The 72089-nt window shown below is 36.8% G+C and overlaps 5 protein-coding genes and 1 pseudogene across 5 annotated transcripts; 3 read left to right on the forward strand and 3 right to left on the reverse strand.

Annotated features, from left to right (window-relative positions):
- Positions 1-12629: 12629 nt before the first annotated feature.
- LOC110730923 (4-coumarate--CoA ligase-like 7) lies at positions 12630-17455 on the forward strand. Its single transcript, XM_021910754.1, has 6 exons — positions 12630-13848; positions 14495-14684; positions 15437-15582; positions 16567-16634; positions 16743-16845; positions 16994-17455. The coding sequence occupies exons 1-6, from the start codon at positions 12847-12849 to the stop codon at positions 17105-17107; spliced, it is 1623 nt and encodes a 540-aa protein (XP_021766446.1). The 5' UTR covers positions 12630-12846; the 3' UTR covers positions 17108-17455.
- A 4947-nt stretch (positions 17456-22402) lies between these two features.
- On the reverse strand, positions 22403-27143 carry LOC110730793 (annotated as a pseudogene).
- Positions 27144-40673: 13530 nt separating this feature from the next.
- On the forward strand, positions 40674-48814 carry LOC110730924 (dolichol kinase EVAN-like). Its single transcript, XM_021910755.1, has 14 exons — positions 40674-41137; positions 41283-41395; positions 42014-42196; positions 42376-42480; positions 44450-44520; positions 44600-44677; positions 44813-45027; positions 45179-45368; positions 45481-45546; positions 47208-47296; positions 47426-47540; positions 47992-48043; positions 48152-48246; positions 48364-48814. The coding sequence occupies exons 1-14, from the start codon at positions 40944-40946 to the stop codon at positions 48475-48477; spliced, it is 1680 nt and encodes a 559-aa protein (XP_021766447.1). The 5' UTR covers positions 40674-40943; the 3' UTR covers positions 48478-48814.
- Positions 48815-51304: 2490 nt separating this feature from the next.
- Positions 51305-52378, reverse strand: LOC110730794 (receptor like protein 30-like). The gene is made up of 2 exons (XM_021910616.1): positions 52101-52378; positions 51305-52016 (listed from the first exon to the last, which is right to left on the reverse strand). Exons 1-2 carry the CDS (start codon positions 52376-52378, stop codon positions 51305-51307), a joined length of 990 nt encoding a protein of 329 aa, XP_021766308.1.
- Positions 52379-52393: 15 nt separating this feature from the next.
- LOC110730795 (receptor-like protein 12) lies at positions 52394-54433 on the reverse strand. The gene has a single exon (XM_021910617.1). It carries the CDS (start codon positions 54431-54433, stop codon positions 52394-52396), a length of 2040 nt encoding a protein of 679 aa, XP_021766309.1.
- A 1578-nt stretch (positions 54434-56011) lies between these two features.
- On the forward strand, positions 56012-58288 carry LOC110730796. Its single transcript, XM_021910619.1, has one exon. It carries the CDS (start codon positions 56012-56014, stop codon positions 58286-58288), a length of 2277 nt encoding a protein of 758 aa, XP_021766311.1.
- Positions 58289-72089: the final 13801 nt, after the last annotated feature.

Genomic DNA, 72089 nt, shown 5'->3' on the forward strand with positions numbered 1-72089 from the left:
TATTATAGGGGTACTTACGACATCTATTTATATGAGCCCACAATGGACTAGTGCCATTTCTCTTTGTACCACACTTGTATCTCATACCACAGTACTTGCAACGTGCTTCCATTCCAGTGTGTGTTTCTTCCTTGATAAAGTGCTCCCAAACCTCGGAACGATCCTTCATTCTCTTCCTCTTGGGTTTGGATTTTTCATTGTCAGATTCATGCTCCTCAATAGGGACATTCCCTTCAACATTATCCATATTTGTGGACATTCTGATAATCTGATTTAAAACAGAAAAAAGAACTCACTCAATAACCAACAATTTTTATGCAAATCTATGAAAAACAATCAATCTATCAAAAAGAAAACATGCAATTCGAGCATAATACTATAATAGAACAACATATATTCTGAACTCTGAAGGAATATCATCAATTCGAGCATAATACAATTCGAGCATAATAACTATTCAAAGAAAACAATCTATCACCAGTTCGAAAATAACAAAGAAAACATGCAATTCGAGCATAATACTATAATAGAACAACATATATTCTGAACTCTGAAGGAATATCATCAATTCGAGCATAATACAATTCGAGCATAATAACTATTCAAAGAAAACAATCTATCACCAGTTCGAAAATAACAAAGAAAACATGCAATTCGAGCAGGAAAAGAGAAGTGCAAGTGAAATCTGAAATTCAAAAATAACAAAGAAAACATGCAATTCGAGCAGGAAAAGAGAAGTGCAAGTGAAATCTGAAATTCAAAATAACAAAGAAAACATGCAATTCGAGCAGGAAAAGAGAAGTGAAATATGAAATATTGAAATTAAAGCATACCGGAACACTCGAACAGGTGGTCAGCGGCGGCCGGCGTTGGAACACTCGAACGGAACACAGGTGGTGAGAGGGAGAGATGAGGGAAAATCTAGGGTTTTAGTGAGGGAAAGAGATCAGAAACGAAAGAGAAGTGAAATATGAAATATTGAAATTAAAGCATACCGCCATACCGGAACACTCGAACAGGTGGTCAGCGGCGGCCGGCGTTGGAACACTCGAACGGAACACAGCCACAGGTGGTAAGTAGGAAAGCAGGAAGTAGTGAGGTGGTGGATTGGTGGTGGTGGACGAACGGAGTGACTGAGTGAGGTGGTGAGAGGGAGAGATGAGGGAAAATCTAGGGTTTTACTTTTAGTGAGGGAAAGACCGAAAGAGATCAGAAACGGCTGAGAAATGGGCTTATAAATTTAGGGTTTGAGTATATATACGTAGGAAAATGGGCTGAGAAATGGGGCTTATACATTTCGGTTCGGTGTTCGGTTTTCGGTTTTTAAAATCCCAAAACCGAATCCAAACCGATATAATTCGGTTTTCATTTTCTCAAACCGATCCAAACCGAAAACCGAACAAAACCGAACCGAATTGCTTATTCGGTTCGGTTTGGTTCGGTTTTCGGTTTTTATCCAAACTACTTTCACCCCTAATACCAATTCCGAACTATAATGGAAAAGATATGAATAACATGTCAAACTCTATCCAAAACTGACACCGTCTCACTATTTCAGCCATATCTTCCAATTGGGTTAGAAGTAGACTTCAAGAGCTTTCCAACGATATCTTATTCATCTTATTCCGATTTCTAGATCAAAAGATATGATAAAAACAAAAACCGTAAAAATTGCAGTCTATCGAGTTTTATTCCGATTTAATTCGGATCTTATCTTAATTCTTCGACCCTTCTTTTTTTTCTTTATAAATAGAGGTCATATCACCCCTTTTCCAATCATCAACAAGCTTGATCATCAAATAATTCTCTTCTCCCTCTTTAACCTAATTTGAGTCCATACTTAACCCGAGGTTCCGTCCTTAAACCAAGGTTTGAAAGGTACACATTACTGAGGGTTTGGACTAAATCAACTCTGCTTTTTATTTAATTTAATTGTTTCACTTTGATTTATATTTTTATTGAAGTTACTAACAATTTATTCATGATGTAACAAGTTAAAGGAACGCGCGGAATGTGAGTAATTAATTAATTTATTTACTCTTATTTTATTTTCTTATTGCTAGTATCATGATTAGGTTATTTTGTATTTAATTTGACTTACGCTATTATTGTTGAATTGCTTCCAATATTAATGTTTATTCTTTTATTATATTTATTGATCATTATATTGCATGTTTAAAGGGAATATGTAATTGAAAATCACGCCTAATAAGATAATTTGGACAACCATTTAGGATCCTTTTTAATCTTGTTTTTAATTAAAGTGATCACAAATATTTTAGAATTATATGTTGCATTAATATTAAACCAATTTAGCTTCATAATAGTTTGGAGCAAATTGAATATTTCGAGTAGAGACCAATACGGGCGAATGTGACTCCATGACTCACTTCTTACCATCATCCTCGATCCTCCTTTCGTGGTTCCGAACCATATGGAGTTAGTAATCTCATGGATTATGAACGGGGTGTAACCTTCACGGGTCAATCGTTGTTGCCTATCGTTGTCCCTTTATTCGTGGTTGCCTTTTATGATCCGTGAACGGTTTACAAGTTCCTTAAAAACTTGTTGGTGGCTCCCTACTTTCCTTGTCCATAATCGTATTATGTCAATTCCGACTTCCTATGAGTGTCAAGCATATTCACACATGCTTTTACGTAGGCGCACTTCGAACGACGCCTACAAACACTAACAAGTAATAGAGACTTGTATCAAAAAGTTTTAAGTTTTTGCTTTTCTTTATGTTGGTTTGTAAGAGCTAGTTTGGCTCGTTTAAGTGTTTCGTAGTTAGTAATAGTTTAATTAGCTTTTGTATCAAAAAGTTTTAAGTTTTAAGTAATAGAGACTTGTATCAAAAAGTTTTAAGTTTTAAGTACTCGTATCAAGTTTTGTTACAAGTAAAAAAGAATAAATATTATCAACATCGTATAAGACTATTAAGCTAAAGTAACAACTACTCCCTCTATTTGTCCCTTAATGTATGCCCCATTTGTTTAAAACTCATCCCGTTACTTTCTCTCGTATCAAATTCTCCCAACCAAAAATGAATCGAAAAATTACTCAATGGAACAGAGGGAGAACCAACAAACTGGCGCAACTTCAATGATAATTTTATTCCATAACATAATCCCTATGTGTTTTTAAAGTGTTACACTTTGACCAACACATAATTTTTAAAAATTTAAGTAACTTAAATAAAATAAGCAGTAAGTGGGGTAATTGGTGTATTAAAAACGGTATATGAAAAATAGTATTGGTAGAGTTAATAGTTAATTGAAAAATGATAAATGTGAGATAAAAAATAAAAAATAGCATTGGAATTAGATGGGGCCAATGAGAGAAGTGAGATATAATATTAAAATATGTTCCCTTTGTTTTTTTTAAATGATACACTTTGGTTGAGTTAGTAATTTTTTGAGAAAAAAAAAGTGAAACACTTTATAAAATATGAAGAGGTAGTTTAAAACAGGAATTTGATTCTAATAATCTAACCTTTTAGCAGTCTTATTCTATTAATTTCACCTTTTGATTATACATGATTACTCCCGCCTTTACACCCCATTCTATTTAATTAGGTCAAATCGGTCACCTACCTCCAATAGTAAGTTACCTTGCCACATGTCACGCTATGATTTGTCCAAATATTAAATTTTTTATTTTTCAAATTATTTTTAATTAATAACTTTTTTTATTTTATTTTTTAGTTTTCCCCTTCCTTCCACCTCCATCATTTCCCTTCACCTTCATCAATGGCTGCCCTCTTCCCCTCCACCTCCATCCTCCCCCTTCCTTCCCTTTTTCCGGCAGCCCCCCTCCTCCCCTTCCCCCCCCTTTCCCGTCACCCCCGTCTATCCCTTTCCCGGAAGCCTGCCCTCCTCCCTCTTTCTCACCCCCGTCCCCAACCTTTTTCAACCACCCTTAGATCGATTTCCCGACCACCCCTCCCCCTTCTTAATTTCTTATCCCTCTCCAGCCACCTTCCCTTTTCAAGCTTGAATTCCCAACCCAAAAACCACATAATCCCATAAACCCCAACCCGAAAACCCCAATTAATCCGAAAATTCCAATTAACCCGAAAATCCCAACCCAAAAGCCAGAGAAGCCCCCCAACTCGATCCCTAACCAAGAATCCCTCACCCCCTCTTGAAAAAAACCAAGAAAATAGGAGGGTAAGTGCGAAAGTAGATGCTACCATTGGAGGGGAAAAGGCGCAGGAAGAAGAGGGAGTGGTCGGAAACTGAGAGGGACGGCAGGGGGAGAGGGTGGTCGGGGATGGGGATGGCATTGTTGGCAGGGATGTTTTAATTTTTTTTAATCCATTATATTTGTTAAAAATTGAAAAAGGAAAAAAAAATTACCTGAAGAAAAGGTTACCGGTCACCTTGGCCTAATGAAATAAAATGGGGTGTAAAGGTGGGAGTAATCATGTATAATCAAAAGGTGGGATTAATAGAATAAGACCAGTGAAAGGTTGGATTATAAAAATCAAATTTTCCTATGTTCAAAGTGGTGAAAAAGATCCTTATAATCCATTTTTGTTGTGGGGATGGACCTTGACGTAAAGGTGATAAAAAGTCGGGTCGGGCCTTAATACAATTTCTCTTGCCCCAACCCGTAAAAAATAGCAGGCTAGACGGGCCAAAACAAGCTTTCGGGTCGGGTTCGGGCTTTTTAACTAAAAATGTTTTTTATGCTTGCCCGAACCCGCCCTATTTTTGGGCCGGATCAGGCCGAGCTAGTGCGCTAGGCCAATGTTGATCACCTCTACCTTGACATCAAAATATAGTCATTGACTTTACTTTTCCGGTGTTGACCATCATGCACGTGACACGTAATGTTTTTAAAAAGCTCTTTTTCATTATTTTTTTCCCCACAGTTTCACTTTCTCTCTCTTTTTATTCCCAAATTTTATCTCAAAATTCCCTGTCTATCTTCAAAATCATGGGAAAAAGAGAAGGAAAATACATTTTTTTAAACATCACCTTCATGTCACATGATAGACAACGCCGAAAAAGTGAAGTCAGCGGTCATATTTTGATATCAAGGTCCCCTTCATCACAACAAAAGTAATTTATAAAGATATTTTTCACCATTTTAAAGATATAAGATCCTTCTTCAAACAAAAAAAAAACTATATAAGTATCTTAAAGGGTAACTTTTGTTGCAACTTTAGATCTTATCATTTTGAGTAATCTTAATAAAATTGCAACAAAAGTTAGACCAATGTATCCCCATCATATGATCTAAAATGTCCCAAAACTCTAAATTATATAAGCAATCATACAAATTTCAAAACACACAATTTACAAAATAATACTCGTATAGCATTAAGGGTAATGTTATATGCAGCCGTAAGGGTTGCATCATTTAATATCTTTCCCTTTTTAGTATTAAGTTGGAAATTTATCGACAGCTCACGAGTAAATCGGTGTAAGAAAATGTATATTTATTGTCAATTCTTCTCTTTTAACTTCTACTCCCTCCGTTTTTAAATACTTGCTCCATTTCTCTTGAACACGCATGCCGATGCTAATCTTTGATCACTAATATCTTTAATTATCAATAAGTATAAATTCTAACAATTGAAAATTAATAATCTATTCATTGAGATGATTCCAACAAGTACCCGCAAGACCATATTTTTTCTTATGTATAAATCACAAACATTAGTCAAAGTAAGATAAATGAATAGTGCAAAAAATAGAAATGAAACAAGAATTTAATAACGGTGGGAGTAATATGTAGCCTTAAGGGATGAATATATCTTTTTCCTAGCATTAATTATCAAACTTGAGAACTTACGACATGCCCAATACACGAGAGTAGAAATCCAAGCTCACTTTCGGGTCCTTAATTCGAAACATCTGAACAAAAACCAAAGCCCGAAAAAAATATTAAATTCATACATTAAACACAATAACATCACAAATCAAATACAAAATTCATAAAATAAAGATTAAATTATACAGTTTGCTTGATCATATAACCCTTGGTAGCATCATCAGGTGTAGAATGAAGGCCAGGATTATTAGAAACAGCCTCCTTGGATTCCGTCGTCGTTGTCGCCGCGATAGTTGAAACTAACTGAGGATAATGAATTATCTGATTCAACTCCTTAAACCTTTCCTAAGAAATAATTGAATATGAAATGAAACCGAAAAGGAAAAACCAAGGTGATTATAAAGTTGGTCCAAAGTTGCTGCAAGCCATATTTGACTTGTACTTCTTCTTACGTTGTCACACATCCTTTCTTATAACTAATCAATTTTATACTGTAAGTTACAATGTTTTAAATCAGTCATTTTCAGCTTAATTTTGAAACTTTCCTCCAATTCTAGGATATTTTCTTAGATGGCAGAGATGGTTATTAAAGATCACTGAGACCACAGATATTTTCTGTGTATATATCGTATAATGGTAATATGGATTTCTAGATTATATCCTCTGATAGTTTTCTGCAGTTTGAATATTATGTTTTTCTGTTCATGAAATTAAAAAGTTCGGTTTTGATAGTATATATTAACGGAGCACGGACCAGTACATTTATTTGTATCTACAAGACTACAATCTACTCATTTGGTTACAGAAAAGGCTACACATACATATATAGGAGTCAAAATTTAAAGAACGTTGAGATTTTTTTTTTTTTTTTTTTTTTTACATGGAGAAAAAGAATTTTATAATGAAAGATAGTCAAACGGCACTTACAAACAATTCCTAGGAAATCTAAAATTCCAATACAAATACAAATCATCTATAACTAGTTACATCGCAGATTCGATCGACAATCGCCTTATTAAAAAATTTCATCTGAAGTAATACAATATGTGAGTTAGCTCTAATTCGGCTTGAGATCCACGGATGAATAGTTATTTGAATGAAGAAACTCATATGACCTTTTAGATACATTCGGAGACGATGAAACCCTAAACCTTCAATTTTTAGCACATGAAAAAACAAAAAACATAAACCTAATTGAATAAACCCCATCATAAAAATAGGATCCATTTATTAAAAGCAATTAAAAAGTTTTTACCACGCACTGATAAAACCAACGGTGAAAGCTCCTATAAAAATTTACAATTGAGATCAGAAGAAAAGAGATGGAAGAGAAAAGTGAAGGAAAAACCTTTAAATTTTTATAAAAAATAAAAATAAAATAAAATAAAATCTAGCAATAATGGAGGCTAGAAAAAACCTAAAGGGAACCCAATTTTTTTAAGGGGTTGAGACTTGTATTAATCAAGATACTATTTTACTCCCTCTGTTTGTTTGTTTTTTTGTTTTTTTTGTTTTATTTTTATTTAAGGCTAGAGATGGGATTGCACGGAGTTTTAAGAGGTTTTAAATAAGATGTTAGTGGGATAAATAAGGTTATTTTTTTTTTATCAAACACTAAAGTGGTATAAGAGTGTGTGTAACATACTATTGATACTAACATATGAGCTCCCACCCATCCTAAGTCTACTCCCAACCAATTACGAATTACTGAGAAATATCTTAACATTTGAGCTCCCTAAAAGAAAGATATATCTATGCTAGAATGAATAGTTTAATAAACTCTTTTAAAGCAATCATGAGAATATTATAGTGAGGACAATTGGAGAAGTGAGAAATGATAATGTATGAAAGAATGGGGACATTGGTGGATAAAGATATACTCCCTCCGTCCCAAAAAGAACGACCCATTTGGGTTGATTACGCGAGTATTAAGGAAGTTAAGTAAAAAGAAGTAAAAGTATATTGGAAAGATAAATTTACATGGGGTTTGTAAAAAAATAGAGAGAGAAAGTAATAAAATAACATGGAAAATGAAATTTTTATATGGGGAAGCTAATTTTGCACAAATATTGTTGCAAATTGATGGTGTTTTAATGCAAATGGGTCATTTTTTTGGGACAAAGTTTTGGCCAAATGGGTCGTTCTTTTTGGGACGGAGGGAGTATTATTAAATTGTAAGAGATTTCCAAAAATGGAACTCTAACTTATTAAAAAAACGAAAATAGTAACTCTAGTTAAAAAAAATAAAAATATATATGTTTTCAGTTGCAAATTTTTATCTTTTATCAATATAATAAGATAGCTTTGACTATATTGATTTGATTATTATTATTATTATTATTATTATTATTATTATTATTATTATTATTATTATTATTATTATTATTATTATTATTATTATATAGCAAAATAATGATTAAACTCAATGTATAGTTTCAAATAAACCATTTTGCTTATTAAAGATGTGGTAAAATTAATCTATACAATATGTTAATAAGTGCAATTGTCAATTGTGCAAAACTAAGAATATTATGATCGATTATAATTAAATAAAAAAATGGAAAAAATATTACTTGTAGTTGCTTTTCAACAAAATAGTATTTAGTATCTTTAACCCATAGTTTTATTATTCATCGAAATAATCAACATAATTCCTACTTATCTTTTTTTTCCTCTTCTTGATTTTCCTGAATTTTGCTTTTTATTTTTTTAAGAAAAAATTTTACATTTCAGTTGAAACCAACCCACAAATATATATATATATATATATATATATATATATATATATATATATATATATATATATATATATATATATATATAAAGCTAAACTTTTAGGCAGGTGACGAGACAGCGACACTTGGCGTTCCAACTTTTTGCCAAGTGTCGTGCCACGTATGATAGAGTTATATAAAATTCAATTTGTAGGATAAAAAAGTTAGTTTAGCGTTTTATTTTCAATCAACTTTGGATATAATTTTAGGATAAAATTGTTAATTTAGAGTTTTATTTTTGATAAAGTACCAATATTTCATATGTAAAAATTGAATTATAATTTTATTCAAAAAATAATTAGATTATAACTCTCATAAATTATCATATAAATTTATTTTTTGTATCATAATATTTTTTTAGAGCGAAGGAATTAGTTCAAAATGTACCACATCCATGGGTTATAATATATTCTAATCAATTAAAATAATATACTTCACAATCTAATATAATTTTATTATTGTGTGTAGACCTGTTAATCAGGTCGGGTCACGAGTCATTTTAGACAAGTCAAGAAATGTTTTTCACCAATATTATTATTATTAGTCATTACATGTCTACAAGTTTAAATCGTTACAAAAATACGTCAATTGCTAACTAATTTTATATCAATGATATATTTTAAAATTTGATATATAGATTAAACAACCCGGACATCGCACACACACATTTTCATTTGTGTCACTTGGGTACTAAACTTCATTATATAAATTCAATAACACAAAATAAAATAATGGTTTATTCTTTCTCTAACTCTACCTTTTCCCTCTTTCACCCTTAATCTATAATTTATATGAAATAATTAATAAAAAAAAGTATTGTCAAGATGTATACAAACTTCATAAAATAATAAAGGCGATATTGAATTCAAGGGAGCAATTAAAGGTATATTTTATGTAATTTATTTACAGTTTTTTTTTATAACAAATTTAGAGGAAAAAAGGAATGTAATTTAGGGACAAAGGGAGTGCTAAAGAGTGATTTCCATGGATAATCTAAGAAGAGAACAAAATTCCATAAATATGCTACATGTTAATAAAATTCTCGATGTATCTAGACCTATCAAAGCTGACTTGACCCGAAAAATCGACCCAAATCCAATCATTAAGCGATCCGTTTGAACCCAAAAAAATGGTGATCCGATCCGAAACCAACTCTAGACCCCAGTGGATCCGAGAATTTGAGACCCGAACCGAACATCAACGGACTTGGAGATGACACGACTTGAATATAATCCATGAAATATTGACCTGAACCAAAACCGACCTGAATCGAAATTGACCTAACCCGTTTAACCCGTCAAACTCGAATGTAACCCAACCCATTACTAACCCACCCCGAATTTAACCCGACTTGTTACAAAATCGATTCGAATTTAAACCGACCTGTTATTAACCCGACCCGATTAGATTATTTCTCTTACAATAAATGAAGAAATTGATAATGGTTATACGTAAACGTCATTACATACATGAATTGTTAACAAATTGACGTGAAAAATGTACCCGAACTCGATATGACTTAACCTGAAATCGACCCAAAACCAAGATTAACCCAATCTTTGAGACACGAACCCGAACACGACCCGACTTAGAAATGACCCGACGTGAATAGATTCTGCAAATTTTTTACTTGAATTGAACTCAACTAGAACCCGAGTATGGCTCGATCGACTTGATTATAATATGCAAATTATTAACTTCAACTGAACTCGATTTGAACCCGAAAATGACTCGACTTGGAAATGACCCAACTTAATTATAACCCGCAAAATTTTTACTTCAAGCGAACCCAACTCGAACAGTTCGACCTAAGAATTACCTGCAAATTATTGACTTCAACCGAACTGACTCATACCCTAGAATGACCCTGACTCGTTTTAACCTGTGCAAACCTGAATTAAACCCAACCTATTATTCACCCGACCCGAATGTAACCCAACCTATTATTGACTTGACCTAAACCTGACCCAAAACTGATAAGATGTATGACTTAACGTGATCCAATTCAAGCATGACCCAACCCGAATCCGACCCACATAAATTACGACTTAATCCAGATTGACCCGACTCGAGTTGTTAAATCGCTAATTTAATTGACCAACAAATATCATCTTCATAAAGCCAAATTTCAAAAACAAATTTAATAGGCATGATGATGAGGGAATAAACGAAACAAATGTAATAAATATGTAAATATTTTGTATATTATATTCTCTAGTCAAAGGATATATTTAGTCCCTAAATATATGCCTCTAGTTACGTCTATGGTTTAGGCTTGTACATTGTATATACTCTGACTTGGTTAATGAAATTAGTCAAGGAAAATATTTACATATTTAACACCTGACAACAAATATTAAACAATTTCCCTTTTTTTTAAAAAAAAAAACCAAACAAAAAAAAAAACAAACATTATTGCATTTTAGAAAGTCTATTAATTTTCTAATAAGGGCTACATATATCATTATAGGTTACGGAGTATTAAATTTACTTTTAGGTAATACATCAATTATTAACTTTAAAATCTTTTCTTAAATGTGTAATAATCAACCTTTGATATACTAACCATTGATTCCCTTCAAAAGTTCAAATAACTATTGATAAATTTACTTTCAAAAGTTCAAATAACCTTTGATATACTAACCATTGATTCCCTTCAAAAGTTCAAATAACCATTGATAATTAGTTATAGAATTACATGAAATAAGTGGATGAAAACTCAAAGCAAGATTATATACGGTACAATGGCCATTACATAGTATCAAAATAATTTATACATGAATAAACACTCAACTATCACAATATTAGTGGAACCAAAAACTATACAATAATGATAAACAATATACTATCAATCACTGATTTTAAATTAGTTTCTTTACAGTTACCCATTACATAGTATCAAAACACCGATTTCTATAGGGTTTTGGATCGGATCGGATCGAAGATTGGGAAAATAAATTTCTAGTCCCAATGACAGACTGATTAATTCGATTAGGGGTCGGTCCGAGGTGATCCATTTCATTTTTTCAGTTTGGACCGATGTATGAACACCCCTGACTACAACTATACGGGTCACCCGACGGAATTGGTTTGACGAAATCAAAATTGTCAAAAATTTCAGGGGGTGTTTGTTTAGGGGGATAATAAGGGAGGTATAAGGATAAATGATGAGGAAAGAAGAAAAGTAATGTTTATTTAGAGGAATGAGAACTAAAAGGGGTTGACGATAGGGATTAAAATACCCCCTTATTCCTACATTTCTATAACTAAAGGGGGCGGTATAAAGGGAAGGGATAAAAAAAAGCTAAAAATACTAAATTACCCTTAATGAAATTGAAAGGATAAGAGAAAGGATAGAAGTTAGTAATGGTATTTTTATAATTTTACTACTTATCTCTAATTTATTTTCCATACTTACTAAACATGAGATAAGGATTATCCTTCTTCCTTATCCCCCTTATTCCTATCCTTCCAACCAAACGCCCAGTCAGTAAAGATCTTCAACACCTTACGTTTACGCGAGGAAGTAAAAATGGAGGGTTGTGAGACAAATGCAAATGTCTCACAACCATTAAAATAACATAAAAGTAAAAGGAGGAGAGAGATAGGAAGAGTGAAAAAGGTGGTGTGGGGCCCACTAAAACTTTTCAGAATTGGTTTTACGTGCAAAAACGACAAAAAAAATTAGGACCACAGCTACTGAGAATATATTTTGTACTACTGAGGATTTTTATAAGTACCACTAAAACCGCATTGAGTACCACTGGGAGTGCATTTTGTACCACTGAGTTGTAATGGTATTATTTGATAGCCTAATTAGACATTTAAAACTTTTTTTAAATACCACTAAAATTATATTTTGTACCACTGAAAGTGTATTTTATACCACTGAATTTAAAATGGCAAAATTTAAATCCTGCATGAAATGACCAATCTACCCCTGCGAGACACTTCTAAATCTCTCTCAACCCTCCGTTTATATAGCCTCCGTTTACGCGCCTCAAAACACAAACGACTCACGAGGCCACGAAGCAGCAGCACGCCATATAATAAATTTTTGGCGTAACGTGGTCTCCCATCCTTCCTAACTGGCCAATTTTATGGTTTACATCAATTTGCCTGTCCCTAACATTGTGACTGATTATCGTCCAAAACTCCATGAATTATTGAATATCCACTGCGTTTCAATTTCCTAAACTAGTCATTTTCAGTTAAATCTTGAATCTTTCTTCCAATCCCATAATCTTTTTCTTAGATTTTCTCTCTCCTCCATCTCCAAAAACTTCAAGCAATGGAGCGTTCTGGTTATGGCAGAGATGGTATTTACAGGTCATTAAGACCTCAAATAATGGTACCCAAAAATCCAAATCTAAGTATGGTTTCTTTTCTCTTCAGAGATATTTCTTCTTTATCTGAAAAACCTGCTTTGATTGACTCTGATTCTGGGGAAACCTTGAATTTTTCCCAGTTGAAATCCATGGTTTCTAAGGTTTCTCATGGATTAACCCAACTGGGTATTCGAAAAGGGCAAGCTGTTCTTATTCTTGCTCCAAATTCAATTTATTACCCTGTAATTTTTCTGGGTATTGTTGCAATTGGTGCAGTTGCTACTACTGTGAATCCTGTTTATACAGTTTCAGAGATAAAGAAACAGATTGATGATTGTAATCCCAAATTGGTTGTTACAGTCCCTGAATTTTGGGATAAACTTAAGGGTTTTAATTTGCCTGCTTTGATTTTAGGGTCTAAAGAAAATGGGATTTTAAATTCAAGCTCTAAAGTTGTTTATTTCAATGATTTGGTTAATGGGTCTGCTGTGGATTTTCCAAAGGTTGTGATAAAACAAAGTGACACTGCTGCACTGTTGTATTCATCTGGTACTACTGGTGTTAGTAAAGGTGTGATACTAACTCATGGGAATTTCATTTCTGCCTCATTGATGGTATCAAGTGATCAAAAACTCGAGGGCGAATTGGATGAAGTGTTCTTGTGTGTGATCCCAATGTTTCATGTGTTTGGGCTGTCTGTGGTTTTGTATGGTCAATTGCAGATGGGTAATGCTGTTGTTAGTATGGCCAAATTCGATTTCGAGTTGATGTTGAGAGCTATTGAGAAGTATAGGGTTACTAAATTGTGGATTGTTCCACCAATTGTGCTTGCATTGGCTAAGCATAATGCTGTTAAGAAGTATGATCTGTCATCTTTGAAGCAGATTGGTTCCGGGGCCGCGCCTTTGGGGAAGGAGATGATGCAGGAGTGTTCTAAAGTTGTGCCTCAGGCTGCCATAATGCAGGTATAATTTCTTAGAAACTAATTTCCCTTTGATATTTTTATGCAATTGTTTATGATGTTTTATGTCACATACTAAACATGGTTAATTAACAGTTCTAAATTGCCTGCTCATTTTTTTAATGGCCTTAGTAGAGGTGTGAATAAGGAGGCTATTACTTTTAAATACTCTGCAGATACAGAACTATTATTAATTTAACAATCGTTATTATTTTATTCCATTACCAATTTGTTTATTTTCCCTACAACAATATTAACAACTCAGAATCTATGACTTCACAAAATTGTTTTGACTCTGGTTTTCTTGGAAACAGTTTTTGTGTATATCGAATTATCGATCTCTAGCGTTGGATACCGTTAAGGCATTAATCCCCAGGATAACTTTGCAGTTAGCATATTATGTTGCCCTTTTCATAAAGAAAGCTCATATCTGATGGAGTTTTTATTGTGGCTATAATTTAGACTCAAAATTTGGAACTGGAGTATCTATTTTAGCTTGTTACCTATTGATGGAATTGTCCAATAATGCTTTATCGATGTACTTTTGTTCGTGTCGTGATTAGTGTCTGCTGTTTTGGAGACATAGTTATTTCTAATTGATACAATTGGTAGAGCTACTTCTCTGATGAAGAGTTACATTATACTTTCAGGGGTATGGTATGACAGAAACATGTGGAATCATCTCTGTAGAACACCCAAGACTAGGGGGTCGACATTCTGGTTCAACTGGAATGTTAGCTGCAAGTGTTGAAGCTCAGATAATTGATGTAGATACATTAAAGCATCATCCTCCAAAGCAACTGGGTGAAATATGGGTCCGTGGGCCTAATATGATGAAAGGTGATTATTAGTTCTGTGCTGCATATGTTAAATGTTTTCCCTTTGGAAAAAAGCAAACTTTTGTGTGTACTTTGTCCTCATAATATTCCATTGAGTGGACGAAGATTCTTTTATTTCAAAGCATCAGTAAGCATCTTTAATCCAGATCTTTTTGTTTAATCCTAGGAAAGTAACTATCATGTCCACAGAATTGTGTGATTTAATTTTGGAACCTATTACTGATAACAAAGCAATCTAATCCTTTTGAACCAGCATTTTTCTGAAAGCTAAAAAAAGCATATTCATAGTCTAAGCCTTCTGCTTGAATAGCTTTACATGAATCTTTAATTGCTTAAACATCAAAATGTACGCTTAAGGTCAAAGAGTTGAAAGAAGCGAAGCTTAAAATGTGCTGGATTTTTGGAACCAACCTATTTCATAAAGTGCAGTGGTGGACAAAGTACACTTTTACAATTTTTTAAAATTTTTATCTGGTTGCAAATGCATCAATAATAATGCAATAAAAACGTCTTGGCCTTCTGTTTTCTCCTGTAGCTTTTACTGAACATCATTATAGACCAACTATATTTTTGTTTTGTTTTTGACTGAGCATAATAAACCAATTTTAAAAGACTTAAGAGTGACTTCTCTGGTCTCGGTTACTTCTTCCGATTAAAAAAATTGCCTTTTTGTTGAAACAATTGTACTGTGCTTTATATTTTGGCTATAGGTGACCAACTTAATAGAGTATTTGATATAATTTCAATGTGCAGGCTACTTAAATAATCCACAAGCCACCAAATCGACTATTGATAGTCAAGGCTGGGTACATACAGGAGATCTTGGGTACTTTGATGAGGAAGGGCAACTTTATGTGGTTGATAGACTGAAAGAGCTCATCAAATACAAGGGTTTTCAGGTATTAATTCTTTTATGATCCTCACTGAAATATTTGCATAATTATTATGCTGTATTTATGTCTTATATCCATGTTTGTTTCCCTAGAAGATGAGAGGATAGCTAAAAATACTGTATGTATTTCTAGAATTTATTGTCGTAATAGTTATCGCATACGATTCTTGTGTTTTTTGCCTGGATAATTGGACAAAACAGGTACTAAGGTACTTTAACAGCCTTTGGTTAAATTAATTACCTACTGCATTTCCCTTGTTTTATAAATAGTAATTTATTATTGAAAGACACACATCACTAATCATCCTCAACGCTAATGACAATGGGAATTTTGACCTTAAGCCTTAAAGTTCTGCAATTCCCTCGTTTTGTTTATGATCATCCATGCAAAAACACTCAAAAATTTGTAGATCACTTCAGTAAATATCAGAAGTAAATACCTTGCGATCTTATATCTTCTGTGGACGGTCCTATTAACTTAGTTATCAGTGTCATATGAAGGTGTACTGATGCAAAGTATATACTTTCTCTTCCTTAGCAGGCATATAATAATTTATTCAAATTATGCAGTTGTTCTTGGCTCTTAAAATACATTATTCATGAAGCATTCTGTTGTAAGCCAAAAATGAAAAATAAAAATAAAAATAAAAAATCATTCAAATCATGATTATGTGGTCAAGAGCTCAAAGCTCTTTTCTGTTTTTCTGTAGCTTTAATTTGTTTGATTTTTGATTAAGTAGTGTTTCTCTTTTGGAGACCACATTCTGGAGAGATCTACTGATTCCTGCAGTATTAAAAACTTGAAACAACAAAATAATTTTCATAAGGCTAAACATCGATTAGAAGAAGAAGAAAAAAAAAAAACAGATTTAGCTATTGCTCATATTTACCCAAGGTTGTTTTCTGGAAGACATGTTTGGCTCAATGAAAGCTTCAAATTATACTTAAAATAATTGACATAGAGTATGTTTTCCTTGTTTATTACAATTAGGTTGCACCAGCAGAACTTGAAGCAGTTCTTCTTTCACATCCTGAAGTACTAGATGCTGCTGTCATCCCGTAAGCTTCTATAACTAAGCACCCTGTCCCTCATATACCCTTTTTAGAGCTTAGGCTTTAGGTCAGGTGTTTAACTTTATTGACAATCTATACTTTCGTGATTATTAGATTTCCTGATGATGAAGCCGGTGAAGTTCCTATTGCATATGTGGTTCGAGGACCCAATAGTTCTTTACAGGAAGAAGATGTCAAGAAGTTTGTCGCTGATCAGGTAGATAACAAAATGCATGAACACTTGTTTTTCTCAACTCTTTGTACGTAATTCCTTTTCAGAGAGGTTGTGGTCTGTCTAGGATTGTTAGAAACAACTTGAATGCAATCTTATGGATATCTTTATCAATAACTCTCTTTTTCTACAGGTTGCACCTTACAAGAGATTAAGGAAAGTAACATTTTTAAGTGCCATCCCAAAGTCAGCTTCAGGAAAGCTTCTCAGACGAGAGCTCGTTGAAAAATCACGATCCAAGCTGTAAATCCATATTGTTGCATCTGTTCTTTCTCGTTCTCTGGGATGCAGTTCATGTTTTAGCTGAAACAAGAATGCAACATTACAGTTATAGAATTACTAAAACATATACATTCACATAATGGTTAGATTACCTAAAGCTGTAAACATCATCGTTGAAATTGTATATTTGCTCTATAAATTCTTTTCTTTTCGGGTTGAAATAATGAAATCTATCCTGTTTCTAGGACTCAAGGTTTCTTATTGATGTTGTTTGCTTAGTTTTAGAAAACATTTTCTTTGTACATGTATAAACAAAGTCAACTTCCTTGTATGTAATCTGTTGACCAGGAAATAAAAAACATGTTTTCTATATCTATCCTCTACAATCTGCTCACAAATTGTGTATGCTGAAAGTTCATTCCTGTTACTGTGTTGTTAAAAATATAGGCTCCAATTTTTCTCTATTTTTTGTGGCTTTCCTTTTCTTTTTAGTTAATTAGTATGAATATTTGTGAATTTATGAATCAAAGATAAAGATTTTATAAAAGGAGAATGTGAATCTAATATAATCTGTATTGGGATTACCAAACAAGTATTCCTTCATAAGAAGCAAAGGCTTGATTAGCTTATATCTCATCCATGTATATTTACCAATGAAGTCTAGGCCTAGTGGTTAAGATTGAGAGCATGTTACGATAGGCCATATGTTCAAATCCCCTCAGGGTATTAGTGATCATCTTCATTCCTCGAGCTTCTGAGTAAGTGCTGGAAAGAGGGCAACAAGTAGCTCTATGAGTCTATGGTACTTCAAAAAGTCGAACAGGATGGCCTTTATATTGTTTTGGTAATGAACACTATAGACAGACACCTTGCAAGGGCAACAATGTTCACCGGCAAAAAAAGAATTTAGCTGAACCCCTCTTCAAATCGAGGCCTAAGTAGTAAGTACCGATGGCAAGTAGCTAGAGGGTAACCGTGCTCAGAATTTATTGACAACAAACGAACCCATGGAGAGATCACGAAGGCTCTTCAAATGTGACATTGTAGCGTTTGTAACTTGTAAGTAGAATAACATCATGACATGGAGAAGTACACTTGCTAAGCAAAATACACATATTGTGTCCATCATATATAGAGGCTATGTTTGGCAACGGGTTCATGACTGTACAGAAGTGATATCATCGGCGGAGCAGTAGGGCATGGCTAACTGCAAGCACAAGTAACTGATCATATTTGCTTAGCATCTACACTTAACTTTGAAATTTTCTGGCAAAAATTCTGGCCTTTGTATTGACTAGTATGCTTGGTTTGAACTTTGAAGGGGTTGACTATGTCACACATTTGCTCAACAATCTTTGATACTTCGTTGCAATTTGACGGTTTAAGAGTATAACTCAGTCATAAAAATAAAAAAATAAAAAAATAAATAAAACAAATAAAAAAAAATCATATTTGATCAATGAATCATCTAGGTGTTTTAAGTTTCATAAGTTGCAATCATAGAGTTAAGCTAAAATACTGTTTCTCAACTTTAGTATTTAGAGCAATTTGATCCCTCATCTTTCAAATGAAGCAAATGGATCCCTCTACCACCCTTACCTGACTTTTCGGATGGGAAAAAAAAAAGATAAGTCACCATAGCTAAGGGACTAAATTGCCCATGTGGAAAAAATTTAAATATTTTTTTTTACAAATTTAGGGATCTTTTGAGTATGAGTTGGCATTTAATTAATAGAGAAAGATAGTTTAGGGACTACTAGACTTAGGTGGCGTATGTCATGATTACATATTGAAGTTTAGGGATTGAGGGGTACACGTGCCACAACGAATAACCACATAATCAAAACGAAGCGTTTGGGGTTCTCCATTTCCCAAATACGAGTGAGTTCTTTGGCGGGATAATCAGAGGGACACTACTACGTACTTCGTATATAATATCCCTCTAGAAGGTTACACACACACAAAAAAGAAAAAAAAAAAAATAAAAAATCCATAATTCAAACTCAATTACTCCATTTTTATTGATGTCTGGCTGGAAATTTGGTGAATCCTTGGAGCAGAAGAAGGCAAAGATAGCGAAACTCACAATGACACCTTTGACCACTTCCACTAGATCCATTACTAAGGGCATGTTATCATACGTTTATTTTCAGTTCAATTCAGCTCAGTTCAGTTCAGTTCAGCTTAGTCTAGTTCAATTCAACTCCTAATTTCCTTCTCTTATAAAATATTCATTTCAGTTCAGCTCAACTAAGTTCAATTCAGTTCAGTTCAGTTTAATTTAGTTCAGAGTTCAGCTGAGTTCAGTCTATGAAAACAGACCCTAAGTCTAGACATTTAATTTCCTGTCATCAACAAACATATTATTGTTTAAATCTTCTAGAATTGAACAACTACTAATTACCTTAATTCCTAATTTTATTGCAGATACCTTGGCATGAACTTCCTTCTTCACTACAGTCTACAGCAAGTGTAGGATTTTTTTTTTTTTTTTTTTTTTTTTTTTTTTTTTTTTTAGGATTTTTGCTTAATTTTCTGATGGTTTTAATGGCTACAAACAGCATTTTATATAGCCAATTTTGAAATGTTTAAGGCTAGTTTTTTTTTCCTCCCTGTTACATTCCTTTAGAATTAAATGCAAACCCCCTAAATAGGAATGTCAATTTAATCCAAGTTTGATTCGAATCCGTTTAAAATTAATCGGAATCCGAATCCGATAAAATAGATCTGAATCCGAATAGGAGGTGGATCGGACTTGGACCCTACGCAAAGTTCGATGGAGTCCGATCCGAGTCCGAATCCAAGAGTATGAGCATATGCCTTACAACTTGGGACAATTGTTTGCCTGTTTTGTACCAAAATTTTGTTATGTAACTTAGTTCATAATTTAAATATGTTATATTTATACGTTACTTAGTAGTACAATACCATCAATTATAGGTATATGACATTACAAGAAAAAAAAAATATATTCGGATTATTTTGGAGGTCCGTATAAACGGACCAGATTCGGATCCGAAAATTACAAGTCGGATCGGATTTGGACTCGGATTTTTCAGACTCGGATTCGGATTCGAGTCCAGGGCCCGTTTAGTAAACAGGTCAGATTCGGATTTAGCTACATCCGACCCGAATCCGATTCGTTGTCATTCCTACCTCTAAACTTCAAGTTGCCATTTTGTTGCAATTGAAACTATCCATGTAAGCATGCAGGCCCCTAATCGTTAGCAGAGAATATGTGAAGTCCCTAAACTTTGGCTGACTAAGTGCAAAAAGTCCTTACCAATTTACTTGTGGGGTAGTTGGAGTATTAAAAAATTGTAAAAGAAAGATAGTGGGGTTAATAGTTTATTGAAAAGTAATAAAAAGTAGTAGTTGATTTGGATGAGACCAAGAGAGAGAGATATAATAATTTAATGTAACTTTTTGCCAAAAAAAATGTGTAACACTTAAAAAGATACGGCCAAAGATGAAAAATATAACAATTAAAAAAACACGGAGAAAGTATTACATGTGTCGTTTTCTAAGTGTTACAAATTTTCAGAAGAAACAAACAATATCATATAACGAATGGTACGAACCGTATCACATACCTGGATTGATTCATTTTACTTAAAAGTCTAATTATCCAGCTCATGTTTATGTTTCAACAACACAGCTTTATATTAGTCGTCATAGATCGGGCAAGCCAAATCCTCTATATTTTCAGCCAAGAATTCTATATTCTATCTCCGATTTTTTTTAGTTGCAACTTTAGGATATTATTTTAGAGATATAAAATATTCTAAAGTTGTAACTAAAAAAATTGGAGGTAGGGCTTGTTCACATTTACTGAACTGAACTGAATTGAGCTGAACTGATTGAAGTTGAACTGAACTGATTGGAGTTGAGCTGAACTAAACTGAACTGATTGAAGCTGAACTGAAATTAAGTAAATGTGAACTCACCCGTAATATATAATCTTCTATGTTAGAATTCAAGATGTTTCACCTATAGTATGGATATGATCATCAACGTCATTGTATTATTAAAGTAGAAATAAATTGGGTTTTTATAGAATAATATAGAGAATTGGTTGCATTACCATTTCTTATATACTCAACTCACCGTTATATACTTGATTGTACCAAAGCTAGACTAGTTCTCCTACACGGGCTACACCCAATATATATTATGCTTTAGAAAGGAGATTAAATCACTTAAAAGATGACTATATTCCATAGTACAAACAATTAAAAATCTCTACGTGTAGTTCTTATATGTTTTAATAAGTGTTACATTTTGATTAAACACGTATGTCGAGATACGACTTTGACCATTAATTTATCTAATCAAATGTTAATAAAATTATAGAAAATTTAATATTATAAAAGTATATGTAATAACGAATCCAACAATGTATTATACAATAACATTTGTTTTTTTTATATATATATTAGTAAATTAATCAAGTCAAAACCATTATGTGAATAGTGAAAAAGTCAAAATGTAACATTTATTAAAACATTTGTAGCTATGCCCTAAACCTACAAATATACATCTAAATTTATATTGAGAAAATACAAGTTAAGGTCTGTTTTCATACGTTTATTTTCAATTCAGTTCAGTTTAACTCTTAATTTTCTTCTCTTTTAAAATATTTTTTTAGTTCAGTTCAGCTCTAATAAGTTCAGTTAAGTTAAGGTCAGTTCAGATGAGTTCAGTCAATGAGAACAGACCCTTAGGGCCTGTTCTCTTACGTTGAAATTCAGTTTAGTTCAGTTCAGTTCAACTCAATTCAGTTCAGTTCAACTCAGTTCAGTTCAGCTCCTAATTTCCTTCTCTTATAAAATATTCATTTCAGTTCAGTTCAGCTCAATTCAGTTCGGTTCAACTCAGCTCAATTCAGTTCAGTTCAGCTGAGTTCAGTCAATGAGAACAGACCCTTAATATCCTACGGAGTATATCAACAAAGTTTGTCCTTGTAAAAAAAAAAGTTTGTTAATATCAGTGTATAGATGTCATTTCTACAAACTAATCAGGAATAGTGTTGTAAGTTCCCCAACATTAATCTTCAACCTTTTACTACAATGGAGGTGACTGTGAGTATCCACCACCATACCCACAACCCTTTATCAAGATTTCCCGCCATGCAATTGTACCTTCTTTGTTAAACTCACAAGAAATTTAGGAGAAAACGGCTTAATGAGCCTTTACCATTAAACACATATATATAGGCTTACAACATTAACCTAACATGCCAAAAACTCCTAACAAGATATATACAAATATATTCACAAAATATATATTAATCAACATAATTATATCCTAACACTCCCCCTCAAGTCGGAGCATGTAAATCACGAATGCCCAACTTGTTAAGAAGAAAACCAAATTGTCGCTTCCCAAGTGCTTTCGTCAAAATATCTGCTAATTGATGACCTGTAGGAACATAACGCAGTAGCTAGATTACCATTCACCAACTCATCATGAACAAAGTGACAATCTGCCTCTATATGCTTAGTACGATCATGAAAAAAGGATTTTTAGCAATATGGAGAGCAGATTGACTGTCACAATACAACTTCATAGGCTTGGGATGCAAAATACCAAGAGATGACAACAAAGATTTCAACCACTTTAATTCACAAGTTGTAACGGCCATAGCACGATACTCAGCTTCAGCAGAAGAACGAGATACTGTCGGTTGTTTCTTAGTCTTCCACGAGACAGGGGAACGACCAAGAAAAACCATATAACCAGACAAAGAACGACGAGTCAAAGGACATGCTGCCCAATCACTATCACAAAAAGCCGTTAAACACATGTCCTTCATAGGACGCAACAATATACCCTGACCAGGACTTCCTTTGATATAGCGAAGTACCCTGATTTCCGCATCCCAATGTTGCACCTGAGGGTTACTCAAAAACTGTGCAAGAGTATGAACAAAATAACTCAACTCTGGACAAGTGACAGATAAATAAACAAGTCGCCCAACTAAGCGACGATACTGATCAGGTTGAGAGAATGGCTCCCCCTCGGCATATGTCAGACAATGGTTTTGCTCCATAAGTGTATCAATAGGCTTACAGCCTAACATTCCTGCTTCGGATAACACATCCAAAGCATATTTACGCTGTGATAAAAATATACCTTCTGGACCACGAGCAACTTCAATGCCCAAAAAATACTTCAACACACCAAGATCTTTCATATGAAAGCAAGAACTCAAATAATCTTTAAAACGAGTAATTACGTCATGAGAAGAACCCGCAATAATCAGATCATCAACATATACAAGAACATGCAGAGAGATTTTACCCTGAATATAACTGAACAAAGAATAATCTGCATATGATTGTTTGAAACCATAAGACTTCAAGGCATTAGACAACTTAGCAAACCACTGTCGAGGAGCCTGTTTCAAACCATACAGAGACTTACGCAACCTGCAAACTTTTCTTGGAGTAGAACAATTATAACCTGGAGGAAGCTGCATATACACTTCCTCCTCCAAATCTCCATGAAGAAAGGCATTATGAACATCCATTTGATGCAGCTCCCAGTTTAAAGAAGCAGCAACAGAAAGAAAAAGTCTAACAGTCCCCATTTTTGCCACAGGGGAAAAAGTTTCATTATAATCAACACCTGCAACCTGACGATTGCCATACACAACAAGACGACCTTTAAGTCGCTCTACTTCACCCTTAGATGTATATTTAATTTTATACACCCAACCACAACCAATAGCTTTCTTACCTGGGGGTAGGGCTTCCAATGTCCACGTACCATTTCTTTCGAGTGCATCAATTTCGTCTTTCATTGCTTTACGCCACCCTTCATGTTTCATAGCTTCACTAAATGAGGAAGGCTTCTTCCCCTTTGTAATTGTTGTCAGAAAGCATTTATGTCTCATAGAAAAATTGTTATAATCAACATAACAAGCTATATCGAATTGTTTACCTGAAGAACGTGATGGTGGAGCGGGAGCAGTACTGTTTGTCGAGGAAGTGGGGTCTATTTTCTGATGAACCACCGTATTAGTCACAAAACCACGAAGCTTCGAAGAGGGAAATTTAGTACGATGACCACGACCTAACTCAACATCAGAAGCAGAATTATTGTCCACCTGCTCACCACTAGTAGACGAACTCCCCCTCAAAACAGTAGGAGCATTAGCATGAGCACCTGATGATGACACATTACTAGCACCAATCACCTCTGCATCATCATTAATATTCCTTAAAGTAGTTACTCCTAAATTGCCATTACTCAAATTAGGAGCAACTTCATGCAGAGTGTCTGCATTACTAATACGACCAGTGGGGTCAACCCCATGCACATGCATTTCTTCAACATAATCCTCATCATCCCACAACTGAATTTGATTAAAATAATTGTCCCACTGTATTTTTTCTAACTCATTAAATGACTCAATAAAAGGAAATTTGTCCTCAATAAATTGCACATCACGACTTATAAAAAATTCACGAGTCTCTAAATCATAAAATCTCCACCCTTTTTTACCATATGGATAACCAACAAATATACAACGACGAGACTTTGAATCAAATTTATCTTTACCACGAGAATTATTCACAACATAACTCAAACACCCAAAAACACGTACTTCATCATAAGAGGGGGGTTTCCCAAACAAACATTCATGAGGCGTCTTGCCTTTTAAAATAGGAGTCGGGGTTAAATTAATAAGATGAACCGCAGCCAAAACACATTCTCCCCAAAAATATTTTGGTAATTTAGCTTGAAAACGTAAAGCCCGAGCAACATTTAAAATATGCTTATGTTTCCTTTCAAGACGACCATTTTGTTGAGCGGTATCTACACACGAAGTTTGATGTACTATGCCTTTTTTTTCAAAGAAAGGTTTCAAACTCAAGAACTCTTGTCCATTATCACCCGTAACACTTTAATCTTTTTATTAAATTGGGTTTTGATTAAAGCATAAAAGTCACGAATTAATTTCTCTACTTCATACTTTCCAACCATCAAATAAACCCAAGTAGTACGAGAAAAATCGTCGACAATAGTAAGGAAATATTTAGCATTACAACTAGATGATACTCTACTTGGACCCCAAATATCACAATGTATCAAATCAAATAAACCAGATGCTTTATTCATACTTAAAGGAAAAGAGTTACGGGGTTGTTTACCCATAAAACAAATATGACAATCAAACACACCACACTTTTTATTCTTACTACTACTAACTACTCCAGGTAAAGATAAAACAACTTTCATCGATGGATGGCCTAAACGCCTATGCCACAACATACTTGCATCTGGGATTACTACTGAATTTGCTTGAAAATGATGAGCACGAACCGGCCGAAAGAGATAAACCCCATTATACAGCACCCCCGCTCCAATCAGGTTCTCCAAAGTGCGGTCCTAAATAGTACATAGCTTGTTAGTGAAAAGAACAATAAATTGTTGTTTTTCTAATAATTGAGACACTGACAACAAGTTACATTTTAATTCCGGAACAAATAAAACATCTTCTAAAATTAAACCATCACTTAATTTTATTTTTCCTTCTTTAATGGTCGTAGTACTTTTTCCGTTAGGCAAACCAATGGGAGATAAAATATCACACAAATCTAAAAATAAATTCAAATCACCCGACATATGATTTGATGCTCCGGTATCAATTATCCACTCATTCGAACTATACATACCATGAGAAGTCTGATCAGAAGAAGAATTAGTGGGCTTTGCACTTTTAATTGCACTCATAAATTGCTGCCACTGTTCATCAGTCAAAGTAGGAGCAGAGCCACGATCATTGTCATTAACATCTTGTGAACCTGACTGTCGAGAACCACTCACATTTGCAGCAAAACCATGGCCACCAGAATATGTTGTACGTCCACCACGGTTTCCGCGGCCACCCTCACGGCCAGACCCGCCACCACGCTGACCACCACACCCACCAGAATTGAAGGAATCGGGCCAAGCATGTAAGTCGAAACACTTCTCCTTCACATGCCCCTTTTTACCACAATGGTCACACATACGAACATCACCAGCGCTCGACCAATTTTTCCGACCTTGAGCCAAACCAGATGCAGCAAACCCAACAGCACTCTCCGGACGATTATCATGAGCATATGAGACAGTTTGCTTGCGTTCATCAGAGACAACCTTCGCATACACCACATTGAGTGAGGGAACAGGATCCATCATTAGCAAAGTCGACACAACACTACCAAATTTTTTCGAATCTAAACCAATACAAAATTGGTGAAGCAACTCACTCTCAATGATCTTTGCATACTCAGGGGCAGCTGAACAAGAACACTTGGGAATTTTACAATAACTAGCCAATTCATCCTGCAACTTACGCAATTCTCCAAAATAAACGACTACCGGCCTTCCACGTTGCTTGCAATCAACAATTTGCGCCTTCAACTCAAGAATACGAGGCCAAGAGAAATATCTATCACGTAGATCATCCCACAAGGATTTGACATGGTCGGGAAAACGAACAGTAGAACGCACCGAAACATCCAAGGTATTCACAATCCAAGCAACGAGCATCGAGTTAACAATACCCCATTGATCATAATCTGGAAAAGTTTTATCTGGCACGGCAATAGTCCCATCAATAAAACCAAGCTTGTTCTTAGCACGGAGATTATTACGCAAAGAACGAGACCACTCCTCATAATTATCTCCCTTCAACATAATAGGACTGATAACTGCACCCGTACCTTCACTCGGATGAAGGTAATACGCAGAAAAAGGCTCATAACGAGGGCCCTTAGGAGGCAGAGGCGGAGTTTCACCACCAGTCATCACACCGAAACTAAAGATACATAACACACAAAGAAAGCGGAAGCACACGAACCAGGAATACACACAAATTGAAACAAGAGGAAACTAGGGTTTGTGTTTGGGAAAAATCAGGGATGAACGTAAAAAAAAATAATCTCTACATTAGAGGGCTCTTGATACCATGTTAAACTCACAAGAAATTTAGGAGAAAACGGCTTAACGAGCCTTTATCATTAAACACATATATATATGCTTACAACATTAACCTAACATGCCAAAAACTCCTAACAAGATATATACAAATATTATTCACAAAATATATATTACTTAACATAATTATATCCTAACATTCTTCAAACATATTATGAGCAATCTCATCAACAATAGAACACAGCACGAAGCTTCTTTAAGCTTGATTTTCATCAAATCGAAAATTAACAAAGCTCCATTTTTATAGACTAAGTACCGTCGGAAATTACCTACCATTTTGGGTTAACCATTCCCCTAATTTATGTATTAATTGTTAGGGTTTTCTTTAAATTTGGAGCCGCCGTCTTGCCGATATTCATGGAAGAAGGGGATTGTTGGTGGCGTTTATGGAGGTGTGCTGATGGTGTTTACATTATTCATGTAAGTGTGGTGATGGTGGTGTACTGGTTTGCTACTGTGTTGCTGTTGCGCTGAGAGGAAGAAGATGAAAAAAAAAATTTAAATTTTTTTTTTTATCGTTGATATTAACATAAGGGCCTGTTCTCATTGGCTGAAATGAGCTGAACTGAATAAAACAGAACTTATTAGAGCTGAACTGAAATGAACTGAATTAATTAGAGCTGAACTAAATTGAACTAAATATTTTATAAGAGAAGAAAATTATGAGTTGCACTGAACTTATTGGAGCTGAACTAAACTGAACCGAACTTATTGACATCATTTGGGGATGCACAGAGTTTTAGGAGAATAATATAATATTGTGATTGAGTGAATAAATTATTATAGTAAAAGTAAGATGAGTCTATGAAAGAGAAATTATGTGAAAGAGATATATATTTTTATTATATAAGTGGGGACCATGCAAAAAAGAGATATAATAAAATAATTTGAGTAGGGTTTAAAGTAAGAGAGAAAAATGATAAAATATAGTATAAAGTTACTAAATACGAAGTATAAAGTGACGCATTTAAAAACAAACAACGAGTAAAGACTAAATACGGTCCCTCAACTATTGTATTAGGATAAGTTTTAGTCCCTCTAAACTATTTTGTTTCATTTTAGTCCCTCCACCACCTTGAATGGTGTTTTCAAGCCAAAAGTTTAGGGACTAAGCTGACTAAGCATTAGTTTAAGGACTATGAGTCAGCAAAATAGTTTAGGGATGTTGAGTCATTAATAGTTTAGGGACTTTGTGTCAGATTTTTTTTTTTTTTTCCTAAACCTTTTTAGGAAATTTCTCAAACAACTCCTAACTAAATAATTAATTGGATATCCTAATTAATTTTGTATTAAAAAAAATTAATTAATTTTTTTGAATTACACCATCCCTCCACGGCAATCCCAACCCACCTCACTCCCGGGCGGCGCCCATCCCCATTCTCTTCCCTTGTCAGTTCGTCCTTCCCCCACCCTTGCCGTTGTCCCTCCCTATCCCCAAAACCTCCTTTCCTGCCACTCCCGAAACAACCAAACGATCTTCCCTCCACCCTCAAAAACCATAGTCGCTAGGGTTTCACAGGTGGGGGATAAGCGATTTGGGGTTTTGGTCGAATTGGGGAAAGGCGGGGAAGGGGTGGGGCTAGCGGGAGAGGATGGTTGGTCGGTCCGCCGGCGCGAGGGGGTTGGAGGAGTTTGGGCGGCGAGCTGACAACTAAAGGTGGAGGAGGCAGGTGGTGGCAGGGCTGAGCTGTGGTGGTGGGTTGTTTTTTTTTTTATTTTTTTTTATTTTAAACAAATAATAATAATAATAATAATAATAATGTTTTAAAGGAGTTGTAATAATAATGAGTGGTTTTTTTTTATAATAATAATTAATATTATTTAATTTTTTTTCAATATTAAAAAAACATTAAATAAATTGAAAAAGACAAAAAAAAAATCTGAAGAAAAACAAAAAAAATGAGTCATGGACTCATGGTCTCTCAACTACTGCTGACTAGGCTAGGTCCCTAAACTTTTGGCTGGAAAACACCATTCAAGGTGGTGGAGGGACTAAAATGCCACAAAATGGTTTAGAGAGACTATAACTTATCCTAATATAATAGTTGAGGGACTGTATTTAGTCTTTACTCAACAAACAACCATAGAAGGGAAATGATGCAAATAAAAAAACAAAGAGAGTTTTAGTTTCCACATTACACATGAAAATTAACAAATAAATAAATCGAAAAAATCAGTATAAGATTGGTCAAAATTTAATTGACCCTCTCTGTGCTTTATTAAGGGTTACACCGACACATAGTTTTAGACAATTTAATTGATTTAAATAAAATAAGAGGTAAGTGGGGTAGTTGGAGTAATTAAAAAATTGTAAAAGAAAGATAATGGGGTTAATAATTTATTGAAAAGTAATGAATGTGAGAGAAGAGATATAATAATAAAAAAAAGTAGTATTGGGTTTGAGTAGGGACCATAAAAGGAGAGAAATATAATATTTAAATGTAATATTTTGTCAAACAAAAAAGTGTAATACTTATTAAAATACGATCGAAATTGGTAAATGTAACACTTAAAAAAACATAGGAGAAGTAAGAAATTTATCACGGTTTAAAAAGGGTCTCAACTGTCAAGCTCGAGGCCCATCACAAACTCACCCACCATATAAGTGCACGACCCGATTCGAATCCGAATGTAGCCTTGGGATGGTACGCTTCTTATTCCCTCCAAAAACTTGGGGCTTAAGTCAAGTCGAGCCAAAAATAACACAGCACACATATTGTACAATTCTCTCTCCTCCCCATTAATGACAGTGCAGTGTGCAAACACACTCCTCTATGCTCTCTACTACACCACCACAAACCCACATACTACAGTACAGTACGCTGCAGTCTTCACATCAATTTTTTTTTCCTTTTTTTTTTATGTTAGTACAAATGCAGAAATAAATCACATAAATATCACCCTAATTATTACAACATACGCCCCTCCTATAAATACCCTGTTCCGTCTCTCTCATTCATCCCCTCATTTTCTCTCTCATTCTTCTGCAACTTTTCAAGCGTTGCAAAACTCATCAATGGCGAAGGTTTTACTCTCCTCTTTCTCTCTCCTCTTTCTCTTTCTCTCTCTTCCTTGTTTCTGATGACTTACAGTACGTTTTTTCTCACTTCGAAATTTACAGAAAAAAACAGAGGAGGTGGAGGTGGTGGTGGTGGTGGAGGTGGAGGTGGAGGTGGAGGTGGTGGTGGTGGAGGTGCAGGTGGTGCAGAAGAAGGAGAGAAGAAGGACGACAATGGCGGCGGATGTGGCGGTTGCGGTGTTCATCTGAACATTCTAATGAAAATCGATTTGCACTGCGAAGGTTGCACGAAACGGATTCGGAAATTCCTTCTAAATTTTCCTGGTAATTTTCCTACTTTTTTTTCTATTTTTTTTAAGGAATTTGTTTTTCTCTGGAATTTAGTGGAGTACATTATTGAGAATCGTTTTCATTTTCTCTTTGAAATTGGGATAATGACAAATAAAAAAAGGTAAATAAATAAAAATTCTAGAAGTTCGTTCTTAATCATTTGATTTTAATCACTTTTTGTTTATTTTTAAGAGAATTTTCAATAAATGTGAACTTCGACAAAAAAAAATAGGTAGAAAATTGTTAAATGTTTAAATTTATTTCATTCTGCAAATTTCTTCCCTGGTTATTGCGTTTGTTTTAATCTCCATTATTTGTGAAATCTTATAAAGTTAGTAGAAAATATTTAAGTGATAATTTAGTGAGCAAATATTTGTAATATGGAAAAGTAATTCATCCTCTGTTTTTGGTTTATTTTTTCTGGACAATTTCTGAATAGTTATGAAATTTGTCAAAATAGGTAGAAAATAAACGTTATGCGATAATTTATTGAATATATAAGTTAAAAATCTGGAAATAATTGGTGTTCTAAATGCAGGTGTTCTAAGTGTCGAGTTTGAAGGAGAGAACAAGGTGAAAGTGATGGCCCAAAACAAAGTTGATCCAGTTGTACTCACTGATAAACTCCGCCAGAAATTTCTGAAGAAGACTGAACTCATCTCTCCTCAACCTTCGAAAAACAATGACAAAAACAACGAAAAGAAAGATGAAAAACCTAAAGAGGTATGAAATTATGATTAAATGAATGAATGATTATTTTACCTTGTTTTGAAACCCTTAAAGCAGAAATGTTAATAATAACATTAATTACACCAATCGACTCGTCTGTTTTGTGGGTTCCGACTTAATATTACTCTCTCCGTCCTTTTATTAGTCTCATTTCAAACATTTATTACTCAGGTAATAAAGAGATATGAGACGCTAGTAAAAGTAAGAAGTGCGTATTACTCATTACTTGCATACTCTGTTTTTCTCCAGTTTCTTTTTACTGTATTTGTTAAGTGTTTGCTTTAGGGGTTTAATGTAGTCTCGACTTATTTGGGAATTTGTCAGATTCATATACCTTGTCCAAAGTAGTAATACACTAATACTTGACATTTAATTTATTAAACATTAATAACACTCATGGACTCGATTCCAGCATTAAAACTACGGAATTGGGTAAATAGGATAATGCTGATAATACATTCACTCCTTAATTATCTTTAATGGAAGTAACAACATTTATTATCTATTTGCTCTGTGTTTCAGAAAACACACCTGCATTAATTCGCTTCAGAAAATAGTACTGTACGGCATTTAAAATACAAATTATGAAAAATAAATTACATTTTTATTCAAAACAAAAAAAAAATAAAAAAATTACTGGTAGTAAATTTTGCTTAAAATTTAGATTAATATTTTCTGGTGAATTAATGAATGACAGATGCCAGTGATAACGGTGACGTTGAAGGTTGCATACCATTGTGACGGTTGTGGTGACAAATTGTACAAGACAATCAGATCATACAATGGTAAAATAATTTAATTCTACAAGAGCATGAACTTTTTACAATTATTTTTATTTTTTTCAGTTTGTTTTATTTATTTGTGTTGGTTGATGGATAAAACAGGTGTGCATGAAGTGAGCATTGAGAAGGAAAAGGACTTGGTGAAGGTGACAGGAAGGATAGAGGGGAAGAAGATGGCTGAGGAGCTGCAGAAGAAGCTTAAGAAGACGGTGGAGATCGTCGTCGACAAGAAGGATAAGGAGAAGAAAGAAGGCGGTGGCGGCGGTGGTGGAGGAGGAGGAGGTGGAGGTGGTGGTGGTGGCGGCGGAGGGGATAAGAAGGAGCTGAAATATCTTGTTGACGGGTCGGGTTATGTTGGGCTTGTTGATGGGTCGGGTCGGGTTATCGAGCTCTTCGAGGCTCCCCGGTTCTTCAGTGATGAGAACCCGAATGCCTGCGTAATTATGTGAGTTGTGGGCTGTAGTAGGTTTGGGCCGGGTTTGATGGGTTTTGTGGCCTTTTTTGGGGAAGGATAGTCAAGACACTTTAATGAGTTTTGTAAATAATGAGATTTTGTGACGTTTTGTAAATAATGAAATTTTCATATATTTATGCATCCAATGAGGACTTTGAGGAGGGTGAAAGTTAAATTAATCATACAACAATATTCTTATGCAAAATATATAAAATTCTTAAATTAATCATACAACAATATTCGTTATGTTTAGACATATCAATGCGCGATTTTTATATAATATTCTTATGCCATTAATATTAATAATTTTGAGAAAAATTAATATTTTGATTTAAAAATTTTACATCACTTGGATGTCATGCTAATTTCTTCATGAAAGACATGAAGATATGTAAAGATAAAAAATACTTTATCCTATAGTACAAACTTGTTATAAACTACTCCTTCCATTTCCATCTAATTGCCATTTTCTCTTTTTAAATAATCCCAAATTAATTGTTTTTAGTACGAGTAGTTTTTCCTTTTATATTTTCTTCTAAAGTGGAACCCACACTTATATTTTCTTCATACTCTATATGTTTTTTTAAAATAAATGTTTCAATAGTTTGTGAGTTTAAAATTAGACCAAGATTAAAAATCAAAGTAGTAGTAGTAATAATAATAATAATAATAATAATAATAATAATAATAATAATAATAATAAATAAATAAATAAATAATCCCTCAAATAGGAGCTACAACAATTGGTAGCAGTCTAGCAGACAAAGAGAGGAATAGAGAATACAAACAAAACATATATTCACCTTGAAATGGTTTTTGGTGCCCAAAATGCCAAAACCAAATTAATTGTCATTCTTCTAACTCATTCTGAGCGTCTCAGTGACAAGACTTACAACACTGATTTGTACATTTGCAGTTACCCTAATACCCTATTATTGGTTCATATTTTTATACCAGTGTATTCATTTTTATTTTCCTTAATTGGGACAATTTAAAAACAATCAAAATTAAGTGTCAAACATATTAGCTAATTAACAAATACTCCATAGTTGTTGTAAAAAAAAAATAATAATAAATAAATACTCCATAGTGAATTGATAAAAATGCTCGTAAAATATCGCTAAAAGCCTAAGTAGCCCATCATCTCACAAAACTAGTTCCTTTGGTGTTTAGCGAGTTTGGGAAAACATGTCCCACATGGAAATATCCCCTATGTAACAATGAACCTTTTATTAAAAATGAGCTTTGCTTTCTTCAAAATGTAATAAAACGGGTCCTTTGTATTGGTGGTAGTAGCATCTAAGAACATCCACAATGGTAATATAAAAAGAACTTGCTTGCAATTTATAAATAGTTGAAGCTACATGCTTGCCATTATGGAGCTACATGCTCACTATTGTAGAGCTACAAAGGTTGTAATTAAGGTTAAACCTTATAGCTCCATGGATTTACAAGGTTTTACTCCACCCAATAATGTTACTTATATTGATTTGTTTAATATTTTTATGTATTTGTTTTATGTTTTTTTTTTATGTTTGGTTTATTATTATTATTATTATTATTATTATTATTATTATTATTATTCCCAATTACAATAATAAATAGCTAACCATTGTGAAGGTTGTAGCTTAGATATTGTAGCATATTTTAACCAAGAAAATATTGATGTGCCAATTGCTAGCTACAAACTCATGTAGCTAGCCATTGCGGATACTCTAAAGCAGCCAGTTTAAAGGAAGCTGAGAAGTAGTTAATTTGAAGGAAGCCGAGAAGCAGTCAACTTGATGGAAGTAGAGAAGCATTTAACATCTGATGCAGCCAAAATAGCAAGCTGAAATTTTCATCAATGTTATTGTTTAGGGTAAAAAATACCCTAGGTACGTGGTCCAATCCCATGATGACACATGGCTCAATAAATGGGCAACACGTGTCACCATAGGAAGATGACTCGTACTAAGAGCAAGAGAGCCCCTGAAATCAAATATGCCATAAAGGCCTCCTTATATCAGGAGGCCCCAAAAAAAACTAGAATGCCGCAAAACGGCACCCTAGAGAACATGTGTCCTTCGCTGATTGCGCAGCCAATCAATGACCCTAAATTCTAGGTCACTTACCCTAAAAGGAACAAATCCCCACCCCTATAAATACCCCAATCATTGATGATTGGAGGGGTGGATTGTGACATAACATTTAATAGAGCATAAAAAGCTCCAAATTCTCTCTACTTTAATTTCTCTCTCTACATTTATTTCGTTTCCGGTCACTAACTTGATCGTCGGAGGCGAATCTCCGATCACCGGAGATTCGTTCTTTTGCAGGTGTCCAATCCCGTTGCCAGTCAGAGCATGACCAGTATCCCGAGGGATTCCAAAAAACCCAAATTCATTTGGCACCGTATGTGGGGATACTCGTCCGTTATGGCAATGGATGGTCAAACACCAGGTGTCGGCCCTCGTCCCGGCGAGGACGACCTTGTTGAGAATATAGTCACAATAATTCATTCTAGCGACCCTCTGACCGCTTCATTCCACGAGGCAGAAGATCGTCCAGTTATTGCTGGTTCGCTTTTGCTCGCTTTGAACAAGCTCCTAAAGGAGATGGAGGGTAAGAGGTCGTCTTCTTCTAGGCGGAAGCCCAAGAAAGAAGGAGAGGGCCAACAAAAGAAAGCCCAAAGAAAAGCGAGCAATGCTGAAGATGTTGGAAATACCCCATACCGCCAGCATGAGTGTGCGCCGAGGGTGCCGAGGGAAAATATGACCCGGCCCTTTGACAAAACGTAGTCGGCTGGGGGGCAGGTTAGACGGCCTCATAAAGAGATTACTGAGCCGTCTCGGCGTTGGAAGGATGCTAGGGATTACCTTTGGCACAAGCAGCGTGAACGAATAGCTTATTCGGACACGGCCTCTACACCGTCAATGCCGGATGATTTCTCAAACCATACCCCCTCCAAGCGTACCAGCACGACAAGGACCAGCGAGAGTCAAGCTCATCGGAATCAAACTCCAGTTCCAATTGCTCAGTGCAACCGTTTCAATATCCAGCTCCCCGGAATTTTAATACTTTTCCGCCGACTAACCCTGCTGTCTTTGGACAGTATGGTCAACCGTTCGACCATGCTGCTTACCTGGCCGGACCGGTTGCTCAATCGCAGCCCATAGAATGGCAGATGCGCATGTTAAACCTTGGAGACAAGCCGCCTCCGTTTTCTCAAGAGATCCTCAACACTCCTCAACCTGCGAAGGTGAAAAGTGTACTTGTGGGTGCCTACGACGGTACGGGTAACCCGGAAGAGCACGTTACTTTATATCGGAATCTTATGTATTTGCAATGTGTGGAAGATGCCACTTGGTGTATGTGCTTCCCGGCCACCCTTAAAGGTGTGGCAGAGGACTGGTTCAACAGTCTGTCGGCCGGATGCATCAACTGCTTTACTACTTTAAGCATGTTGTTCGTTGGAAATTTTTCGTACAACATCCCGCCGAGGAAGACTAGCCTTAATTTGGCTACGATTGTTCAGGCCAAGAATGAAGGTTTGCGTTCATACGTCCAGAGATTTAATCAGGAGAAAGCCCAAATTCATAATCTTCCAGATAAAATGGCCTATTCGGAATTTCTCTGAGTATTAAGGCATAATGGTTTCAAATTTGACTTGTTCCGCAAAAAGTTTCGGACATATGCAGGCGTTCTGCGAGAAGCCGAAGCCTATATTGAGGCGACAAACTTCTGTTCACTCACTAAATCTGAAGTACCGGCCAAAGGGGCTGAGAAGAAGCAATCTTCTCAACAAGACTCGGCTGAGAAAAAAAAAGAGGAAAAGTACAAAAGAAAGGAAGTCTGGGTATCTGATGACCTAGAAACCAAGTCAAAGAAGCCAAAGAAGTACGAAACGCAGTTTGAGTTTAACAAGGATTCTTATTTAATTTTGATCGAGATCAAAGATAAGTTCAAATTTGAGAGGCCCACGCCAATGAGAGGCTCGGTCCAATACATAAATAAAAACAAGTATTGCCATTACCACAAGGATGTGGGGCATGATATAAACGAGTGCAACAATTTGAAGAGGTTGCTAGACAAACTGGTCGAGAAGGGCATGCTCAATTTGTACGTGATGAAGTCCAAGTTCACATACACTCAAACAGACAATAAGTCTGAGAAGAAAAAGCAAAATGAGAAGGAAAAAGATGGAAACAACACGGCCTCTGGTTTTGTGGCTGTCATATCAGGCGGCTTTGCCGCAGGTGGCCCAACCATGAGAGGAATTAAGCAGGACGCATGGAATTCGGGAAAAGAAGTCATGCATACCGAAGGGGATTAAGGTGGAGCCAATCCTGGAGGTAGCAGTGAGTGAGGTCAACCGAGGTGAAGTCAAGGCCTTGCACAATGATCCTATGGTATTCATTCTTTGCTCACCTTTAGTATTCCACGGCAACAAGTGCTTTGATGCACCTGTCAATTTGTTTTTTTTGCCTTGGTGTCTACTCCATTGATTGATTTGTTTATCAACTAATTTTTTGTTACACTTCGTTGTTTTTTTTGCTTAATTTTGGTGTACCTACTTTCTTGCTGCCACCATGGGCAAATATGATGACAAATCCACTTCATGTTCTTCTGACTATCATCCTTCTTTTGGTGTTCGCTTGGTTTCGGGGCTTGTAAATACTGATTTTGATAAAGTGGCAGCCATGATTCAACAGACGGAACTGCTCCCTTGTAACTAAAGGTGGGCACAGGCCGTGGCGGCATGGGCCCGGCACGACGCCAACACAGCCCGACACGGCACGGCGGCCCACCTGTGGGCTGTAGGCTGTGCCGTGAACAAAAAAATTAGTTTTGGCACGGGCACGACACGCGGCACGATGGGCGGCACGGTGGCCGGCACGTGGGCCGGCACGACCCGCCGGTACGTCACATGGCACGGCCAGGCACGGCCCGGCACGGCACGAGGCCCATATTTACTCACCATTATACACTATTGTACAATTTTTGTAATATCTAACTTCGTATTTCGTATAATAAATGAAGTTATTCACCAAATATTGTACGATTTTTAATTATCATTAATTATTTGTATTATCGATTTATCGTACCGGCTCCCGGCATATGATAAAATAAGTCATTCTTCAATTTTTTGTGTTTTCGGATTATCACACTCGTAATTTTTTATTTTTTATTATATGCAATGTTGTTTATTGCTAAATTAGTAAAATTGTTTTTATTTGTTTATATAAACTTAAACATAATTAGATAAATAATTTATATAACCTTAATTAAAATAAAGTTGTTCTAAAAAAATATATTAACATTAACATAAACATAAATTAATCACATTATTTATATAAAATTAAGTTGTACTAAAAAATATATATCGTTTTTTTATTTACATTTATTATTTAAAAAAAATAAATAAATAAAAAATTTAAAGTGGCACGGTTTGGCTTGCGGTCCGGCACGACACGGCCCGCCGGGCACGTGGGCCGTGCCGTGGGCTGGGGTGTGCCAAAATTAGGCACGGCACGACACGACCCCCACCGCGGCACGGCCAGGCACGGCCCGCGGCGGCACGGCACGACCCGTTGCCCATGTTTACTTGTAACCCTATAGTACAAATAAGTATGTAAGCAATATAATATTGCTCTACTATGAGATATAATAGTACTACTAAGACATAATGATACAATATACATATACATGTATAATAGTACAAAAAAATGTACCACTATAATCATAAAAAGTACCATTCTGAATGTCAAATGGCTTATTTACCTTGTAAATTTACCTTTTTGTCCGCCTATATGCAAACATAACATAAAGGCGCTATGCTTCTAGTGTTAGGCCCCGTTCTCTTCCCCTTGTTTTTGCTGATCTGGAATTATTTTTACTGAAACAAAATGATATTTGCCGAACTTAAATTATTTTTATCGAAATAAAATTATTTTTGCTGAACTGAAATTATTTTTTACTGATTTTCTGTTATAATTCTTCTTTAAGAAAACTGAATTTTAATGAATTGAACTTGTTTTTACTGAACTGAAATTATTTTTACTGAACAAAAATTAATTTTACTGAACTGAAATTAATTTTACAGAACTGGACTTATTTTTACTGAACTGAAATTATTTTTACTTACGGTGTGTTTGGATTGAAGGAAATGGAGGGAAAGAAAGTGATGAGAAATGGAGAGATAAAGTATCTTTCATTTGGATAGCAAATGAGGATGAGAGGAAATTGGAGGGAAGAGAAATGGAAGGATTAAATTGTACTCCCCTCGTGTTTTTTTTTTAAGTGTTACAGTTTGACCGGCACATAATTTTAGGCAATTTAATTGACTTAAATAAAGTAAGAGGTAAGTGGGGTAGTCGGAGTATTAAAAAATTGTAAAAGAAAGATAGTGGGGTTAATAATTTATTGAAAAGTAATGAATGTGAGAGGAAAGATATAATAAAAAAAGTAGTAGTGAGTTTAGGTGGGGACCCTGAGAGGAGAGAGATATAATATTATAATGTAGTTTTTTGCCAGAAGTGGAATGCCCTCCCTGCTGGTCTAATTAAGCTAAACGCTGATGCCTCCGTTAGTGATGAGGGATGGGTGCGGTTGGGGGTTGTAGCTCGTGACAACGAGGGAGGAGTTATTTTCGCTGCTACGAGAAGAACTCGTGCTTATTGATGGCCTCCAGAAGTTGCTGAAGCAAAGGCCCTCTTGTTGGCTATGAAACTTGCCAAGAAGTACGGGTTAGAGGATGTTGTGCTGGAATCCGATTGTCAAGTCCTAGTGAACCGTCTCTCGAAAGCAACCATCTATTTTTCTGATTTTGATAATGTCCTTGAAGATATTCTGTCATTGAGCTGTAATTTTAAATCTTTTTGGTCGCATGTAAAAAGGGATGGAAATTTTGTTGCTCATCACCTTGCTAAGCTAGTGCCGTTTGAGATTGAACAAGTGTGGGTTAATCATTGCCCTCCGGAATTCTCTCCCTATGTACTCTCGGACGTTTTGTCCTTAACTTAATGCACTTGCTCGGTTTCCCTCAAAAAAAAAATTGTAGTTTTTTGCCAAAAAAAGAAGTGTAATACTTACAAAAACAAGGCCGAAAATGAGAAGTGTAACACTTAAAAAAGCACAAACAGTTTATTTGGATAAAGAAAAGGGATGAAAAAGAAGGGGAGGGAGCAGGGGCGAAGCCAGGAATATAAATGTGGGGAGGCCGAGATTTATTAAGCATATTGTATTTCCTATAATTTTCTCATTGCACAATATTTTCTTTTGCGATATTTCTGATATTATAAAATAGATTGACTATGTTTATTAAGCAACACAAAATATTTCATCAAAATAATCAACATTACAACTTATGAGATCTTGCCTTATTAATTAAAGCAAAGGGATTGTGTACAATAATATAGGGTATAGACTTTATTATCTCCTATGTCCTCCCCATTTATATTTTGTATTGCTCTGGTTCATTTTCACAAAATTAAATAATAGAATAATAAAAAAAAATGTAAGTTATGAAATTTACTAATTTAGTACATTGGAAGTATAGGAAATATAATAAAAGTAAGTTTGAAGTCAAAACAACTTACAAACTAATGCTACACTATTACAGCATTGATTTTCAAGGAAAAATAATACTAATACTTGTATAAGATATAGTGAATACAATTAAAAAAAAAACGGAATAAAAAGAAAAAAAAATGATGTGCAAGAATTCCTCACAAGAATCGAACACAAGACCTGTGTACACACCACTATGTCTACAACCACTAATCTATATGTTAATAGGCTTTATAGTAGTACTATATTATTGTATATATAATCAATTATGGAGGCCAGCCTTTAACAAAAAAGAATAATCAGTTAGGCCACGGGGGGCCGGGCCTCCATCAGCCCCCCTGGCTTCGCCCTTGGGAGGGAGGAGAAGAGGAGGGGAGGGAAAGGAAGGGGAGGGAAGAATGATGAGTTTTTCCTTCCAAATCTCTCTATTATTGGAGGGATCAATTTCCTACAATTTAATCATTCCATTTCTCTCCCCTCAAATTCTCTCCCTTCCTCATTTGCTATCCAAATGAAAGACATTCCATCTCTCCATTTCTCTTCCCTTCCTCATTTGCTATCCAAATGAAAGACATTCCATCTCTCCATTTCTCTTCCCTTCCTTTCCCTCCATTTCATTCAATCCAAACACACCGACATTAATCCCTCCAACAATTGGAGAGATTTGAAAGCATCCCTCCCCTCCTCTTCTCCTCCCTCCCCTCTTTTCCTTTCCATTTCTTTATCCAAACAAACTGCAAATTCTAGATGACCAAACAAATCCGACATGGCGCTTTATAATTGGTCGTGATCATGTAATACCACACGTCACCATCACTCCAACAAACAAACAATCACGCGGTTTTCAATCTCACAATTTTAGCCTTCATTTCTCTCTCTTCAGTCTTCGATCCATCGGAATTCCAACTTGGTGCGCGCCAAAATCCCCCTTTCTTTTCTCTCTCCTCTTAATTCGTCAACAATGGCGGATTACATACATTAACGAAGCTCTTCTGCAACAACAATGGCGTTAATGGCTTCTTCGCTGCTAAACGGCGAGCGAGCCGTCGTTTTACTTGTCCTCACTCGTATTCTTTACTCCGCCGCTTTCTCTCTTCTTCTCCTTGAAGCTATTTCTCTTGCTTTCCTCGTTTTTGCCGCCTTCTTCGTCGAGATCTCCGTCGAAAATTCTACATCCAAACCTAAATTCAGCTCCAGGTCATTTTCTCAATTCAATTTTGATTTTGTAATGCTTCTTTAATTTTCTAGGGTTTTGATTCTAATTCAAAATTCAAGGTTGAGTAAAATGTGTTTTTGGTATTAAAATCTAACTTTTCTGGGATAATTTGATTGAATTGTGTAGGCCAGGTGCCTCGTCGGGGATTCTGCTGGGAGCTGTTACGTTGCCGGCTGTCGTCTTCTCGAAATTGGTTCAGCTATCTAGAGGATTGCCATTGCAGGAAGTTGCACTTGCAGGTAATTTTGTAATTCTTGTTCAAGTTATGCTAAAATTTGCATATGTAAATTTAGTTGCTTTAATACACTAGTAAATGTTTGTGTCTTGTATGATTATTGAGTATGTATACATACAAGTAGAATGATATAAAACATATAATTATGAGCTGTGTTTATGTTCAATTTTGCCCGGGCCGGGTAAAGTTCTAATTATACCTATAGCTTGGATTGATTAATATGGAAATTAAGTAGATGGATGGATTATAATTAATAACTAGTAACTCTCGCCAAGTTCTTGAACAAAACATGACACCAAGGTCAAATTTTACATGTGGATCCTTCGGTTGTTTGAAAGGAGAAGACACTTAATTTGTCATTTTTTGGTATGCATTTAGAACATAAATTTTGATGAAATAAGCTTCTTATTACATGTGTGGTTCAATTTCTCCTTTGGATGTTAAAGGGGGATAATTATCATATGATCAAGTTTCCATGATGAATTGTGAGCCTATTGTTTTTGTGATTTCGTGATCTACTATAAGCAATTGTAGTTGGATTTGTGATTAATTAATTTATTTATTTTGAATTACTTGTTTGTGCATCTGATTTTTAAGCTGTCAATCTTCTCATGCTGTGCAGTATTTCAGTACCAGAAGTTTCTATTTTGGATTACATATATTAGCTGCTTCAGTGTACTTCTCTTTCTTGGTGTGATCATTCAGCATTCAAGCAGCAGCAGAGTTGCATTAAAGTGCACCATCACATTTGTAATATTGGGTGCATTAGTGTACTTAATTCTCCCATTTGATGCGTCTCATTATGGTATGTCTTGGACATGACCAACACTTTGTTTTTTGTGCAAAATGAAGGTTATAAATTGTTTGTGGTTAATAGGACAGTGTTTCCTTTCTTAAACCTTTTTTTTTTTCCTTAATGGGTGTCTAGTGTATTTGATTATTGGCTCATATATGATTGTATGACTTGATTTCCTTCTATTTCAGCGCTGCACTTCACACTTATATTTATGTGGATGTTGAGTCATGGAGTAGCTGCAGTGAAGTTGATTCAACACATTCTTTGTACTTTCCCTTCATGTGCCTCCATAGGTATGTGCTTGTCTGATCTTGTTCATGTTACTTCTCCACCTTTGTTTGGAACAAGGAAATACGTTTGTTTGACCATCTGACTAGTGTATTTATTATTAAGTTATATCTTTTATAATTATTTTAGAAATGCAGTTGGGACTTTGCATTTTGCTGTGGCACACTGGCGCCTACTGGGAGTTTGATGGTTTTAGTTTAGCTACTAGCATACTTCCTTTGTTCGTTATTTATCGCAACATATGGGTTGGCCACACAAATTAAGGAAAGTGATAAGTGGTGTGAATGGGCCATGCTGCCACGGGCCACTATACCTATGTGATTATGTAAAAGCAAGTTAGAGAACAACCTAACAAGTGGGTGATAAGGGCAAGAAAGTCTGTTTGGGTGTCAAATTTATCCAAAATTAAAAATGTTGCAATTAAGATGATACTTTTGAAAAAGGTATATGTTGGAGTAGAAAAAGACCCGAGGAAGTAATAGAGAATTTTTCTTGGCCCATGGTACACAATTATATCAAATTGTATAGAAGTTAGTAAGTAAAAAATCTTACAAGCCTCTTTGTGCTGAATCCTCATGTCTTCTAATTGTACTTTTCAAGCTCCACTTAGCTTTAGATTGATCACCACATAACTTGCACTTTTGAAGAAGTGAAATAACAACAAATTGATGAGTGCGAGAAGCCGAGAAGACACTATCAATGGAGTAGTTAGGATGGAAGAAAGAGTTTGAAATTTAAGAATCAAATATGAGAACTAGCTGAAAGATTCATTGTATTAGCTATTCAGTGCTGAGTGCCCCCCTCCCTTTTCCGAATGGATTCAATACTGCTTTTGTGCAGTATTCGTTGGAGAATTATTGCTTAATTTTGCAGAATTTGTAGGATTGAAATCTTGCACAATCGGTCAATCGTATACGTCCTGTATCTTTTTGTTGAATATAATACTCAATCTGAACCACTTGGCTAACTCCGGACCACAGGATTGCTTGATCCTAGATTGGGTTGTGCTTTTAATATTTTAAATACCAGCGTGCTTCTCATGTGACAATTTGGCAAAAAGAGCAAGTTAGCAGTGCAAAAATCCAATCAGTAATCATACAGTCAGAGAAGAAACCAACAAGTTCTTCAAGCAATCCCATTTCTATGAGAACCTTTACAAGAATTAATTGGTAACTTTGGTGTATTAGCTTAACTGAGGGTTTCATAGGAGATTTATGCAATGCTTGAGTAATATTGCTCCATTCATAGACTAGCTGAAAATCAGTTAAACATCTTCTCATGATTGATTCCGTATGACTCTTTGAGAGAGAGGGGGAGGGGGGTTGTTTTTTATTCAAGATTGTTGCTAAGGGGAATCTTTGGTAAATAGAGAAATTGTGGCGACGTAATATATTATGTTGAAAACTTAAGAAGCTCTGATTATTGAAGATGTATACTTATTTATTAGTTTCTTGGTGAATTTAATATGCCCATTTATGGTTTCAAAAACGTATTCATTCATCAAGAAAATCAGACCAGGGTAGCAATGTTGCTGCTAAAGGTGTGTTACACATACGAAACAAAGCCAAAGAATCACGAGCAAAAGCTCATAGCAGGGAATTGAATTGTGGTTGAATTTTGAGAATATATTGCTAGAGGTGTCCACACCTTGACTAATTTCAAGAGTATGGATGGGGTTGGGAAGGACACTAGCAGTGGGTGATAGGCCCTCTGAAGCTGTAGATGTATACTCCTCCATTTCAAATCATTTGTCCCCTTAACTAGCTATTCTCATTCCATATGGTCTATCATTTGAATGCATTATAAGTTGCTCAATTAATATTTTACATTTTGGATTTTAATAATTATCTCTATTTATTTCTTTGTTAGCAGAAGTTTAATGTAGATTTTTTGTCTAGGGTATTTCTTTAAGGGGATATACATGATACCCTTCTTTTTTATATATTGATTATTGTTGTTCATTCAATGTTGTAGGAGAAGCACTTTTGGTGACTGTTGGTCTTACTACATATTTTGGAGACATGCTTAGGTCTACTCTTGTGAAGGTTTGTACACTTGCTCTATAAGTAATGTGAACCATTTTGCCAATTATTTGTTGTAAAGGCCGTTCCCTCTTTTGATCAGATTGTACAATACTGGATGCCTTCCGAGGCTGATGAGCGATATAGTGTTAAAAGAAGTGAGATTAGCACCATCATTCAGGTATACTTATTCAATTTTTTTTTTTAAATTTATTATTATTATTTTATGCTGAGTTGGCATGTGGTTTAGGACTTTAGGTTGATGAGAAGACACTACTACAACATTAAATTTTTGTTACTTTAACTTTTGTTGCAGGGTTATCTACTTGGCTTCCTTCTGTTTCCTTTACTTTTTAAAGTTTCTGCTCAAATTGCCAATCGCCTCATCAGTTTAAGCTCTTATAATGCAAGGATCTGGAATGAGAAAGGGCGATCAGTTTTATTCTTTACTTTGCTGGCTGTTAGTTCAGCTGCAGTTATTCCACTATGGGTGCAGTTTGTTCAGGATTTTCAAGTGCATCCTCTATGGTGGTATTAATGCATTCTTTTTCTCCTACTTGTGTATGTCTGGTTTAGAAGCTTTACTGCACTTTATTGAAGTAGTTTTAGACTGCATTAATTAATTGTGCGAAGGTTTCAAAATTTTGAGCTGATTCTTGACTTCAAATTTGCCTTGAAACAGGGTGTTCGAATTTGTTTTCTCTGAGCCTCTTAAGAGGTTATCATTGTGCATCTACTGGGTGGCTGTAATTTGTATCTCAGTGCATCGATTTTATAATATTTCAAGGAGTAGTAAGGTGGAGCGGATTCTTCTGCGAAAGTATTATCATCTAATGGCTGTTTCTATGTTTGTTCCTGCACTCATTCTTCAGGTTGATTCTGTTGTGTTATGGCTGATTGGTTAATTTCTGTTTTTTTTTTTTTTTTTTTTTTTTTTCTTTTTTCACAATGTCTGATGCTATTTTTTGTTTTAATTTTTTCCAGCCAAATTTTCTTAATCTTGCTTTTGGTGTGGCTTTGGCAGCTTTCTTAGTTCTGGAAATAGTTCGGGTAAGTTCAATTTGCAAATTTCCATGGTCCCTTTTTAATTCATTTCATCTTTCTTTGGAAGAAGCTCAATTATTCTTGAAATGTAAACAAAAATGATCTTGAAGGTAAATTGAGGGAAGTTATTTATTGATTCAAGAAGAATGAGAATATGAGATACAATAATAGCAATGCTTCTAGTCATGAGACTATTCCTAACAGAAACTGGCTTACCCAGCTCTGCTGGGTACCTAGTGAGAAGTGACCAGTAAAATGGAGCCACATAACATGAGACAATGACCAAAACTTTAAACTAAAAAATATAGAGAAAATATATTTGAGGCCAGTGAAAGGTAAGGCCATGAAATCTTGCCTTCAAAACTTTTTTCTTTTTTTTTAGAAAAGGGTGCATTTCATTAATTAATAAGTTCTTACTGCATCTCCTAATGCTTTAAACAATTAATTACATTTAGGCTACAGTGGAGTACAAACCTTTAGCTCAAATGACTTGCCACTTTTTGCCTCAGCAATATGTGGTCCATGTGGATCACTGCTAGCTCTCAACTGACTTACCACTTTCACAGCCAGTTCCCACCATATTTCCCTTTGGTAGCAATCTCATACCCACTACACTATCATCCTTAACAGTTGCATCACAATTATTTCTTGTAAAGTAATATCGCAATCCCATACCCACAACACCATCATCCCTAACAGCCACATCACAATTATTTCTTATAAAGTAATAAGCCCTCCTTTCATTGTTTCTCAAATCATATCTAGGTGTTCCTCTGGTACTAATCTCTCAGGTTTAGGAAGAGACTTTCACTACATGTCACCTCAACCTCTTAACCCTCTAATAAGCATTAAATATACTGTTCTAATTATAGTTGGGGTTACATCCTGTCACAGCTTCCACACTCTTGAATTTTGGAAGTAATGACTTTAAGCACACGTCCAATTAGTAAACTAGGTTCCATAAAACCATAATTAGCCTCCACACTTGCCTTGCTAAAAGTAAATTATTAAACACTTGAAATGTTAGTCTAACGACTCTAACCCCTTTTCCTCCCAAAGCCTTCAATTAATATATAGTCCCACACTACCAGGTGAATATCAATCTTGTCGGCCTTGTTAATGTGCCAGATATGAACTACATTGACTGAAGATCACCAGAACTTTGCGAAAATCTAAAGATACTAATTATATAGGATGCTTTGAACAGCTCAATAGGCATTATATACGTAGTACAAGATACCGTTCACCATTTTTATAAATTATGGATGAATTGACCTCTATTTTTTCTGGTCCCCTTGCTCAACAATTGTATGGTGAAATTCTTTTCAGAGTTCTGCATGGTGGATGCTCCCGTGGTAGACTAGTAGCTATACATATCATGCAACCTTTTTTTTTCCCTCTTTAATATGGGTATCTGTAGTGTTTCATGAACTTGCCAAACTAAATTCTGGGTCTTTTTAATATGTTTCTTTTTTAATTGTACTGGCAGCTTACTGGTATCAAGTTCTTCTGTATTGGCTGTCATCATTATCAAAAAATATGTTTTTGCACTCGAGACAGTTTCATTTGCATAATTGTTTAACTTTCACCTTTTTAAGCACTCGGTCACCTGACCTGAGCTGTATTAATCATCAGTTTACTTGTCTAATCATAATCTTTATAGGCAGGTATGGAGAATTTGGCCATTTGGGGAGATGATCCATCATTTCATGAATGCTTTTACAGACCATCGTGATTCTGAAATTCTTGTTGTGAGGTATGTGTCCATTTTGCACATGATCACTAATTACTTGTGCCTTTTTTGAAATTCTGAAATTCTTGTGAGGTGTGCCTGTAAATCAGTTAGTAATAACTTATGCCTTTTTTGTTCATTCTTCTCTTTTAGCCACTTTTCTCTCTTATTGGGATGTGCGCTGCCTATATGGATATCTTCTGGATTTAATGATCGTCCACTTGCACCCTTTGCTGGCATTTTGAGCCTTGGAATTGGAGATACAATGGTAAGTTTTATATTAATGAAGATATGTCAAAACTGCTAATTGTCTTTTACAGTTTGTTTGGATAAAGAAAGGGGAAGGAAAAGAAGGGTAGGGAGGAGAAGAGGAGGGGAGGGAAGAATGATGAGTTTTCCTTCCAAATCTCTCCATTGTTGGAGGGATTAATTTTCTACATTTAATCCTTGCATTTCTCTCCCCTCCAATTCCCTCCCTTCCTCATTTGCTATCCAAATGAAAGATACTCCATCTCTCCATTTCTCTTCCCTTCCTTTCCCTCCATTTCCTTCAATCCAAACACACCGTTAGTGTTATGTGCTGATTATTGAACCTGAAAAGACAGTTTGAGGAAAAGAAAGCCTGCAAAATGAATTTTAAGTGAAGTGGTTGGGTATGATGTAGCTTAAACATCTGCATTTTGCTGACTTAGATATCTGATGTTGTTTTTTTCCTGTAGGCATCAATGGTTGGTTATAAATATGGTGTTCTGAGGTGGAGCAAGTCTGGCAGTAAGTTGTTATGCTCAGTTGCATTTGTCCATTGGTTGAACTTTAGATTTCTTTTCTGAACTTTTTTTATTTATTTTATTTTTAATGGTCTTCGGATGTGTTGTTCAGAGAAAACTATTGAAGGGACTGCTGCTGGTATAACATCAGTCATGGCAGCATGCTCTTTCCTCCTCCCACTTCTTGCATCGGCTGGATATATACAGGTTTGTATTGTCAACAAAATCAACATGTTCAGTTGCTATTCAATCATTCTTTGACAATGCATGAATCTACTAATACCCATATCAGATTGGCTAATTGGGTGATTGAAAATTGTGCAGAATTGGAGCTCACTTCTCTTGGCAGTGATAGCAAGCGGCTTGCTGGAGGCTTATACAGCACAACTCGACAATGCATTTATTCCATTAGTGTTCTACTCTCTTTTGTGTCTGTAATACAACACTAAGTAGACAAAAATTACTTTAGGCATTTCCTTGGATCTTTAACAATACACTTAGGTAGCCCCCTTTCATGTACATAGAGTAAATTCAGAGCTTCACTAATCGTTGACAATGCAAATTGGTATACAGAAACTATACGCTGTGCACCATAGAGCTCCACATAAGGTTTATGTTATTATTGCCTAGCTCGAAAATGCTGAAGGCTGTTCTGGTATTAGATGAGCCTTTTATGTATGTATGTATGTAGTGTATATTACTGATAAGTGAATCCATTAGTTGTAAAATTCATTTCTTTTTTGTACCGTGCAATGAAGTTTCCAGGTTCTACGTATTGGTTCTTATTCATAAATTAAATGTTTTTCCCGTATGTTCATTCATAAAAATTAATAGCTGAAAATGATATTGCCGGTTTGGCATGAACAATGGTAGCTCTAACATTAATGCTATGAAAAATATTAATATTGGGCATCGTTTGGGAACCAATGATAATAGCGCCTGCTGATTCATCAAAAGAGACAAAAAACGTTAAGAGCAGGGCAAAGAATTTTCTAACAATGTTCAATCCTTGTCAATGAACAGATAATTGGCAAGCTTAATGATACGCATATATCAGAATTCATGATTTTATTCATCGACGTACCAAAGTATTTCTAACACCGTAGGTTAAGCCTGCAGTCGAGTTTCAAGAATATCCAAACACATGCACTGAATAATATGCAAGAAATTCATGTTTTTTTTTTTTTTTGGTTAATATCAAGAAAGCTTTTTAGTAGTCAGCTACTCAGCTGGTTTAGCTTGAACAACATAACTCACTCAGTAAATTAGAGAGCGGTCTTAGAAGACTAATTCGCAAAAATTGGGCATCAATTCCTTAAGAAATCTATGCAATTTGTACTGAATTTTCGCTAACAGTACATATTGATAACACAAGTAAAGTACTTTTTTTTTTTTTTTTGAGGGAAGATAACAAAAGTACTACAATATTGCTTGGAATAAGTGTGGATAAAACGTCACAGATCACAGGCCTCGCAGCACGCAGGTAATCTAGTCGTGTTGCTATCTCATCTCATAGTTCTCAAGCCATAGCTTTACTCACTAGAGTTCGGAGTTGACAACACATTGTATCCAAAAATATAAAAAATATAAACATTGATTAACTACTGATGCTATCACACTTGATAGTTGATACACAAAACAAATGCCGATTACATCTGCAGGTTCATCAATGTTTCCTACGTAATATAACTCGTAATCTAAGTTGTGAGACTCAAGAATTGCTATTGCTGATCTGGTAAGGTGTAGAGTTCGATTTAAAAGAATGTTTTCCGTGAAGTTTCCTCCTTTGCTCATTCATTAATATACACAATTTACATCAATATCATCAGCCATAATTCACGGCTACAATGAAGGCAAAATACTAGGAAACAATAATCCTATCCTAAGTATAAGGAAACAAGATATATACTTGACTAAACTAATTATATACATAGTTATCTTAACACGATTATTGGCAGGCCCGTCTAAGGCCCTGTGCAACCAGCCCTACTGCACAGGGCCCCGAAAGTTAAGGGGCCTCATATTGAAGTTAAGGGGCCCCGAATATTTTGATATGTCAGTAAGAAAACAAAATGGAATTTGGAAAATTGGTTAAGCGCTACATTACTTCAACTATCAATTGAAAACTAAGGTCAGGGGATCGAGCACTTTTGTTAGTTGTGTAACTGCAGTTTTTTATTTTTTAAATTTTTTTTCCCATTTTTCATGTTAAAAAACTAAATTCTGTCAATCATATACGTACTTCAACTCTATCAAAACGGAGTAATGTAAGAGTTCTATTTTTTTTTTTTTTTTTAATTCTATCAATTCATACACTTATAACTTATATTCTATCAATACGGAGTGATGTGAGTATAGTTTTATGGATTGGAGTTCATGTTAATAATAAAGTTAGCGTGAAAAAAAATGGTATACTATAAGTCTATAACTTAAGTTAATAAAACGAGTACAAGTTTCCATATTTTAGCATGTCAAAAAGATCAAATAGCATAATTTGATAACAAAATTTGCGTGGTTTTTACGTTTAGAGGGCCTATAATTATTAATAGCACAGGGCCCCTAAATTGTTTAAGACGGCCCTGATTATTGGTTATGAAATAGTCAACATTCCTTCATTTTGGGCCGCGGGAACCAGAATTAATATCAGAGAAGAGACGAGAGGAATGTGAAAAACAGGCCAAAAACTTGTTTAACAATGTCAGATCTTTGTATATGGTTCTAGTAGTCTATAATCAAATAAGCAAATTAATTAATAGGACTTTATGTTTTTATTCATTAACAACTTGACGTACCAAATCAAAGAGCCAAAGATATAAATGTTGAAGTTGGGTAAGTCTATGACTTTTATAAGAGCACAATATAATTGCTCATTTATAGGAACAATACTGGTCTTCTTAATGCACCTTCTCCAAATAATGGTTAGCATATAGCAAGTTTTGAGCATTGCAACGTTGCTAATCAATTCTTTGTAACATTTTCCAAATCTTCTGTTATACTTTAAAGTTGAGAGCTATTCCCTTCACAAGGTTTGCTGAAATTAGGACATCAGTTTATGAGCATTTTATTGAAGATAAAATGGAATGACAAGATAAATCAAAACGAAACAAACCTAAAAAAAATACATAAAAACACACCAAAACAAAACCACTCTTGGCATAACCAACAATACAAGCTACTATCTAGGAAACAATGAACTGTTTTTACAATACAAAGTATAAAGGTAGAAGATAATCCCTAGATACATTGGAGTTGCATCTTCAGGTTCTTAATTCCCCCTTGCTATGCCGCTATGCCTTTGTCTTGATCTCTTCACTTTGATCTTTAACCTCCCTCTCCTTCCGAAAGTCTCCACAAACCAATCATGATGTTGATCAGTCACGTAGATTTTACCAATGGCATAGCCTATTATAAACCCACTTACACACCCCAATGATTTGATGATCCAATCAATGAGCTTCGAGTCCTCTTCTATCACATCATCATTTATTGACTGTTGTGGTAGTGATGATGCCACGGAGTCTTTCAAGCATTTCTTAGACAATGGAGCTCCACATAATGCCAAGTTCCCGGCAAAAGAACTATTGTCAAAAGTATTGAACTGTTCTCCTTCAGGTATCGGTCCAACCAGATGATTGTGTGAAACATTAAAGACCCCAAGAAAGGTTAGCTTTGTCAACTCTTGAGGGATCACTCCTGAAAGTATGTTTTGAGAAAGGTCTAAGGACTCGAGGTCTGTAATGTTGGCTAGAGAAGATGGGATTTCACCAACAAGATTGTTGTTGGATAGATTAAGTGCTTGAAGTCCTCTAAGATTTCCAATCATCATAGGGATTCTACCAGTGAACTTATTGCTTGAGAAATCAATGACTCGCAATACAGTCAATATCTTTGTGTAAAATGTTTCACTCCCCTTATTTGTCATGGTGACAACATAATTGTATTTCTCATCATAAAATGCATAGTTACTATAACCAATCCTATAATAAAACCTAAAAAAAGAGTTGGATGAGTTTCACAAGTTTTCAGTTGAAACTGTCATCGCAACCAAACTTTGAACATACCTAGATGGTAATTTACCAGATAGAAAATTACATGACAGGTCAAATATACGCAAGCAAGGAAAATCATGAACCGTTGGAGTAGACAATGGTGATGTTATCTTCCCATGGAAATTGTTATGCCTCAAGACAAGAACTTGCAACTTGGGAAGACTTATTAACCATGATGGAAAAGTGTCATTAATACGATTTCTTCCTATGTCAAGTACCTCAAGCAACGTACAATTGATTAAGGACTTTGGGAGCTTTCCCTCAAATTGATTTTTGCTTAAATTGATCATTTTTAAATTGCATGATTATGAGAACTTTTGAGGAATGACACCACTAAATTTATTGCCTTGTATGTTTAATACTTGCAATGAATCACTAAGATGATGACTAATGCAACTTGGAATCTTGCCCATAAGATTGTTTTTAGACAAGTCAAGGTAAACTAAAGATGTTGCTTGACATATATGGTTGGGAATAACTCCATAAAATTGATTGTTTGAGACTTGATAAACTTGTGTGGAGCTTGGAGGAGTTGGAAGTAGTCCTCTTAACTTGTTGTCATTAAGATCCAATATTTCCAAATTGTACCATGGGATGAAAACTAAAGGTTGTTCAAAACCCGTCAAAAGATTATTAGAAAGGTTTAAGAACAAGAGATTCTCTCTAGTTGTGTTTACAAACCATTGCGGAATTTCACCTTTGATTTTGTTTCCCGAGAGAAATAACGTTTTTAGCTCACCTTGATAACGTAGGAACTCTGGGAATTCAGTCAAGTTGCGTGATTCAAAACCTAGAATCTCAAACTTCAAAAGAGATGAATTACTTGTGCTTAGATCTCTAGGAAAGGTTAAGCTAACACCGGTCAACAACAAAATACTGAGATTTGGGAGTTCCAAAAATGAATCAAACTCGGCAACCGAGTCCCTAAATGACAATATTAATGTGCTAAGATTCACAAGTTTAGAAATCCAGTGTGGGATTGGACCTTGAAAGTGATTACCATATAGCTCTAAGGTGCGTAATTGGGTTAGATTTACAAACCAACTTGGTAGCTTTCCTGTTAACAAGTTGTTGCCAAGATCCAAAAGAGTGAGTCTAGTAGAGTTAGACAAAGAAGGTAAAATGGAATTGCGTAAATTCATTTGGCTAAGGCGTAGCTGAGTGAGTGAGTTTATCTTAGGCAACCAAGATTTCAATATTCTAGCATTCCCAACATTTGGCATGTCTGAAAGACCTAAGAAAGTAAGGCTTGTTAAGTTCATGATAGAATCAGGAAGGTCATTGCTAAAATAATTGCGACCAAGGTTTAAAACAGACAGATTTGTCAAATTACCTATTGAAGACGGAATTTTTCCATAGAATTCACTTTCTTGTAAGTCCAGTTTAGTCAAAGAGACTAGATTTCCAAGCGAAGCTGGCAACTCCCCTGAAAATCCTGTTGCATCAACGTATAAAATACGAAGAGGACTGTTAGAGTAAAATTCAGGAAATTGTCCTCCTAATTTAGGATTGAATGTCAATGAAACTACTTCAAGATTTGGTAACTGGAAAATATTTGCTGGGAATTCACCCAACAAATTGCAGTAATTCATTGAGATAGCCTTTAAAGAAGTTCGACGGCTTAAGATGAGGGGTACCTCAGATGATATATCAGTCCTATCTAGATAAAGATGGGTTAAACTACTTAAATTAGAAACCAACTTCTTTAGACTCAGATCATTAATTTTCAAATCTAACTCCTCATCGACAACCATAGGATTTCCATTAAGGGAAAGATCAAGAAGAGAAAGATGGGATAAAGTCGAAATTTCTAATGGTATTTGGCCACTGAAAACTGACTTAGAGAGATTGAGATGTGTGAGATTGTAAAGACGACCAATGTCAGAAGGGATTTGAGAATAATTGAAGTTATTATAAGAAAGATCAAGCTCACGGAGATGACTAAGGTTGAAAAGGGTGGTGTTGTGAGGGATGGTGCCATAAAGGCAACTGCTACTAAGGTCGAGGCCAATCACATGACCCGTCTCCTCATTGCACTTTACACCATCCCACTTACAACAATCACCACTTAAAGTCGCATTTTTCGAATGATGATTATGTAAATCATCATGCCATGATTTCACCTTTGGATATGCAAAGGCGGCATAAAGTGATGCTGAGCAGTTAAGAAGAAAGCTTTGCTTGAAACATAGCAATGCAATCTTCTCATGATCATGGCACAATGGCTTACGATTTTGTACCAAGGGGAATGTGGAATTAGCAAACACGAAGAAATCAGTAACAAGTAAAGAAGAAAAAGATAAAACTAGGAGGAATATGTAAGTAGTAGACCACCCAAAACCCATGGTAATAGTAATATTCAGTGTTTAGTTGGTTTTGTGAGTGAGAAACTTTTTTCTTGACAAGACCAAAGACATAACTGTGGCTTTTATAATTGTAAATGGTCGCTTGAATGTACGTTTAAGGATCACAATTGACAAGTAACTAAAGAGGAAGATGGGGCATAGCAGTTAAAGAAACATAAACCAGATATTTATGTTCAAAGAATCTAGAGGTATCATAATCCCTTTATCTTCTTTATTTCCATTATTATATATATAAAGGGATCCTGATCTGACTCGACCCGAATGACCCAACTCACGATTCGAAAATAACTTGAACTTGAACTAACTAGACACGAGTTGACACGAACGTGACCCGATGCCCGAAATGACTCGACCCGACCCGGCCTGAAACTGACTCAAAATCTGAAGTTGACCCAACCCGAAGTGACCCGAACCGTCTGACCTGACTCAAACTTGACCAAACTCGAAGTGTTGACCCTGACCCGAACCCGACTCGAATATTTGCTGACCCGAAAGCGACCCGTTTGGCAAGTCTAGGACTTAATAACTATGCTTATTAGCTACACCCTGACCTCCAGGTTATATATATGTCTCTGGCCACAAAGTGTGGTAAATCACCATAGGGTTTTTAGGTTAGTGTTTTAGGGGTTATTTTGTTACAATTATAGGAGTTACTTTGTCATATAGGTAGGGGTTACTTTGTTATTTATGGGTTACTCAATAAGTATAAAGAGGAGTTACTTTGTCCATATAATGAGGTTACCATATCAATATTATAAGGATTACCTTTTTTTTTTTTTTTTTTTTTTTTTTTTTAAGTGATCACACGAAGTGGTAAGTTGCTCAAAAAAGGCATTGAGTTTTGAGTAGATTATCAATTTTATTTATTAATTCTAATTAATGATTGTGTTTTTCTCCAAACTGCTCATATTTCCTAATTTAATATGTCTTGATTTTTTTATACAAAAGTAATATCTATAAAACGAGATTGCTCCATTTATAGATGATATGAGCATTTGCTCGAAGATTATCGAGCTAGTTGTATAGGATGATATCTAGGTAAGGCCGATATCTTGAAGAAACGCGTGACCAAATCTTGAGTAATCGTAAAAGGCGCTGATATGTACCAGAAAGCAGACATATTGGCTTGTCGGAATTCGGCACGTGGCAGCAGAAGTTTGACACTTGGCTCAAGAGGCTTTGCATGGATGAGAGCCACCTGTCAAGTTGGGTCATTATAAATAGTAGGTAAGACGTCATTAATGAGGATATGAATTACACACTCTCTCTCTCTCTCTACTTTCTCTCTCATACTTATCTTCCTTTCTTAACCACTTTCTGACTTTATCATCGGAGTGGTTATCCCCAGATCACCCCGGGGTTAGCTAACTTCTTCTCATTGTGTAGGTTCTCAGCTTGCCGATAGGGGTATCAGGATCTCAGGTTCTCAGCTTGCCGATAGGGGTATCAGGATCTCAGGTCCAGTCAGAAACAATTTGGCGCTAGAAGGAGGGGACATTGATCACTTCTATCGCCTAAGAACCTCACACAAAAAATATATATATAACAACAACAATCATGGCCGGAAACAATGAAACACCAATGACTAGAAAAGTAGTAAATCAGTCAGTAGAGCAGCCTCAGATAGAAATAGTGGATGAAACTTATACCTTGGAGGATAACCAGTTTCATATGCCGATAACCCCCCCTGAAGGTGGAGGGGAGGCAGAGGATCCTATGGCAGCATTCACACCAGATGAATTGGAGACAACAGCAAGGGTGATAAGCGCAATGAGTAAGAAGAGAAAGGAGGCTGAGACGACACATGCTGAAAGGGGGGCCGCTCAAGCCGGTAGTGGAACACCGCACCGCAATCAAGAAGAGCAATATAATCCGTTGATGAACTCGCCTAGGAGACCCCGACATGAGTCACCGGTAAGAACGCATACAATGTCACGACGGGATGAGCAATCCTCAAGTCACACCGTAAGTACAAGAACCCAGCAGCAGAGAAGTTCGCATGTAGATTGGCAGGCAGTGCGAACAGTGGTGCAGTTAAGGGCATCTCCTTTTGCCCAACATATCTTGGACCAGCCAATGGAGAAGGTGAAAATGCCGACTTGCAGGTATGATGGAAGAGGAGACCTAGCGAGGTTTATAACGTCCTATGAGGGACATATGATGTTGTATACTAACTCAGATGCAGTTTGGTGTAAGGTCTTTCCGACTACTTTGATTGGGGCTGCAGCCGATTGGTTTAACAACCTTGAAGTTGGATCGGTAGATAGTTTTGAAAGGTTGACCGAAATGTTTGTAGGTCAATATGTCAGTAATAGTGTGCGGCAGAGAACCTCTGGAGAATTGATGGCTGTAGAGCAGAGGTTAGATGAATCCCTGAGGGATTATATTAGACGGTTAAACAATGAGGCGAACACGATCCCAAAACTGCAACAAGAAATAGCTGTGATGGCTTTGATGAATGGCTTGGTTGATTCTGATTTCAAGCGTTATCTGACAAGGAAAAATCTGCCAACATTAGCAGCAGCATTTAGCAAAGCCCATGATTACATTAAGAGTGAGGAATTGATGAAGACAAGTAGTAGACATGTCGCTGTTGGAAGAGGGCAAAATCAGCATGAAGGGACATCGTCCGGAAGTAATAGGCCGAGAGCTCTTGCCCCAGGAAGGGGAGGAGGAAGTCGGCAAGATCCAAGGGCGTCAAGGCCGCCAATGAGATACAACACTTACACTCCCTTGAATTCACCAAGGGCAGCAATCTACTCAGTGAATCAAAATAGAGAAGATTGGTCAAGGTCGATTCCCATGAAGGCAAGGCCAAGAGATGTGAAAAAGTATTGTATGTTTCATAGGGATGTAGGGCATTACACAGAAGAGTGTACGCAGTTGAAAGATAACATTGAGGAGTTGATCAGAAAAGGTCATTTGACACAATACCGGTTGAACACGGGCAGGAATCAACAACCGGCACAAACAGTTGAGAGGCAACGGATAGAAGCAAGGCCAGAAAGGGTGCAAGGGGGAGTAGTCCGACAAGGAGATGTAGGAATACCGCCGTTATCAACTGGAAGGGTAGATGTGATAACGGGGGGGCCAGTTCACGGAGGAACGATTAGTGGAGAAAAGAAGCATTTGGCTGAACATCGTCATCTAGTTTGTGCCCTGGATGTGGACAATCGTCCTCGACCAGTTGCGATACCTGAGGTGGTGTTCACAGAAGAAGATGCAAGGGGTGTAGTGTTCCCGCATGATGACCCGTTAGTCTTAATAACTAAAATAAACAGGGCTGACATCAAAAGAGTGTTGGTTGATAGAGGTAGTTCAGCAAATGTGTTGTTTGTGCAAGCTTTTAATGAGATGAATATAGGGAGACAGTACCTGAAGCCGGTATCGTATCCTGTAATTGGGTTCAATGGGTCAACAGTAAGGCCAGAAGGAAGCATAGTATTACCAGTTAAGCTGGGTGATGGGCCACATGCAAGAGATGTGATGGGAGAGTTTCTGGTAGTGGACGTTAAGTCAGCCTACAATGCGATTATCGGCAGACCGATAATACATGATATGCAGGCCATTGTATCAACTTATCATTTGGCAATAGCTTATGTGTCAAATTCGAGAGTTGTAGAAAAGGTGTATGGAGGTCAGGTAATGTCAAAAGCTTGTTATGTGACTGCTTTAAAGAATCCATTTGGCAGTGCTTCGGTACCGTGCAATCCGATAAGGGAAGGTGAGCCAACAGTCCAAGACTTAACCATGAAGAACTTTGACACGAGGCCAGAGGAAGCTCCTAGGTCGTTACCAGGGGGAGAAACTGTTCAGATCCGAGTAGGACAGTGAAAGTTGGGGCTGATATGGATATAGATACAAGATGCCATCTGATAAGTCTATTGCGTGAAAATGCAGATGTCTTTGCGTTTTCAGCAAGTGAGATGCCGGGGATACATCCAGAGGTGATGCAGCATAAGTTGAATGTTGATAGAAAGTTCAGACCGATAAGGCAAAAGAAGCGCAATTTCTCAACTGAAAAGATAGAAGCAATTCAGGCTGAGGTGAATAAGCTCTTAGCGGCAGGGTTCATTGAGCCTTGCACATATCCAGAATGGTTGGAAAATGTAGTAATGGTGAGAAAGCCGACAGGGAAGTGGCGAATGTGCGTGGATTTTACAGATTTGAATAAGGCTTGCCCTAAGGATTGTTACCCATTACCTCGAATAGATAGGCTAGTAGACTCAACTTCAGGTCATTCCATGCTTAGTTTCTTGGATGCATTTTCGGGTTATCACCAGGTCAGCTTGCATAAGGCTGATAGGAATAAAACAACTTTTATAACGGATGCCGGCGTGTACTGTTATAAGGCAATGCCGTTTGGGTTGAAAAATGCAGGAGCGACATATCAAAAGTTGGTGGACAAAATATTTGAGAGGCAGAAGGGCCGAAATGTTGAGGTCTATGTGGATGATACAATAGTGAAGAGTAAGGAAAAAGAAGACCATATAGCAGATCTGAGGGAAACATTTGAGACATAAAGGAGATATCAGATGAAGTTGAATCCAGAGAAGTGTGTGTTGGGGGTTAGATCAGGGAAGTTTTTAGGCTTCATGGTCAGTGAACGAGGAACAGATGCAAACCCAGATAAGGTGAATGCGGTGCTCCAAATGAAACAACCAAAAACCATTCGTGATATACAGAGATTGACTGGTAGGATGGCAGGATTGACCAGATTTATCAGCAAGTCAGCTGACAAGGCGCTTCCGTTTTTCATGGTGCTGAGAAAGAACAAGGCATTCGAATGGGGAAAGGAACAAATTGATGCTCTGGAAGTAGTAAGGAATTGTAGGGAATAGTTTCAAGCCTTTAAAAATCCCACTAGCTCGAACCCCACTGTGATCATACACTAAAGTACGGTGGCGTCCAAAAGGGAAGAAGATAGAGCAAAAGAGTCGCCAACAAGTTTTTAAGGAACTTGTAAACCGTTCACGAGGTGAAGGTTACACCCCTTAACGATCCAAGAGATCGTCAACTCCATAAGGTCATGAACCAAATAAGGGTTCGGGGATGATGGTACAAATCCAACCTAAAAGAGATTGAACCTACCCTAATAATAGGCCTCTACTTTATTCTGCTCGTATTCATGTGCGCTTTCTGATTAACATGCAATCAATAGGATTAACCCTAAACCTTTTTAATCTATGTTGGTTGAATTTAATGCACAAATAAACTATTATTGGCGATCACTTGAATTTATAATCACAATTAACCCTAACAAGATTATTAATTATCTTATCAAGCGTGATTGCAAATACCAATTCCCTTTAAACATGCAATAAAGGTGATCAAGCAATAACAATATATAATAATACACATCAAGCAACATAATAAATAATCATCATCAATCATAATCATAAATGTTAGAAAGAACATAGGAAGCATCATACTTTTAATCACGCTTAATATTAAAAATACCCTAGACATGATACTAGGAATCATCAAAATAACAATTTAAGCATGATATCTACATCATGAAATCAATTAAACCATTAAAGTACTTACTTGGATGCCTCGTACCTCTTTCTAATTACAAAATACACACGTTAGTAACTTCAAGGAAAATAGTAATCAAAACAATTAAATTAAATAATTGAAATAGAGATTAGGGACCAAACCCTCAGAAATTAAAACGTTTCACGTCTAGGGCGAAGGCAACTTTGAATATAGCTAGGTGTATCTAGATCTTGTGAATGCGGAATTTTGTGTTAAAAAATAAAGTTTAGAAAGAATGAATGAAAGATTAATGATTCATAAACTAATTTGTTGACGATTGAAGATTGTAGATGATGAATGAAAACGGAATTTATTAAAACTTAAGAATAAAAGAAGTGGTGAATGATAGATGATAATCCGTCCATGAAAACGGAGTTTTTGATACGATATTTATAGAGAAAATCAGCCAAAAAAGATAATTTATCAAAACAGAGTCTGAAGATCGCAAAACCACCTTGGCGCCAGCCCTGGCTCATTGGCGCCAGGACCAGTGGCTAGCGTCAGGCGCCAATGGCTGGCGTCTGGCGCCAATCCTGATTCCAGGCGCCAAGGCCTGGGGTTGGACGCCAAATTGGATTTCAACGCGTTTTCGAAAATCTGATAAATTTCCGTACTGGAAGATAAAATAATATAATTTCAGTCGAAAATGCTATTTGATCTAATTAAAACTCTAAAGAATCCTAATTGAATTAAGAATGATAAGAACCTTCTAGAAACTTCTAGAAGACCAAAACCATTCCTAATTACATTAGGAATGATAAATCATATTAGGCCCTCCCCTAGATCATTGGGCCGTACTTAAAGCTCAAACCGGGCCCAGTTTAGTAAATTGGCCATAAATTCCTCAATATTCATCGGAATTGGGCTTATAATATATCGTTGGAAAGGTCTTTGCAAGCCCCATCCAACTACACCACTATTGGACCCATATCATGGACCAACAAAACTGGATTGGCTGTTTTATTAAAATAAAAGTTTTCAAAAACAGAGACAAGAGAAAAGAAAAGAAAAGAAATAAAACTTTCCGCAACACTAGACCTTTCCACACTTTCGTTTCATTCGATTATGATTCGACGTGAAAGGCACTCATCACTGGGTTTGGTTTTTGGAAGACACAAATGAGTGTCTACAGAAGCCCCCACTTTGACTGAGTTTGGAGAAACGCAAGTTTCGAAAACGAAAGTCAAAGTATCGAAAGGGACGGAGAATGATTCAGAACGTTCTGCGATCCTAAATCAATCTTATAACGCCGATACCTGCAAAACTTAGCATTAGTTAAACAGATAAAAGAGTTAAGAAACGCGTATCTTGCACCGTCGAGCACACGTCTCTGAAAGTAACTGATTGTTTTGATGACCTCCTGCAAGCTAGAGAATGTCATCCCCCTTGAAAACCGCTACGCCCGTAACTGCTTCCAATTTAGAAGATTGCTTCTCTTGAAACTATCCTCTCCGTAATGATAATATTCCACATCCTAGGGAATACCATCGAAAATTATTTCTCTTGAAATAATTCTCATCCGCATTATGATCACGTTCCATGCCTCAGGAATTATGATCGAAAACAATTTCGCCCGAAATTACCTTCAGTTGTTTGTGACAACTTTCCGCAAGCTAGGGAATGATGTCGAAGACATCTTCTCTTGAATTCATCCTCATTTGATGCGATAATCTCCCAAAGGAAAATACCAAAGATCCACGCCCGTCGATCTTTAAAAGTTCGCCTGAACTTTGCTTTTTTGCTATGCCTGTACGTCGGCGCTCTTTTCTCTTGAACCTATATGTCGATGCCTTTTGCTAATGAACCTGTATGTCGGTGCCTCTTGATAATGAACCTGTATGTCGGTGCCTTTTGCTAATGAACCTGTATCTCGGTGCTTTTTGCTAATGAGCCAATGCTTAGGCGCTTTAAGCTTAGTGAGACGATCTTTTCATCCGGTCGATCACTTCATGTAATCAAGCCGATTACCTAATCATGTCAAATTGCTTAGAGGGGCTAACTGGCGTACCAAGGAACCCAAAATATATTGCAGAAGGCTGGCACTTCCCCAAAAGGTGGCTGGCTGCTTTGGCGTCGCTGAAAATCAATCAGCGCCAAACATATGGCATTAGCGCCATGCGCTGAAATTGGCGTCTGGAGCCAAGCACAGAATGTGACGCCAATGCTTAGGGACTGGCGCCAGTACGGGAATCACTTTAAATTCCCGTTTTCAGTTCATTTCGTGCTCTGGTTTGTTGCGAACGCTGCTCGAAAGAAGTCGAAACTTCAATTGATCGTTGCTCATTCGTTTCTCAACCGAATTTGCTCAAATTTGTTGCAAATCAAAGCTCTTTTCATCCATATTCCCGATCTATGTAAGTTTTCCTCCAACTCACACCGGTTTTTATGAATTATTGGCATGTTCATTCACGAATTTCATGTAAATTCGAAACTTATAATGCTCAATTTTCTTTGTTTATCAAACTTCATGCCATGAAATTGCTTGTTTATGTTTGTATATTTCTTTGGGAGTAATTTGAGACTTGTTTGACTCAATTTGGTGAAGAAATGAGCAATCCGCCATTGTTGGACCTCCTAAGGTCGTGAAAAACAATGTGACTCGTTCTTGATGTTTTTGCTAGCAATTCTTGTTCAATTTGTCACAATAATCACTATAGTGTTGCAATAAATTGTTTGATTGCTTAAAAAATGCTATCATGCTCAATTGGAATTTGTGCTCTGTTTTAGTACTACGTACTCTGTATTTTGCGAACATAGTATCATGCGGCTAGGAAAACCTTTAAATACTATAGAACCTTGATTTATGATGATTCTGCACAATGTAGCACGGCTAGAAAACGAGGCTCAGGTTCACGGTCCCGAAACACTAGACGGGAGCATGAGCCCGTGGAAGATGACACCACACCGTCCACTTCGCTTGGTCAGTTCCCAGAGTGGGATGAGCGGACCTTGTTCTTTGCCCCTGTCCACCACATTTCTGAGAGGGTGAGACGGGGAATCGAGCCTGGAAGGACACGGCATCACGGCTCTGGCTGCGATGGTCTCGACGATTTGTATAGGATGCATATCGCCAGAGATCGAGAGACGAGACTCCTATGGGAGTCTTGCGGACTGGTTGCCCTGTTTGAGACCTTCGAGGCTATGGTCGCCTCCAGCGGGGGTCACCACGTAGTACGCGCTCTGGTGGAGTTCTTTTGGGACTCCACCAACACATTTCATTTTCCATGGGGTGAGATGATGGTCACTCCTACAGACTTCAGTCTTATCACAGGACTGGAGTTCTCTTCTGTGCCGCTGCCATTTTACGGCGGCATCGACGTCTTTTCTCCATAGGTCGAGGAACTACAGGGGCCGATTACTGTTCGGGCCCGAGCTGAGGTCGAGACGACTCAGTTCAGTGTTAGAGGGATCCGACGCTCGACACTGGCAGCAGCTCTTGATGACGATGCGACCACCCGAGAGTAGCGGGTGCGCATCTTTGTGCTGATGTTATTGTCAGGGACATTCTCCCCTGATAGGGGTAGTAGGGCGTTGCTTTACTATCTCCCTGCTGTTCGTGATCTCCGGCGGATCGGGTCTTATGACTGGGCCAGCTTGGCCTATACTGACTTCGTTCGCGCATTGAGGGACTCGTGTCGCCACCGGTCTCTTAGGACGAATGTTGCTTTGTCTGCTTTCTGGAAAGTCGTAGAGGTAAACATTATTCCCTGTAAAGTTTAGCCCTATATGTTTAGTTAGCATTTACTCGTGCTTTAGCTTTTTGTAGATCTGGTTCTATGAATACTTTCCTTCCATTGCGCCGGCGAGACCATCGCCGAGGGGGTATCCGGTGAGCGCCTCTTGGGGCGGCCACCATGTGGACCTGTCTACTGCACGCGTCCGGAGTCGGATCATCTCGGTATAATTTTTGGTGCTTATCTTGCTCTTCTGCGTGTTTTTGACATGTTCTTACCCGATTGGTATTTTTATAGGGACCTGAGGTAGTATACCGGCCATGGGGTGGTTGGACAGTCCCTGGATTAGCTGCACAGTACTCTGCTGAGCGCCGTTACTTTCCGGGGACCTACGGAGCGGTTGCGTACTTAGGAGAGAGAGTTGCTAGACAACACTCTTCCGATGTCTTTGTCGTTCCTGCTCCTCCACCACGCCACATGTTCGACGAGAGAGAGTTTTCGAGCATGGCTTAGGAGCCTGGTTCTCTTTGGTGGTCCCATGTGATCCTTGGGCGGAGTTATGCTGAGGAGCTACTTCCTTTGTTAGCTCCAGCCCCCGTGCCTGCCGAGGATGTGAGGGTAAGATTCTTAACTTTTTGTTTTTCACTGAGTAGCCCCCAAGTAACACCTTACTGATTACTTTTCTGTTTTATCAGGATGGTCCCACTGAGTTTGTGCCACCCCGTATGTCCATCCACTACCAGGGGACGTACGGGTCGATCGAGGAGATGATTTCTCCGGCTCCTGAGGGCGAGCGCTTCGTGGAGCGGTCGATTCCTCGTCACGAGACCAGGGTAAGTCTAGCTCTAATTCAGAATCTTGTATTCAGTTATCATGCATTTTTACTGACTTAAATTTCCTTGACAATTCTCACGCGAGGTGGTTTCGGCTATGGCACGATGCATAGATGCCTTCAGGAGCCAACTCATCCGGATGAGGAACGCAGCTACCTGTCGTCGAGACGACGCTGTCCGAGAGGTAACTTTTCTTTACTTATTGTTTCTGCACTATGCTTCAGTTTTCACCTTGTTTCTGATTTATTTCTTTTTGCAGGGTCAGCCGATTGCTTCTCACACCCGTACGAGGCTTGAGGGGCGAAGAGAGCCGGCGAGGTCTAGCTCAAGACGTCGTCGCACTTCTTCAGGAGGTAGAGGTGGCCGTTCCGAGGCTGCTCGAGCCGATGTTGCTGAGGGCTCAGGGTCTTCTTTTGAGGGTGCTCCTGCTGCACCGGTGGGAGAGGCTACCTCGGCTTTCAGAGGTGGTGGGATGTACGAGGTTGGCTCGTCATTGCAGCAGCCTCCGCGGTCTCAGCCTCAGGTTGACCTTGGTTGGAGCGGTCCTGTTTTGAGTTTCCCTCCTCCTATGGAGACTGGAGCTGGTGGAGAGGGTAGAGATGGTGGAGAGGTGACTCCTCGGACGGCGCAGTTTTATGGCGTAATGGGCCTACGTCCTCCGGCGTCGTAGTTTATTTCTGTATATGCATTTTATTTTGACTTTTTATAGAACTTTGCCTTTGACTTGTTACTTAGACACTTTGTTCTGTAAATCTATTATTATGTATTATTATTATGTTAGTGTATGTTAGTGTGTGCAAATGTGATAACAATTTTACGTAAAAATTTCGTCATTTTTATTATTGATGGAGGGTATTATCCGACTCTCTCCCCCAAAAGGACAAATAAAAAGGAAAATAAAACGGAGAGAAAGGATGATTTATGAATTTTAATATAAAATCCAAAAAAAAGGAAATAAAAATTAAATAAACATAATTGTTATATTTAATTAATTAAGAAAAGGATAGAAAGTTATTTAGAAGAAATTAAAACGGGGCCATAAAGTCATTAACCGACTCCAATTTAATATCAAAACGCAAACTGAGCACGCGCGGTTGTCCTGCTGACTTGGCGCCAGCTGGCGCCAGCCTGTGGCGCGTGGCGCCAGGCGCTGTTGCTAGCGTGTGGCGCCAATAGCAGATGTGTGGCGCCTATTTCGGGTGTGTGACGCCAATTGACGCTGACTACGTATTCCAGTCAGGTTGAAATTCCTCGCAATTTGTGCATAAATAGCCCCCTGCTCAGCCAATTATTCACATAATTCCAGCGAAAAAATTATTCTTCTCTTTAGAAAAAATAATAATCATGTCTCTAGCCACTAAAACCTTCACCCAATATTCTCATGAATGGTGTCGATCTCTCAATGCTAGAGAAAGAAAAGAATTGGATTTATTTCACTTGGGGGGAATATATGGCATTAAAGGGGTAGATCTAGACATATACTTCATTCATACCGCTTTAGAATATTGGAACATTGACACACATTGTTTTAGAATAGGGTATGACGAAATTAGCCCTTTGCCAGAGGAATTTGGTGCTATTTTAGGCTTTCCTGCAATAGACCTGGTAGTGATCCCTAGAGTAGATGCATATTACTATAAGGATTTTGAGCGCTTCTTCAACTTGAAGGAAAGGGATTTATCAAGGATAGTGAATGACAACGTGGTGAACTTAAAAGAATTCGCACGCTATTATTTTGATAAACCGCTTTCTGAATCTTTTCACATATATAGAAGAAGGGCGTTCTTATTCTGCATGCTTAATCAATAGTCTTAGTAGTGGTAAAATTAATGAGGGTCAATCAATTATAACCACTGCGCTAGAACAAATTGAATCAGGGAGAAATCCGATGCCTTTAATAGTTGGAGAGACTATGATTAGTCTAGATGAGTTAAAAAGGGACCCAAAAGCACCTCTTCGCGGTTCTCCAATTTTATTACAGGTAGAAAAATAATATTTTTAATTTACAGAAATCAAAAATATATTTTTGTATTGTAATATTAATTTATTGAAAGAATTTTATTTTTTTTCAGATGTGGCTAATGGAAAGGCTAGGATTAATTAGCCCTCCGGACGACATTGAAAGTTATACGCCCACTTGCTTTGTAAGAAGAAAGAAGCGCATCCCTAAAATTGGGCACTATGGGTGGAAGAAAGTCTTTGAATCACGTGACTTTGCTATCAAGTGGGTCATCCCATGGTGGAAAATAAAAAGGATGGTTGGTGTTAACAAGCAACCTTTATGCCGTCTTCCAAGCTTGTCTCGCATGACATATTATTATCCCTGCAGAGTAAAGAGACAATATGGCTTGCTTCAAAATATTCCTTCCGGGGATCTTCGTCCTCCCTATGAGTATCCCATATCTCAAGAAGTAGATAAATTTAACACTTACTGGAGCGCTAGACCTTTATGGGAAGTGATTACCCAAAAGGTTTCCCCTTCTTCACCCAATGACGTAAAGAAGTGGTTGCTGAAGAAGTCTTCAATTGATCAGGGTAGAACCGATGTGAAGAATCGTCTAGGTGACAGGGTGACACCGGCCTAGGAACGCTTAGGTGCAATAATTGAGTTCAAGACACCTATAATTCCTAAGAAGAAGAATACTACTAAAGACAAGGGGAAAAGGAAGATTATAGACAAGAAGGCTTGGGTGGAAAAGAAGCATGGGGTGCTAGCTGAAGGAGAAACAATCTATTCTAAGATTGAATGTAGGTCCTCTAAAGGATGCCTACTAGCTAAAGTAATGGATGAAGAGGAGGAGGCAGAAAAGAATTGGAAAAGAGCAAAGAAGGAGAAGAAAGATTAGAACATTGCTTAGCTTTCGATTTATTAGATTCTTAGTTTTTATTTAAAGTTAATTTATTTCAGCCTTATTTAAATTCCATTAACAATGCAATTTTATTTTATTAATGAAATTTCAGCTTTCAATTAAATTGTTACTTTAAATTTATATTATTAAAGCAATGAAAAACCGAAAAAAATTGATTTTCTAGAAATTTTTCGAGTGCGGAAGTCGAAAATTTTCCGAAAAACACCGAAATTCGCCCAGATTTTATTACTGAATTGGCGTCAATAATTGCGAATTGGCGCCAGATATCGAGGTCTGGCGCCAGGCGCCAATACTGTCGTCTGGCGCTAATGGCTTTTTGCTGGCGCCAGGCTCTATTCTGCGACGCCAATTGCTTTTCTGACTTTTGTTGACTTTTTGTTGATTCTGGAACGCGGAGATGTCGAAAAATAAAGTGGTCGCACCCGTAATGGGTTGTCTACGTATCCTTTCCTAAGGAATCAGGCTGAACGTAGCTCTCTTGAGTGTCCTAATCAAGTAATTATGGGTAGTATTTTTTAAGTTGGTCAAGATTGGTCATGTTTGAGAATTCATTGCCATCCATATCGGTTAATTTTGTTGCACCACCTGACAGGATTGTTTTGACAATGTAGGGGCCAGACCAATTAGGTCTAAACTTTCCCCTTGGATCTAAAACATTTTTCCTTAGCGCTTTTAATACCAAATCTCCTATTTTGATATTTCTTGTCTTGACCTTCTTATTAAAATCTCTAGCCATACGAGTTTGATAACACTGAGTGTGATGTAGAGCTTCTAGTCGTTTTTCGTCGAGTAGGATCAATTCTTTATATCGTGCCCTAGTCCATTCGACTTCATCGAGTTTACTTTCTAGCGCAATACGTAGAGATGGTATTTCTAGTTCGACAGGTTGTACGGCATCCATTCCATATACCAGAGAAAATGGTGTATTTCCGGTTGACGTACGGATTGACGTGCGATAACCCCACAATGCAAAGTGAAGCTTGTCAGGCCAATCCTTGTAATTTTCTGTCATTTTCTCGATGATAGTCTTTAAATTTTTATTAGCTGCCTCGACTGCTCCGTTTGCTTGAGGTCTATAAGGGGACGAATGATGACGTTGGATACCGTATTTATGTAGCAATTCTTCACATTAGGCTTGAAAGTGAGTTTCATTGTCACTTATCATTTCATGTGGGACTCCATATCGACAAATGATATTTCTCTCGATAAAAAGTGCTACATGTTTTGCGGTGAGTTTAGCATATGATTGTGCTTCAACCCACTTCGTAAAGTAATCAATCGCTACTAGAATAAATTCATGGCCTCCTGTCCCTGGAGGAGCGATCTTGCCAATTATGTCAATTCCCCATGTAGAGAATGGCCATGGTGATGTGTAGGTGTAGAGCAAAGATGGAGGAACGTGCTGTAAGTTGGCATAAATTTGACACTTAGGGCATCTTTTTACATATTGATGGCAATCCCTATTCATGGTAGTCCAATAATACCCTTCTCGCATTATTTTCTGGACTAACATTTTGCCATTTATATGAGTTCCACAGATTCCTTCGTGGACCATTCTCATTATTCTTTGTGCATCCACCTTCCCTACACATAGGAGGGCTCGACCTTTAGGTACCCTTTTATGTAGCTCGTTGTCTATGAGTACATATTGAGAAGCCAAAAGTCTCAAGGCTCGCTTAGCTCTTTTGTCAGCATGAGGAGGGTATTCTCCATTGGTTACATAGTTGAGAATGTCTGTGTACCATGGTTTTTCTTCTCGTTCTTCATCTTCGTCTTGGACTGGATCGTCATCTTCTATAGCCTGTATATATGCCGGTTTGTGCCTTTTTTCGATAGTTAGAGGCATTTGCTCGATATCCGTGGGAATCCTAACCATTGAGGCTAATCTTGCCAAGGCATCAGCAAATTGATTTTCTTCTCTAGGTAGATATGTGTATTCTACCTTCTCTAACTGATCGGTAAGAGTTTCCAGATAAGTTTGGTAAGGAGCTAGGCTTTCACTCCTTACTTTCCACCTTTTAGATATTTGATTGATGATTAGAGAGGAATCTCCGAATATCCTTAACTTCTTTACTCCCAATGCCAGGGCTGTTTCAAGGCCTACCACACATGCTTCATATTCAGCAGCATTGTTGGTAACGTCGAAATCAAGCTTTATTGATATTGGGACGTGTTCTTCTTTAGATGATACTAGTAGCACTCCGACACTACATCCCTATTGGTTTGAGGCTCCGTCAAAATACAAGGTCCAAGTATCATCTTCGGTGACCATCAAATCTTCATCTGGAAATTCATTGTCCTGTATTGGTGTCGAGTCTTCTATTGGAAAGTCTGCCAGAAAGTCTGACACCATGGATCCTTTAATAGCTTTTTGTGGCATAAACCGTACATCGAACTGGGCTAAGTTGACTATCCATCTTGAAATACGTCCATTGAGCGTTGATTTCTCGAATAAGTATTTGAATGGATCCAATCGAGATACCACGAAAACGGTATGCACCAACATGTAATGTCTCAACTTAGTTGTGGCCCACACCAAAGCGAGGCACAATTTCTCGAGTGGTGTATAGAGTGTTTCGTATTCGAGCATCTTCTTACTTAAGTAATAGATTGCATTCTCTTTGTTTTCTACCTTTTGTGCTAGCATGGCTCCCATTGTCTCTTTGGTAACCGTCAGATATAACCTAAGAGGTATTCCAGGAAGTGCTGGCGCTAATACGGGAGGATTTGCGAGATAGGCTTTGATCCGTTCAAAGGCTTTTTGACACTCGTCATCCCATATTACTGGTACATTCTTCTTGAGCTTTTTGAAGATTGGTTCACATATCGTTGTTAGTTTTGATATGAACCTGCTTATGTATTGTAACCGACCAATGAATCCTCGAATCTGTTTCTCGGTCTTGGGTGGTGGCATTGACATGATTGCTTTAATATTGGTTGGATCTATCTCTATTCCTCTAGAGCTTATGACGTATCCCAAGAGCTTGCCCGAGGTGACTCCAAAAGCACATTTTGAGGGATTTAACCTCATATTGTATTTTCTTAGCCTTTCGAAAAATTTCCTTAAGGCTACTTGATGGCCTGGACGGTCTTTTGATTTCACAATCATGTCGTCTACATATACCTCGACTTCTTTGTGCATCATGTCATGGAGCAAGGCAGTTGCTGCACGTTGGTAAGTAGCACTTGCATTTTTCAACCCAAATGGCATTACCGTGTAACAGTAAGTGCCCCATGGTGTGATAAAAGTTGTCTTCTCCATGTCTTCTTCCGCCATGAGAATCTGATTGTACCCTGCGTATCCGTCCATGAATGAGAGAAGCGCGTGATTTGCTGTGTTGTCTACCAGAATATCGATGTGTGGCAAAGGGAAGTCGTCCTTTGGACTTGCCTTATTTAGATCTCGGTAGTCGACACACATCCTTACCCTTCCATCTTTCTTTGGAACTGGGACGACGTTAGCGACCCATTCGGGGTATTTGGATACCTTGATGAAACCTGCAATTATTTGTTTTTGAACTTCTTCTTTTATCTTAAGTGCTACGTCGGGTTTCATTCGACGTAACTTTTGTTTTACAGGTTTCATTCCTGGAATTAATGGTATAGTGTGTTGAGCTATTTCTCTGTTAATGCCTGGCATATCTTCATATGACCAAGCAAATACATCGATAAATTCTTTAAGCAAGTTAATTAAATCGGTTCTTTCTTGTTTATTCAATGTTAGTCCGATTTTAACTTCTCTTTTATGAGTTGAATCATTTGAGATGTCAACTGTTTCAGGTCTCTTCAATTACTGGTGTTTTCTTTTCAAGTGTTTCCATTGCTTTAATAAATTCTTTATTTTTTTCATCGTTAGCTAAGCAATGTTCGTCATCTTAGGTTAGGGAAGAACACGAGAAGTAAGGAGAATGAGCGATATTATTATACTCTGAGATCATTACATCAAAGAGTGATATGTCCTCAGGGACTAGATCACTAACTATCCTAGGAGAAGAAATAGAAAGGGAAGGCGTTATAGCTAAATACTTAGAAGATTCTAAAAGGAAAGACTCTGACTCTGACTCTGACTCTGACCCTGACGATTCTTCAAACATTGGCCCTTGTCCTGTCGTGATTGATATCTTCCTCCCACTCGGAGTAATCACCTTGATAGTCTTGCGCCACCCTTTCAGCGATCCTTCAGCTGGAGTAATTAGCTTCGAGGGGTCGAAGTTTTCGCTTTGTAGGACCGTTTGAATGAGTGAGGAGATGTCTTCCTCATAAACTAGCTCATTCTTTTCTCGCCCAAACAATAATCCCATGACGTTAAAGTCAAAGCATGGGGGTGCTTTCTCCTTATGAACGGGAGTTGGGATTTCGTCAGTGAAATAGCAATCCAAAAAAATCTCGAATCCTGGTTGTCGTATACCATTTACAACAAATGGTTCGGGAAATTCATGGCATGGATAGTCCTCTCCTTCTTTTATAAACTGACCATTAAGCGTAAGAGGGTACTGATCCATTGGAATTGCTTTCTTTTGAATGCGAGCGTCCCTACGTGCTTTTAATTTGTCCTGGGCTCGCTTGAGATCTTTCCGAGTCGGTTCGAAACCAAGTCCGAAAGTATCTAGTTTAGGGAGGCCAGGTGACTCTATCGATTTTGCTATCCCCTTCTTCTTTCCTAAGGTCATCCCAGGGAAGTGTCCTTGTTTCTTTAGCATAGTGTTGATAATCATGTTGG

Source organism: Chenopodium quinoa, unplaced genomic scaffold (genome assembly GCF_001683475.1).
Source record: "Chenopodium quinoa cultivar QQ74 unplaced genomic scaffold, ASM168347v1, whole genome shotgun sequence".
Classification (NCBI taxonomy): Eukaryota; Viridiplantae; Streptophyta; class Magnoliopsida; order Caryophyllales; family Amaranthaceae; genus Chenopodium; species Chenopodium quinoa.

Coding starts and splice junctions, on each gene's coding strand:
- LOC110730923 (XM_021910754.1), top strand. CDS start 12,847: ATGGAGCGTTCTGGTTATGGCAGAGATGGTATTTACAGGTCATTAAGA. Junction 13,849..14,494: donor CTCAGGCTGCCATAATGCAG/GTATAATTTCTT, acceptor TTATACTTTCAG/GGGTATGGTATGACAGAAAC. Junction 16,846..16,993: donor AGAAGTTTGTCGCTGATCAG/GTAGATAACAAA, acceptor CTTTTTCTACAG/GTTGCACCTTACAAGAGATT.
- LOC110730924 (XM_021910755.1), top strand. CDS start 40,944: ATGGCGTTAATGGCTTCTTCGCTGCTAAACGGCGAGCGAGCCGTCGTT. Junction 41,396..42,013: donor GCAGGAAGTTGCACTTGCAG/GTAATTTTGTAA, acceptor CATGCTGTGCAG/TATTTCAGTACCAGAAGTTT. Junction 45,547..47,207: donor TAGTTCTGGAAATAGTTCGG/GTAAGTTCAATT, acceptor CTTTATAGGCAG/GTATGGAGAATTTGGCCATT.
- LOC110730794 (XM_021910616.1), bottom strand. CDS start 52,378: ATGATCAATTTAAGCAAAAATCAATTTGAGGGAAAGCTCCCAAAGTCC. Junction 52,017..52,100: donor TCTGGTAAATTACCATCTAG/GTATGTTCAAAG, acceptor GTTTTATTATAG/GATTGGTTATAGTAACTATG.
- LOC110730795 (XM_021910617.1), bottom strand. CDS start 54,433: ATGGGTTTTGGGTGGTCTACTACTTACATATTCCTCCTAGTTTTATCT.
- LOC110730796 (XM_021910619.1), top strand. CDS start 56,012: ATGGCCGGAAACAATGAAACACCAATGACTAGAAAAGTAGTAAATCAG.